Source organism: Strix uralensis, chromosome 2, assembly GCF_047716275.1.
Source record: "Strix uralensis isolate ZFMK-TIS-50842 chromosome 2, bStrUra1, whole genome shotgun sequence".
NCBI lineage: Eukaryota > Metazoa > Chordata > Aves > Strigiformes > Strigidae > Strix > Strix uralensis.
In genome coordinates, this window is record NC_133973.1 from 119,986,418 (window position 1) to 120,057,734 (window position 71,317).

The 71,317-nt window shown below is 41.2% G+C and overlaps 1 protein-coding gene and 1 long non-coding RNA gene across 3 annotated transcripts; one reads left to right on the forward strand and one right to left on the reverse strand.

Annotated features, from left to right (window-relative positions):
- Positions 1-3,667: 3,667 nt before the first annotated feature.
- Positions 3,668-50,229, reverse strand: ZC3H12C (zinc finger CCCH-type containing 12C). Of its 2 annotated transcripts, none has more exons than XM_074860113.1 (6): positions 50,181-50,229; positions 29,287-30,053; positions 15,649-15,788; positions 12,637-12,871; positions 11,603-11,709; positions 3,668-10,844 (listed from the first exon to the last, which is right to left on the reverse strand). In XM_074860113.1, the coding sequence occupies exons 2-6, from the start codon at positions 29,979-29,981 to the stop codon at positions 9,448-9,450; spliced, it is 2,574 nt and encodes an 857-aa protein (XP_074716214.1). In that variant the 5' UTR covers positions 29,982-30,053; positions 50,181-50,229; the 3' UTR covers positions 3,668-9,447. The 2 variants fall into 2 exon arrangements, with proteins under 2 accessions (XP_074716214.1, XP_074716213.1); XM_074860112.1 differs by lacking the exon at positions 50,181-50,229 and adding an exon at positions 34,398-34,481.
- Positions 50,230-50,670: 441 nt separating this feature from the next.
- On the forward strand, positions 50,671-58,412 carry LOC141940257 (uncharacterized). Its single transcript, XR_012627937.1, has 3 exons — positions 50,671-50,734; positions 53,533-53,635; positions 58,207-58,412. It is a non-coding gene; the product is annotated as an uncharacterized LOC141940257 (long non-coding RNA).
- Positions 58,413-71,317: the final 12,905 nt, after the last annotated feature.

The following is a 71,317-nucleotide window of genomic DNA, read 5'->3' on the forward strand; positions in this document are numbered from 1 at the left end:
GGATGGGCAGAGAAATGCAAGGCAGCAGCTCCTTCCTGGTGGTGGCTATAGGACTCCAGGAGCCTGCCCTGTGGTTGGGAAGGCGCAGTGAAACATGGTGTGTGACAGACTTGACTGGTGGAGGAAATTTCAGTATTTTTCAACACTCCTGCTGCTGCTTCTGCCATGCTGGCATCTCAGGAGTAGGTCCTGGGGTTACTGAACACAGGTCCTCTGTCATTATGCTGAAGAGCAGGACAGTGGTGGCATTTAATGCATGTGCTCCTAACGTGCCTGGTTCCTTGCCAGCTTTTCTCTACAGTCACAGCAAACCTTTGGAGTAAAGTGGGCAGTCTGTGCACTGGAGCAGAACATCTTTCATCTGTTTCTTCAGCACAGAATGAGCTCAAAGATCCTGTGAGGCTGGAGAACGCTGCTGCCCAGAGCAGCCAAAGCGACACTTTGTCCTGCTTGGAAATGGTCTTGCAAGGAGCGTTCCTGCATGGTTGTACAACAGCCTCTCTTGTAACTCCTCTAGACAAGGTCATGCAGGTTGTTTAGTTCAGGTTTCAGCCCGAGGATGACTGACAGAGCCCCTTCATCTCCAGTGTAAGAACACTTCAACCTGCATCAGGAGCAGCTGCGATGCCTGTCAGGCTCACATGGACTCTTATTAAAGCCATCACAAGAGAAATTTGTAACCTGGTAACAGGCTCTTCGAGCCTGCCTTGTGTGATACAGGCAAGCAGATCCTCATGGGATTTAAAGATTTCACTGAATTGGGGAAACTCACTTTCCTTGATCAGCCCAAGGGAGAAATAAGAGTTATGGAGGAGAGGCTTTGGGCAGTGGTGTGACTGCCATCCAAAGAGACCAACCCAGATTACACAAGCACCAGCAGCTCAGCATTTTGTGCAAAAAAAGGCTAGATTTGACATTCCTGAAGCAATCTCATAAAATGAAATCTAACCTGTGCCACCAAACCACCTATGAAGAAACCAGCGTGTCCAGGGACATGTCAAATCACACTTGTGGCTTTGCAACTCCTCTGAACTATCCAGTGTACTGGTTTCCTCAAAAAATGAGGAATGAGCATGACTCTGGTAGTGGCTGTGAGGTCTCACTGAAGGGAAGAGTTACATCTGGGAATAGTGACGTTTAAAGCAGTTCATCAGTCAACATCAGCTGCAGCACTTCTACTGCAGTTCCCTCAGTGTTTAACACTGCCACTGATTAACATACTGTATGGAACAGAGTGGGTGGATCTTTACTTCTGTGCTGCAGTGGGCTGAATGCAGCATCACAACCATAAATATAAGTAATGAGTTCAGTAATTGGGCAATTTTTAGGACACTTGTTGCTCAAAGCTGGCTGGAAACTGGGCTCTGGGGGTGCTTGGTGCTGTCACAAGAAAGAAGAACGTGATGGTCACACAGTATCCTGCAGCTCAAGAGCAAGAGCTGGAGCATCCTACATTGAGAGTCAAAGAGGGAAGTGAGCAATGCAACCAGGGAAGCTGCAACTATTTTTTAGAAAATAAGTAACTTTGGTGTGCTAAACAACTAAGTAAAGAGAAGTTATAACCGGTTCATTAGATCTTGTACTGGGCTTATGATCCAAGCTCTGGACATGCTCCAGGCCTTGTTATCTCTCGCTCTTTGCAAGGACAACAAGCTGATGGTTGGGGTTGGGCTTTGGGCATCTGCCCAACCCTACTTTCTGTTCCTCAGCTCTCTGGAGTTACAGCTCTCAGCTTTGGAGCAGCACAGCATCAATATATCTATCTCTTGGCTGCAGTTTGCTTCTGCATCTGAAAGGGTTGAAATGTGTTTTTCTCTTCCCTTGCCCTAAGCAATGCCTTCAAGAGAACAGCGACTTGCATGAAAAGCAACCTGTCTTCTCCTTAACTCATCTGGGTGGAAGCCCCAGGTCAAGCAGAGCAGGACGGGGCCCCCAAAGACATCCATGTGGGATCTTCAGACAGCTCTGATCAGCCTGATAAATGCAGCAGAAGTAATTTGCACCTCTGAGGCCTTAAAGTGAGTCCTTCTTTTACTTGTGCTTTGGGCGATGACACTTTCTTGCCAGGTGTGAATAATATGATACTATTTTTAAAAGTGTAAGGGAAAGTGTGCAGAGGATGCTATTTAATTTCCTCATCTGCTGCAAATAGATTTCTGGATCTATAATGCAGAGACACAACGCAAATGCTTTAGAGAGAGACTTTAAGTAGCTGGCCAAAGAAACTGACAGTGCTGTGCCATGCAGATGAGTGGCCAAGGAAACCTCATTTCAGGTGATCAATGCATCTCTTCCTGCTGGAGATGTGATCACCCACCCTGAGCCCTCTCTCTGTTTACTTACACACTCTTTGCTCAAGCTCCAAGCATTGGTTTACTGAAAAGTAGCTATGGCAATTCAAACAGCACTTCAGAAAAAATGACGTATTTCCACGCAGTGAGCTCAGCTGCGCTGAAGGCGATGGGAACCCCTGGGCCAGCAATACCCCAGCCTGACTTCTGACAACAAGGTAACAGAGGTGCTCAGAGTCCAGCAGTAGATGAGAAAAATGCAATGCAAGCACAAAGCAGTATGCTAGAGACCAAGAAACCTCATGCCAGAGCTTGCAAAGGAACCACCACCTGAAGCCAAGCAGCTTATCAGCAGTGGTGCAGGCTGCAGAGGTATTTCCTGGGATGGGAGCACCTCGCCCCGCAAGCCAGGGAAGCGCTTCCTGTCCCTCGCGTTACACCAATGCAGCTTCCCATCACTCCTCTGCTCCACTGCCAATGTGATCAGTCATGGTTCACGCACACCATATCAGCATCCCCTGAGGTACCTCACTTGTAGTATTTCCACCCAGCTGCTGGGAAGGGACCTTTGCGTTTCACTCCAGTGCCTCCGTTTGCCCTGAAAGGAGGCGCAGTCATATGATATGCTCAGGCTGGATACAGTGAAACAGCAGATGTTCACAGCTGTGCAAAATATTTGCATTAAGCAAATTACCAGTGGTCCCAACTGATGAAGGGCAACACTACGTTTCTTTTTTTAGGCTAACTGCTCATTCCATTTGCATTCATATCACCCTGCTTTGCTCCCCCTTGCAGGGCTGGCACGCTGGGCTGGAGAGGGAAGGGGTCCCAGCAAGTTTGGCATGGTGGCCCTAGCCAGGCAATGCAATTTGGCAAAAATACAATTCAATGGCTCCCTGCACTTTGAGTAGTCATTTTATCACAGCTCATAGCAGCTTCTGCTGTATCTTTGCATTCATCAGACAATTATTCTATTCTAAATTCGATTCTACTCTATTTACCCCACAATATTCTGAGCAAGGTGGCTAATAATTACACAACGGAAGCTGAACAGATGTGTATCAGTACTCGAAAGGAGACTGGGTCCCCTGGCACAATGTCTAAATCCAAATTTGCTACTAAATGACTGATGTGGTTACTTAACCCCCGAGTTTTAGTTTTCTTAGTCAGCAAAAATGAGGGGAAAGAGCCTATTAAGTATGAACTATTACATTAAAAATGAACTGATAATATGTAATCATTTATATGCTTGAAACACTGAGTAAATTTACTCAAAGCAAGCAGTTTTGTTGTGCAGGAAGGAACACAGAGCTCTCTATAACACACTGCTACCTGCTCTCAAGATTACTTTTTTTATGAAAAAAACAGCCCATCACTGAGGAAAATGAATCTTTATTTTTTTCTCTAAAAGCAGAATCCATGTACATGGTTTTTTGTATGGTTCAGAAGGTGGTTTTAAGATGTGAATAGTCACATCACAGAAATAATACAGAACAACCAGTGAAGGAACAAAGAGCCAGTTTGACAATTGCTTTATCAAGTAGTCCAAACATTATTTTTAACTAATGTTTTTGCTGAAGAGGACTTCAGGACAGTATTTAAATCTCACCTACTCAACACAAGTACAGAGATAATTAGGGGAAAAGAACTACAAAACACAATTATTGCTGCTGTATCTGCATTTCTGTTTCCTTGCAGGATGTTCTGTAATATGCTGGTAAAACAGTTTTTAAGTATCAGTTTTGTTAATAATGTCATTCAGATAGATAAATAAAAAGTAAGCAACCAGCCAACCTAATGTAGTAAATTAGACTTCGTCTGAGACCAAAAAAAAACGTTGTTCTACAAAAAGCAGAGAAGTTTTGTCTTACAAGGTGAAGAGCAGATTGTTGCACCTTTGAAACATGGAGGATGGATGTGCTTAAACCTTGAAGTGGATTTGGTTTGTGGGTGTTCCCAATGACCCCAAAGTGCAATCCTGGCCAAATGACCTGTCACCATCAGTGAGATCTTGCCTCTTCTTGGGAGCAGGTGGTTCCCCAGCTACGCTCCTCAAGTCCCCAGCCTTCCCACACTTACACATACACCAGTTTTAGTCAGGTTTTCTCTAATGCTACTAAAATTGGACCATGCAAGTACTTGTACTGAAGTCAGGCACACATGTAAGTGTTCAGGAAACTGGGGCCTCCAACAGCTATTAAGTCTAAGAGAGGGGACGGAACTATTGCAATCCTTTAGATTAAAGGGTAGATAGAGTAATAAACAGTTCAAGCACAAGTTATGACAACTCTTTAAGACCTGAAAATGGAAGCTGGAAAATTATTTAAAGCCTACTCATAACTATGAACAACACACTGTATTTGATAGTGTCTTTATAAACATCTACCACATCCTTCACATGTACCAGTGTATTACCTTGTAATGCACTGCAAGGAAAAGCCAGCGTACAGTAGGATGATTCACATGCAAACAGACATTTCACATGGGATTAGGTAACTAGATCACCAGTTTCTGATGAAATCTTAAGATATATGAAATGTAGTCTAGAACATCTAAAGATGAAGTCTGAACATCTCTCACGTTCCCTAGCAAAAGGTTAGCTGGAACAATCATTTAACACAGATGATTTTAGGATTAGTTACAAGGTTAGTCTAAATCATGTGCACATACATATTTAATTTGAACAAAATTCTTGAACTCTAAAATTTACAAAGTATATAAAACACATGAATTGACATTTATAAAATCTCAACCCTTTTATAAAAAACAAAACAAGGCCATAGAATTTTGTTTTAAGTTTAAATCTATTGTTTTTCCTTCTCAGCAGTTTTAGTTCCTATGATAAATAAAAAATATAAATGGCACTCCACCACGGCCTTATAATGCAAGGAATAAATTAGCAAGAGTCACACTGTAAATCAAAATAAATAATTTCTAAATTATTTTTATTTTAAAAAATGGTCTCTTTAATTGCACAGTATTTTATATTTTCAGTAGCAATGAAAACTCAGTTGGGTATTTTTATAAATGCTCCAGAGAGTATGAAAGCATTGTGTCTCATTTTTCAAGCTTTACACATTGAAAATACCTTGGTCAAACCATCAACTGATAAAACTGATAAATGTTTTGGTAGTCTCTTACTGTGGCAAGATGCTGCGGTATCTCTCAGCCAAGGCATTTAGTTCTCTGGTGCTCACCTTGCTGGGGCAAACACCTCCGGCTTTCCGTTCCAAGTGAGGTACTCTGGCTTACACCGATAGCTTTGATATTTTTGGAAAAGAGTTCACCACTAGCTATGACTTTCACAGCAGATGATCATCAATAGCTCAACAACAGTCCACATATTCCAAGGCTGCAAAAGTCCCCTTGAAGGGCTTCACCGGCCTGGCACCCCTTCTTTTTGGGGTGTCACACGAACACATCAGGCTTTTGGCTCTCCCCAGAGCTATTTTGCAGTGAAGGACCAAGCTACAATTCAGACATACCAAAGGAAATAGGACACCTGAAAAGATATGATCTTACCTCAGACTATTAGTGGTAGCCTTAAACCCACTTGCCAAGTGTATGTGAGTGTGTATATACACATATCTATGCACACACACATACATTTAAAAAAAAAGACAGCAAAGTTATTAATAGACTGGGCATATTTAGCTCCAAATTAGGTGTCCATGGGACATTTTTAAAACCTCTAAATATTGGCAACACGTTGTATACAAAACAGTTGTGGGCAGATTCCTAATGTAAATGTGCATTCAAAATACTGTGTATCTATATACTATTACTGATGCAGCTCTGATAGCTTGGGATTGTACCTAAAAATATGAAGTTTCTGCTAAGTATCAAAACAACTCTCAAGTACTGAAGACAAGGGAAACTGTTGCCCTCTTAGTGGTGGGACAGGCCTAACTTGAAGGTACTTAATCCTTCACTGCAATTCTAGCATTCAGCTAGGGCAAAGACAGTATCACTGGACTACCTTTACTGTTTAAGTAACACGGGATGTTATAGTTCGGTTATTTGCATCAACACAATTACACTGACAAAGGTAGCATTTGACCAGTATCACTGCGTTCATGTTTATTGCTGGTGTCCTCTCTAAAGACTGTTAAATATACAGACCGATCTCTTCATTGTGGAAGAGTTCACATGCAACTCCTCATTCTCTTTATTATCACAGCAAAACCAAAGGAAATATCAAGGCCAATATTTTGTCCACAGTAAATTTGCTTTACCCAACATAAGAGAGTCTAAGAGGAACTAGCACATCATTGCACAACATTAAAAACCACCATATTACTCCTATTCTTATACTTTTAAAGCATTTTCAGTGCTTGAGTACAAAGCACAGAACCTATTACAAGAATTCCCTAGCAATCAACACACTTTCAGGGATTCAATACTGCATTAAACGTACGCGGAGGCAATCAATACCGATAACCCAGGCCTGGGCGCTAGAGCACAGAGTCTCATGTGTCTCCTCACACAATTTTAACAATGTGGTTAATTAAGCCTGCTGATCCAATACTCTAGGCCAGACTGCTACAGGTACATGATAGGAAGCATTCTGATGCTCATGTGATAGGGAAAAAGATGAAACACCTCTATTACATATACATTTCTGTTCATGCTTAAAAGGAATTCAACTTTTGGCAGAATTAAATTCCTACATAAAAAATAAATGTAGAAACCCATTAAAAACACAAATATAATAATTGCATTATTAAAACAGCTGCATCTACACTATGGTGTAGTACTTAAGTGTAATTCAATTTAAAAAAATCTTAGTGTACAACTAAGATGAGACCCATTTCCCAGTCCAAACCTCAGCGTCAGCGCTGCATCAATCCCTACATTAAAACATGCTCTACGGATGGCGACCAACCAAATCCAGGGAAAAACTGTTGCCACAGGTGAAGAGGTCCTCTCCCTAAACAGACGCAGGACAGATGGTGTAGAGCCCCTCTGGTATTGCTGCAGGGACAGGCGACGGCAGATCCCGCAGCACATCAGCAGTGGAAGCTGCATGAGCACTATGTCCTGAATTGGTTTGCTGAACACGGTTCAGATTATTGGATATGTCTATAAGCACAATGCTCTTTAGAAGCATCTACTGTATACCCAAATCCTACTTACTGCAACACACAGTGTCACACAAGTAGTGAAAACGTCTTCGTATTCAAAGGTGCTTGGACATCATTTTCAGGCAGCATTTTACCTTTATTTTAGTGAGTTCCCACTACAAAGATTTTTAGAAGGAAGAAGATGCCAATAGTTTCTTTTTTCTTTTTAATATGTGAAATTGAGACAGACACCTAAATAAATATCTACTTTTACTTGCCTAAGTCTATTCTATGTCTGAAATCTCTAATTTTTAAATAAGGGATAAAATGTTGCCCAAAAGACTAGTTATAGTTATACATTTGCGTCTCTACTAAATCTACAAATCAAAATACTTCTCAGTTAAAAAGATACAATTTGTATCAACAGTAAAAGGTACTTTCTGGTTCTTCAGGGCCTTACTTTAAATTCCAGCACGTGTACCAAAATTATCAGCAGTAATAGTGTAAACTAATGATTTTTTTTTTTTTTTAACACTGAACATTGTTACAATGGATGGAAACCTAAAACTGTCGGCAGTCAGTCACATAAGTACATCTGACATCAATTGCAAAATCTATTTCTATTATATATATATAAAAAAGCTTAAGAGGTGCTAGTAAAACCCATGACTTAAAACCAGAAATATCCCTTACTAATACTAAAACAGACTTGGTTTGTCTGTTTCTAACACTACACTATTTGTGGCAAGAATCAGGCCTACACGATGCAACAGGCCGAAAACTAATTTCAGGAACACATACGGTATCTTCTCTCCCCGCAACCCTCCCCTCCCCAGCTGAAACAGGAAAGAAAAAAAAAGTTTAAGTTATTATTTTGAACTACAATATCATTACCATAGTGCAGTTAATAAATGTTGCATATCCTCAACACACAAAACCTTTTCAGGCCAGCCTTGATAAATAGCAAGAAAAATCAAACAGTATCTTAAATACAAAATTTGCATTGAGATAATTAAATTCATTTAAAAACAGGTAAATATTTTATGAAAAGCATATTTTATCCAGTACACTTGTGCAGCAATACAAAGAAAAAACACATAAAACAACTAAATGGGACCCTGTGATTTCAGGCCCCCTTCTACTGACCAGAAATACACAGAGCTGGGTAACAACAGATGGGAACTGAAACAGGGTGGCCTGGTTTGGGGAGAAGGTTCTGAGAGTTTGCAGCTTCTGTTATGTTCAAAGGCAGCTGCAAATTCTCAGCGCCTTTGAAAATCAGGCAATAAGGCTTTTACCTTATCCATAAATTAGTTTTTAAAAAAAAGATTTTTCTTCCCTCCTCTGATTGCATCTGATCTTACTAATCAACTGCATCAACAAAACATGTAACTATTTAAACAAAACAAAGAAAGCAATGAAAAGTGCCATACTATAAATTACCAATATACTGTTACCCATTTCACTGTTAACTAGTAACAATGATTTGTTTAAAAAAAATGAAGTCAGTGCTGTAGTAAATCTTTGTTTCCTATAAATAGATGATTATAGCACAAAAAAGCTCACAAAACAAACAAACAAACAAACAAACATACATACATACTTATGGTGTTGTAAAAAGTTAAAAAACTTGGCTTGAAAATTGTCTGCCAGAAGTAGCAAAATCCCTTTTCTGCAGGTTGTTTTCTGCAGCTCTAGGACAAACATCCAGCAAGTTAAAAAACAAAACCAAAAATCCCAACAACATGTAACAAGGATAGAAAGTGCTGCATATAAACCCCTGATGCACCAAAGATTATAACCAGAAACCACAGATTATTTTTTTATATATATATATATATTAATTTAAACTGGAACATTCTCCAGCTGTGAAAATAGCCATTTAAAAATTTTCAAACTAGAACACAAAACATATCTGGTACTTCCGATGCATGGGGCTATACATACAGACTCCAGGATACAGTACTTCACATAAACGGATTACTATATAACCTCCTTGCTGAGAAGGAGATCCCAAATGCTATTGTAGCAAACCTCCCTCAGCATTAGAGCTGAGCTGAAAACTACTAGACACCACAAAGATGCATCATCTCTCAATAACCTAGCTGAGATTTTTCCACTAAGATGGCTGCAGCGAGCTGCTGAGCGTCCGTCACGTGAGGGTGCTTCTTCATAACGATCCTCACAAGATCAGGGGGGAAGATGTTGCAGAGGTTAATGTAAACCTTCTCCCGGGTGTCTTGGTGCCTTGGAAGGTCTTGAGGGACTCCACAGTAAGGTACACGCCAGGTCTGGTCCTGCTGTTCAGGTAAGCTTTGGAAGGCAAACTGCTCATAACACGGCTGTGTGGGGTTACTTGGCAAGGAGTAGGTCTGGCGGTAGCCGTATGCATCCATCCCGTAACTCTGCCTATCCCAACTTCCAAGCCCATCTTGGCCAGAATAAGGCTTTCTGTGTCTTAATGGAGAATTATCATATAAACGTGAGTCTGAAACGCTGTCTATTCTCGTGGACACGAGGGCTCTCCCCAGATGCATGGTCTTTGAATGTGACGAACTCTGAGATGTAGAGTAGTCATTTGGACAACTAGCGCGAGCACCGACTGTTGGATGCTGTAGATGCACAGCCATGTATGGAATTGGAGGTTTGTGGTGATGCTTTGGTTCTTCGTGACTATAGCTTTGCACTCGTGTGAGAGGCTCGTGGTAGCTCTGTAGGAAGGGCTGAGTGTTAAGGCGGCCATGGGGGTGCATATGTTGGCACTTCAAGTTCTCCTCTAGCTGTGGGTCAGGTGAACTCATGTAAGAACGATCGCTGTAACCCACGTAGGAATCACTACTGCCACAGCTAACGCTCCCTTCACTGCTACAGTCAGAAGCTACAGAGCTAATCCTATAATCTGTGTCCAAGGAGAAGCGCCTTTCGGGACTACGTGGACCAGATATACTTAGATTTGAATATGCACTCAGCATAGAGTAATACCCTACATCCACAGGAGACTCACATTTTGGATACTGGTCATAAGGCATTGGCGTTCCGTGATTTTTGGTTGCCATCATCACTGTAGGATACTGTCCCTGTGGTCTTTGATCCTGAGGTGGGAAGTGAACTCCGGATGGAAGGCCGTTAGTTAAAGGTGCAGTACTTTGGGGTTTTGCAGCAGAGGAACTTGGTATACTAACTAAAGAAGGTACAGACCTGGTTTCCAATTTGTTTTTGGTGGGAAGCTTTTCCTCCAAGTCCTGATAGACTTGAGTCCTTATACTAGGATCTGATTGCCTCTTTGGAGCAGCACGCTTCAGCTCAGAAGTGCCGTCATTTTTAGTGCTACAGGGAACGCTATTGCTTTTTACCAGTCCTCCTTCACTTGTAGTTTTGGCAGCTGTGCTTCTAGACATGGCACGAAGTTCATCAGCTACAGATCGCTGAGGCTGATTTCCTCTTTCTGGATGATAGTATTTGCATTTGTGTCCATAGGTACATTTCTTCCCTGTGAATACAAACATAATCAGATAAAAAAAGACTTCAACCAAAATCTGTTATCAAACAATGGAAACGCCCCTCATTTAAAGCTTTACCAATGAATTGAAAGATCTTGCAAATGGTTTTGTGTGACACAGGGTGAGATCTAAGATCTCCTTTCTTGTATTGTGGGGAAAAAGGGGCAGTGGCAATGTGCTGCAGCTAGCGCTCTAGGAATGCAGACCAATGCTACCAGCCACATTTTGAGCTGAATATGACACTGTCAGTGTGTCTGTACACACCTGCTCTATAGGGCCAAGTAGATATACAGACAGAAAACTTAACAGGAAAAGTCCCACAGAGTCATAAGACCAGCAGGTTTCGGCTCAGCCAAGATGGTGGTGTGCCTGTAGGGATGCTCAGTAGTTAAACTTCAGATAGCTCAATCAATTTTCTGGAAGAAAAGTTAGATGTCTTATGACCGAATCACATTAGAAGAGGGCTTTCTGGATCCTGCAGAATTTAGGTGCTGTTTTGGGTCTATTCCCATGAATGATTAATAAAGTTGTTCCTTTAGTTCAACTAGCGGATAGAAATGTTCTCTAACTAGGACATGAAAAAAAATCACTTCAGTTTCCTCCATCAGCTCAGCATTTCAACCACTGTCAGGCTAAGACAACAATGTAAAAACCTCTTTTACAAAGTTTTTATTTTTGGCAGTGTTAAAATAAAGCAGAAGTTTGGTCCCCAGACCCAGCAGTACAGAAAACTGTCAAATCAAATTACCGTATGGACATGGTTGCTTCTTATGTTCTGGCACAATAGGCTTCTTTCTAAGAAAATTGTCCAGACTTGGACCATGGCGGCCAAGAGGATCATCAGGAGGCATAAATCTATAAAGCAAAAAAAAAAAAAAAGTATTATGGAAGCAAACAAGTCTTCATATTCCTCGTGTAATGACCAAGAACCTTGTGACTGTATCCATCATAACCTGCCAAGCTGACACTTTTAAGCCTGGGTACTTTGAGAGCTGTTTTGAAAGGCCACTTTTCAGCTGCAGGTGCTGCCCAAGAGATGAGTCACAGAAACAGACTGTGTGGACACCCCTAGTCTGCTTCAGACACCTTTAGTCTAGCTCAACTGACTGCTCTGTGGCAAAGCAGGGCTGCACACAAACCATTCATTCCTAAATCAAAGTAAGAGCAGCAATACAGGCAGCGATTTCTTAAAACACCACAACTAACTTCGCAAAACTGTGCTGATTGTCTAGGACTCTTGCATCAGTATTTAGGCACTCAAATACAAGAGCCTGCCTGGCAGAGTGCTGAGTCCCTCCCACTGCAAGAAGCCACCAGCAGTAGCTGCAGTTGATCCATATGCTGGGTATGAAGATACCATAGCTGGATCTAAGCAGGCAGTTGAACTAGAGACCTCCTGAGGTTCATTCCAACATGGGTTTTTCTATGACTCTAGGATTTAGGAGCCTAACCACAGGCACTCAAAAATGCTGGCTCAGTATATCAGGAGAATTGGAATATTATACCAGAGTCTACATCAAATATACATCAATATACATTGGCACATACCAAAAGAGGAAAAAACCAGCATAAAAATATATAAAGATATTGTTATAAAAAAGCTCTAGCAAAAAACAGATTTCAAGTACTTTTAATCAGAAGACCAAATTTATGATTGACTATTCCTCCTGTTTTCCTACATGTACCTAATGATTTGGGTGTAAGGTAAGAAATTCATACAGGTCTTCAAACTGTCCTTTCCTCAATTATTTTAGTGCCATGTATAAAGATAGAATGACTTACTTGTCATTAACAAATGAATACATCAGCAAGCGTTCATCTATGAACTTCTTCCATTCAGGCTTTTCATTAGCTAGATCCCTGTAGTTATCATTAGAAACAATGATGCCGTCTGACTCAAAGGCCAACTTCACTATAAATCGGTCATCATAGCATACCACCCTTCTCCCTTGCACTCGGCGGGATGGTGTGAACACAAGAATCTTCTCCTTTTCTAATTTACGCAAGATTTCTTGATCTACAAGGAATAAGAATCAAAAGTTAAAAAGGAAAAAGAAAGAAAAGAAAAAGATGTTTACCTAATCTCCATAGACATTAGATTTGAGGAAGGAAACCCAAGTGCTTAGGACTAAACATGTCTTAAATGGTTATAGTCCAGCAGAATGTGTCTGATATATGATATCTGAAATTACAGTCAGCAGTCAACTGGCAATACTTTCAAAAAAACCCACAAACAAATCAAAACCTCCTGCTCCACTCCATTTCTCTAAGACTAACACAGGGGACCTTGTTCATGTTGCTGTGGCTCTAAAGAAACAGTACTTATCAAAATGCTTGTGAAAAACTCCTATGGTTGAAGGGGTGGTTTTAAACACTGCTGAACATTTCAGTGAATAGGAGGGCATCATCCAAGTACAGTCAAGGGTTTCCCATAACTGAACCCCTTGATAGAGACAGACCTCTTCCATCTCTTTGTGGTACCCAGCAAGAAACATGTTTTGAAATAATTCCAGTAGCTCATGTTAATGGGTCTGTCTCATTGAAGTCTCTGCCCATCAAGAGAAAGGCTTGCTACTAGTACTCAGGACTAAAAAAACAACGTTCTGTACAAACACTCAGACTCTTCACAAACATTAACAGCAACCCCTAAAAGGACCTCTGATGTCATCTTGTAACCCCCAGCAGATGTGGTTGTTGGTTTTGTTTTTTTTACCTCCGGTACTAGTTCAGAATGTATCTTTCCTTGAAGGGTTTACAAATTTATATATAAGGTCTTGTCAAATCCAAACAGATCTCTCTTTAATCCTGCTAAATAAGCATGTTTAACATTTTTAATTCCTTCTTGTCCTACACAGTCTGTCAATCACCTATCCAAAAACATTTTCTCCTTCTCTGTGTGGAACCTGGAGATCTCAAGGAGCTTTACAAGATGGGTTCAGACTACCAAGTAGGTTGTACCCAGCACTGGGGCACATACCCCTTGCGTTGATTCTCCTAGCTGTTAATCTCCTCAGAACAGACAAGCTGTGAAAGAAAAATAAACAAAAAGCTAGGCAACATCTAAAGTGGCAGAAGATGCTTGTGCAGTGAATATGAGTCATGCCTCTTAATAACAGTTGAGATCTCAAATAACTCAACTGTTTTGTAGCACAAGAAACTTGACAGGGAACATGTTCCATCTAAGAGAAAAAAAAAGACTCCAACAGGAAGAAATAGGCATTAATATGACATATAAGCAATATATTTGATAAAAGCATTTATCCACTTAGTAGAATGTGCACAAGATTTTAAATTAAATCCAATCTTTTTGTAATCCCCCCTTGCCATGTCGAAAATGATGAATAAGAGTGTGATGGAAGGTGATCTTTTTCCCCCACTAAGAAATAATAAAAAATGTCTGCCATGTGATGATTAATAAGTAATAAAAAGAAAGATGCAGCTGTTGTTTAGTCCAAGAAGCTTCTCATGAATATCAACAATCTAGAACCATCTTCACGTTAGTCATCTAAGACTTTTTCAAAATTTCAAGCGGCCACATATTTCAGGTGCATATCTCTGGAAACGGAGTGTCAGCACAATATATTTCACAAGACTGGTAGCAAATAGGTTCCCTGCATCCTGATAAGAAAACTGAGGAACCTGTTTTACAGAAGATACAATAAGCTTCTTTGATCTTCCTCCCATTTTCAGGGTCCATGATGACACATAGCAAACTGATTTTTCATTGCTAGACAACAATCTTGCTACTTTCTTGAAACTCCTTTTGGGGCTTCTAGCCCTATCCACAGCTCTAGTAGATGTCACAATTTATTTCTAAATAGCCAAATCTTTATTACGTAGCCAATGGTCTTCTCATACCTCAAACACCAGTACAGTGAAAGAGAAAGACTTCAAGAGAAAGGCTCCACGGTGCCTGTGATGAGGGGAGAACAGCAGCTTTCCAAATATTTTCTTGCATCAACATGATATATTCCAGTAGCAATTAAGCAAATGAAATATTGTGAAGATCTTTCCAGATATTTGAAAATGCACATGGTAATCAAAACATACTTCCATACTCTATTAGAAGCCATAGCTACTACTTTCAAAAGTTTCCCCTCCCTTTAAAGGTAGCCATATTTAAAAAAAACCCCAACAACCCAAAAAACCCTAATTCCCCCTCCCACCTAAATTCTAGGGATTTTTTTAACCCCGAATTCTCCTCTGCTTCAACTTTAGGGCAGAAGGAGGATGACTCTCCAGCCTTCATACAGAATCAATTAGTCTGATCAAGAAATAAAAACCTCTACACCTTTTTTTTTTTCCTAGATAAACATGTTCAGAATTAAAATTTTCAAAAGCTGTCTCACTTGCTAATAGTAATGATGAAAAGGGGAACCGTTCCCTTTCTGTCAGGACAATTCCCGTAACCCCAAGCATGGGCAGTGACTCACAGCAGGTGACTGGCAGACAGGCCAGCCTGGCAGAATCTGCTCACTACTAGATCACCCAGCGAATCACTAACTACAAACCTCTTCACTGCCAATGCTACATGGGCGTAACAGATTTAAAAAATGGCAATTACATTCTTCAAGAAATAAGTAGCAATGTTAATGGAAAATTTATCAGGCGAGCAGAACAGGAAGACTTGGGGACGGCATTGCTTTGCCTTTTTCCTTCCTGAAGATCACAATGAAGTTACTGCACCAAAGATACTTTCTATTATAGTCTTTCATTTCTAAAGATTTGTTCATTTGAGCAGTAGAATGCTGTGCAAAGCATCAAACAAACCAGCGAAGGTGGAACAGAGCTTACCTGTGATAAGAGCATCAGGTCTTGACTGTTCTTTCCTCCATGCTGGCACAAACACAGTAACATCCTTGTGGCCTCTTTCCAAAAACCAGTCTACCGCCAATTTGATTCCTCGACAGGAAAATACTTCTTTGTTTCCATGGCTGAAACACATTAAAATTCCTTATTATATGACTTTGCATTTCTATGACTGTAAACAGAGCACAGCGAAACGCAGATCTCAAAGCCACGCTCTTCACTTGCTCCGTGGTTTCTAAAGGCAGCCGGGAGTCAGTCTGAGCCTTACCCAAATATCTATATACACAGATTTGCAAGTAATGAAAAATATAAGTAGGGAGTATTAAAAATCCTCATAGCCCATCCAAAAGTACAGGGTGTAACAGCCACCACAGAGATTTGACGAGGGAAAGCAGGACGCCTGAAATACCAACATGAAAAAGTGCAATGTGCTTAGGAAATGCCAGCAGATGAGTACTGAGTGCCAGTGTGCATGGCCGCAGGGGAAGAGACAGCAGATCCCTGCTGCAGGAACTCTGAGGTCCCATCTGAACAGGGAAAGATAGAGTAGGTGGTCTCCAAGCTCAAGTGGATGACAGGCACTCTTCAGGACAGATTAGAAAAACTGGAGAGACTGTCCAAAATCAACATGACAAAACAAAGAATTTGCTTAGTACTGCACTTCAGAAGAAGAAATTAATTGTATATTAAAAAAGCCGTGGTGAGACAGTTAAGCAGAAACCGATCAGACAGAAGCAAAACAGAAGAGGTGCATCTGTTGTGCAATAACTGTCTGAGGTAAGGCAAAAGACGCAATTATGTAATTTTCTAAAGGCAAAAGAGTCCACAGCCAACTTCTACATCCAGTTTCGGGCACAACATATTACAAAAGACACAGATGAACTGGAAAGAATCCAAAAGAAAGTGAACCAAGACTTATGGGGAAAGGCTGAAGGAAGTGCATTTAGTTAATCTGGAGAGAAAAGACAGCCTGTGGATGAACAAAACAATCTTTAATATACAGAAGGCAATTAAAATAGAAGACAGCAATCATTGGGTGTCCATGGAAAACTTTTGGTACCCAGCTCAACAGTGGAGGTGAAGGGAATGAGGGAACACCGGGGCTAGAGGAGGTGCTTCATGAGGAGCAGGTACACCCCCAGAGGGACTTGCAGCCTGTGGGGAACAGGAAAAGTGCAAGAAGAAAGGAGCAGCAGAGAAAAACTGCGACGTCTTGATTCCAACCCCCCTGCCTCTCTGAAGGGACTGAGTGTCACCTGCAGCCAGGACAAGGCATAGGAGAGGTGTCTGGAGTGAAGCTGTGATAAGAAAGTGGAGAGGACAGGTGTTTGGAGTGAAGCAAGCCTGGGAAAAGGAGACATGTCTTTCCCCCTAAGTATTTTAATGTCTGTCTTTTTTGTTTCCTAATACCTGAATCAGTAACTAAATATTTATGTTAAGCGGCTATAAATTAAATTAAGTTCCCCAAGCTGAGTCTGTTTGTTATGCAACAGTACTTGGTGAGTGACTTCCCTGTCATTATTTTGACCCACAAGTTTTCTTGCTCCTGTTCCTCCTATTTTCTCCCCTGTTCTGCTGGTGGGGGGAGCCGTGGCCAACCCACCATAGTCCCACTGAGTAAGGACAGAAAAGTCCTTAACTAGCATAAAGAACAGTTAAACAGTACGTTAGAAAAAGCTTTCTAACTGATCGGTGGGACAGTCTGCCCATGGATTTTGGGCAGTGTCCTCACCAGACACTTCGCAGAACAAGTCAGACAGCTCCTCTGGGGCCAGTCTGGGTTCTCCAGGCACAGGAGGAGATGAGCAAGTTTTGTGAGGTCTCTCCCAACCCCACAGCTCTATGCAGCAGAAGAAACACAGGGGCATGGCAGCAAGCCGTTACCTTTCACTTGGCTGGCTTGTTGCATATAGCAGGTATGCCACAATCTGCTTTCCAGAAAGGTAAGACAATTCTTTCACTATGGAGTGATTTGTGAAGGGGACAATATGATGATGGATAGCATCAGGGATCCTAAAAGTTCCTCCTGCTTGCATGTTTTGTGGTAAATAAAAATACAAAAAATGACAAACTTTTTTCTTTTAGTAGGACAATTTTAAAGTACTTAAGTGTTTCCAGCTTTCTAAAACAGCACTGCTGTATGTTCCTTGATGGTTTGAGGGAGCTTGAGTAATTGTGCAATGGATGAAGTGCCACAGTAAAAGTGAGAAAAATTTTGAAATAGTGTTCAGATTCCAGAAGCCTGTGAAGAAGGTGGTGTACACATTCACCTGTGTCTAGGTGTTCAGAGAGTACTAGTCATGGCTAACACCTCTCACAAAGCACCATCCTCAGCAGAGGCTGTGTTGAAGGTCACAGGCCCCAAACAAAAAAAAAGAGGGGGGGGGGGTGGAGTGGAGAGGGGAAAAAAAGAGCTCACTGCCATTATCTGGATTTAAATAAGAAACTGTACTCCTTCCTCTTCTAATGATGCTGAAGCCAGGACCTAGAAACATAATCATATACATTTGTAGATTTTAACTGGCACAGGGTACTCCAAGGATACTTTAAGTCCATCTTCTGTGCCTATAGGGTTACACTAAGAACATTGTCACAGCAAGATATCTAGGTATCTCAATATCCTGTTTAGCTATGGTTATAGGCTTCTGCAATAATACATTCCCTGGTTTGTATGACAATATCATGTAATACACTGTTACACAGTAATAACACTGTAATAATAAACCATACAGCACTATTTTTTCTAGGCTTTGTTTTATACTATACAACTATTCCTGTGCTTGTTTGGCTGAAAGAGTAGTATCTTCATGTATTTCAAAACTTCCCAGGAATGGGAAACCAAATCACACTCAGATATGTCATCTTTAAAATGCACATGCACACATTCATAGAAAAAACGGCCAATAGTATTTCCAGCCATGGCAAGTCATATTACATCTCTCTGCGACACAAAATCAGGGCACATGGTGCTCATTCAATACCCAGTGGGCAGCCATAATGGCTCCTTTGCAAAGCCTGATACAAGAAGTTACTGTTCATGCTATCAGCGGGTCACGTGCAACCATAAACATGTTGCAATCCATTTTAAAACAGTCAGGAAGGGCTTGTTCCAGCTACTAAATTCCAGTGGAATCACTGTACTGTTATTACTCTAAACAATCTCCATGGTTTCAAATGGATAAAACTACTTTTCACTCCTGACAGAGAACAAGCATTTTGTTAGACTATATTTTAGTAACAGTATGTTTCTTCCCGTAAGCCTGAGAGATCATTTCTGGAATGAAATCCTGGCCTTTCTGAAAGAAATGGACATTCTTGCCTATTGCTTTCCATCAGGTTGGAATTCAAGCCACGCTTTTAAAGGCAGGGGGAGGACCAGGCACTTCAGCTCCTTAGTTTTCTCTTGCCTAATACAGACTATTAAAATTCTTTCATCCAGAACATAAATTTTAAATAAACGCTATGAAACAGTAATGGGAAATGCATTACAATACATGCTAGCTTTTCTGCATTGCTGAGCAAGTGGATTTATAGCTCATATAAATCTTCACGTTTTTTTCCACTCCTTTTCAGACACATGCCTAAGCTGGTATCTGAGTGGATACAAATTTCAAGAAATTTAAATATTTAGTGAGAAAGTCTGTGAAAAAGATGTGCAATTAAAATTTGTTCTTTTCTTCTGTTTTGTTGTCATGCAGATTTGATGCTCTCCTTTTTGTGATCTTTGTGCTTCATCAGCTTTATGATACATCATATGGTGAAAAGACTGAAATCATGCTGCTTCTTCTGACTTTGACAACTAATCAGAAGGAAAAAGAAAAAGAGGAGAAATGTTTGTATTTCTTTGTCAAGAAACTTTCTCTAAAAAAATATCTTCCCAATTATTAGAACTATGTGAAAGTCAGGATGACAGCTGTAGCCCTGGGTGAGACATTGGTATATACTGCTGTGGGTCTGCTTGCTGACTATGTTTAATCTTCCACTCTTAGTTGAAGGAAAATAAAGTATATTCCTTACAAAGTATCTATTTCTCTTTCATATCATGCATGAATGATTCTTTTCACCACCACTTTTATATTTAGCCTGTTGATAGCTGTGGTTTTATTTTTAAATGAAAAAAAAGGTGGTATAACACTTCCTGAGCAATAATCAATCAAAATTTTCTAGGCTAGGAGAGTTAGAAAGTGGTAAAACATCTGATAAGAACATTTTCATTTCTCTGTTACCTTCCTAGCCCCCAAATTAGATTTTCAAGTGACTGTCTTTAAAAGACTTGTGGTATACACTCCTAAAACACTGACTACTTAGAATAGTTGCAACACTTCTGGTGTGCTCTAATGCAATATTCAAACCAACACAGAGCTCTCAGATTTTGAAAGCTACAGAAAACATACACACTGATGACAAGAGACATTAGAGCTGAGGTCTACAATAATGTCTGTTGCAATACACACACAGGTTTTTATACAACTGAAATCTGGACACATCAAGGTACTCCCATGTAAAAAAATATTGATTAAAAACAAGAATAACAAAACTAAAACACAGATCCGCCTGGTAAATTCAGAGTTATCAAGGTCTCTTCTTCTATCATGTCATAGGAGGAAAATGGTGTTCAGTCCATAGCATAGAGACATAAGAATTTCCACCCTGTACCATATTAGTGACTCATTAGCCTGGCAGCCTGGTTTTGTCACTAGCCTCATCTTTTTTTTTAAAGCTCTGCTAATTTCCTAATCACAGAAATAATTTGTCCCAAAGCATTTCTCAGTAACCCAGGCCTTCTATCAGTCCTGTATTTGCTCCTTATATATATATATATATATCTCTCTATATCTATATCTTGCTGCCGACACGAAGCAGATGAAACAGTTCCCGAATGGTTTTTTCCATTACCCCATGACAAATTACTTGAATGCTTTGAGGTCTTCAAAGGAAAAAAAGCCTTGGAAGCTGTAACGTCTTTCAAAACATCTTCTGTCTGTAGGGCTTCCAGCACGAGGGCACTCTGCAGAGCACGGCAAGTGCGGTCACCAGCCAGGCATACATGCGGGTGTCTGACCAAGCAAGAGTCACGCACTCAGCAGTCAGGGGTCAAAACAGGCAAAGAGAAGTTATGCTCAAAGCTGCCAGTGACCAGCTTCTATCCACATGATCATTACTTGTTGGAAAAATATTTTTATCTATTCCTTAAAGTGACTTCTCAAAATAACTTAAGAAACTAGACAGCCAGTGTCACTGAAAAATGAACATCTGAATCAAGGCACCACGATACAGTCGTGTCTACCAAGCTCAGCAACACACAATCTGAGAAGAGGCTATGCAGCTAAATAGTTAGTTTGTTAGAATACATATGCAATTAAATTGCCATATGAAAACTACATATGACACAGATAAGACAATCAAACCATCCTTTCGTTGACACAATTTGCAGTTGTGGAAAAACTTCTTTGTAGACAAAATATCAGCAAACCATTTACTATGGCCAAATGACCTGCCTCACGGTTACTGAACAGGGACAAAACTCAGTTGCCTAAACAGAGATGTTATCTTCGTGTTGCACTCTCTGTAAGCACAACAGACTTCTGTTTTGCCTATATGTTTTCAACATGAAGTTTTATTTACGTTTACATAAAATTTGAAACTCATTCTTTTTTTCTATTAGCAAAGAAAGTCTGAAGGCACCCAAGGTAGGCAGTGAAAACTAGCAAATATGGAATGGAAGCAAATGAATAAAATAATTAGTTTTCCCACTGTCTTTGTAGCCAACAACTCTGGTTTCTTATTCCTTGCTTCTTGGCGGCAAAAGCTGGACTTTGATTCCAGCAAAGAGAAGTATCATGGCAATAACCAATTTTAGGCAGTTTTCAGCATTCCAACCTTATCCTTGAAAAGGACGAACAAAGGAAAAGGACTGTGCAAATATGCTGCAGTATATTTCTCTCTTCAGGAGCTCTTCTCTCTCAACCTCAGCAGTAAAGGGCAATCTTAAAAATGAAGGGACAAAGAGAACCTCAAAACCTTGCCTCTGCTGCCTCATGGAGAAACAGGACCTTCTCCTCTCCGTTCCAGACTGCGGAGGCTCAGCTGAGGAAGCTTGAGATGCATGAAGAGCAGGTCCAGTTCTGGAGAACAGACAGATGTAGAGGTGAAGAGCTGATGATCTGCTGTTGCTAGATGGGCAGAGATCACCTTCTTTGCCTACCTCAGTTTACGTAAAGGTAAAATTTAGGGTAGTTTAAATCTCATCGCATAGGGATACAGAACTACTATTGACTGAGATGCGTTACCTCTCTAGTATCTATGCTGTGCAGTTTACACTAAATAAGGTCCTGAGTGCATTTTTATGTCAGTGGACAAATGTCTGTCTTACCTGCATGGACTACGACTCTAAGTGAAGATTTTACATTACAACATCATCATCTACGTGCAAAAGAACCCCACCATATGAAGCTGGGTTATTGCTACACAGTTCCCTGGAAAGTCAACACAGGCCACTGCTCAGTCATGTCAGCATGCCTGAATCCTGGGTCCTATCCCTTAGTCCATCAAGTGTCTATCAAGAGCTCCACAGCTGCTCTAGGGGATTATCTAATTTGCTGTTCAGCTCTGATTTTAAGTTTACACACACATATGGAAAAACTGGTCTCATCTGTAAGAGCGTTCTAACAAAAGACTTTGTGTGTGTTAGGCTTTGTGTGTGAAAGCTAGAATAATGAAAGAACAAGACCAGATTTGAAGTATCCCACAAAAATTAAATGGCTACTCTTCAAGTCACAGCCTGCAAAAGTCACGCTTCTGCTATTCAGTTGAAAGAGGGGGTTTGCTTTTTTTTGAAAAACTTCAACCAATTCATATTCTTTAGCCAATATTGGAGCTTTACATTTGAAATACACAGATGCATCTGATCAACTGTCTTCAGTTTAAAGCACAAATGACAAGCAATGCCATCTCAAAGTATAAGAAAAGCTTTCCAAGCACTACCAAAAGGCAGAAACTACAAACTACAGTTTGCTAAAGCAGCTTGTCTGGAACAGGAGTAGTTACCAGACTAGACCATGTTGGCTCTGGCTGGCCAGAGTAAGCTATTCTGGACCAAACCTTGTTCTGTGCTGCCCTCAAGGAACTCACAAATCCACCCACCATCAGATGACTAGATGCAACCAGTTACACAAATATGAATATCCAGTCACACAGACACATCCTTCTTCCTTTGTGTCAGACCTAGCTGACCTCCCGACCACAAAAATATCATGTTTCATTTACAGGTCTAATGGAAAAACAATCCTTTCTGATCTTGTTTTTTCCCCTGAATTAGGAAGCTGAATCAACTAATTTTGCAGCTGTACAGTCACTAGATGAGATGCAGGTAGGAAAGCATCCCTGGCAGTAAGATAGAAGCGAGGCTGAAAGTAAGGCACTCTTGTGCCACTTGTTAGTCTTGTGAAACCTCAACCTTACTTAGTCATACAAAGGAGAGACAGGGCAGCATACAGTGTTTGATTCTTCCAGAAGAGGACAGCTGTCTCATCCAACTTCTATTACTGGACATCACTCACCAAAACCTTCTCCACAAAACTTCCTCCCCCAAATCCTCCCTCAACTTCCACCCCCCAATCAAATACATCCTTTAAAGGCAAATTAGCAGTTCTTACCTAGAATAATTCTAATAGTAAATGGTATCATCAAGTACATGTATTACAACATGGGAGTAAGAATATAGATCAGAGGCTACCCATTTCTGCGAGAATGTAGGAGAGTGCTCCCAAGAACATCTCTCAAAAGACTATCTACAGTCTTGCTTAGGGCACAGGCACATTTCCCTTTAGCAGCTCCAAAGTGAACTCATTTGCCACAGCTTGGAAAAGCAAAGTGGAAAGAAAAGAATAGACTGTGCCAATTTATAGTTAGTTACTCGTAACAGGACCCTGGACATTTAGACACAGAAATTTGAACAAGATTGTCTGAACTGCAGGTGAATTCCTGTATCTCCCCCACTGCTTTGAACATTGCTCTTTTACATGTAAAAGCTGAAATCTTTCCTTCTAAGTATTTAAAGTCCTTATTTACTATTACCTATTTTCTTGAAGGGGAAAGGACAGATCCCACCAGTAAACAATTGGTTGCACCGCTGGTATCAGCAACAGGGACTCATCTTTTACAAACATTGGACTGACTTTCATAATCAAGGACTGATTTCTAGGAAAAAGTAGGATCCACTTGACCAAGCAGAACAAAAGCATCTTCGCCAACTGGCTGACCAAAAGCAGAGCAGAAGTGTCTTTGCCAATAGGCTGGCCAACACAGCAGGGCATGAGCAATACAGGAAGTTTCTGGAGTGCATTGATGATAACTTCTTAACATGGGTGACTGAGGATCCAACAAGGGAACCTGCTGGACCTCATGCTTACAAACAAGGAAGAACTGGTCAGAGATGTGAAGGTCAGGGGCAGCCTTGGCTGCAGTGACTGTGAGTGGTGGGATTCAGGATCCTGTGAAGAAAGAGCAAGGCAAAAAGCAGGATCACAACCCCAGACTTCAGGAGAGCAGACTTTGACCTGTTCAGGAGAATTCCATGTGATTTGACCCTGGAGAGAAGAGGGGCACAGGAGAGCTGGTTGATTTTCAAGGATCACCTCCACCAAGCTCAAGAGATTGGTTCACCATGATGTGCAGGAAGTTGGGCAAAGATGACAGGACAAGCCTTTTCCTCAGTGGAGGTTAGAGAACACTGAGATGGGACATTCCCGAGTTGCTGGGCCCTGATTGGATGCACTCAAGGGTGTTGAGGGAGCTGGCTAATGACATTGTGAGGCCATTCTCAGTAATCTTTGAAAGGTTGTGGTGATTGGGGATGTTCCTAAGGACTAGAAGGGAGCAAATATCCCTTCTATCTTCAAGGAAGGCAAGAAGGAAAATTCAGGGAACTACAGGCTGGTCAGCCTCACCTTGATCCCTGCAAAGGTGATGGAGCAAATCCTCCTGGAAGCCCTTTCCTAACAAATTACGTAGACTGGGTGAAGGTGATTTGGAACAGTCAACGTGGATTTATGAAGCAGAAATACGCTTGACCAAACTCAGCCTTCTATGGTGAGATGACTGTCTCAGTAGATTAGGAGAGCAGTGGATGCTGTTTATTGCAGCTTTAACAAAGCTTTTGACACTGTCTCTTATAACATCCTCACTGACAAATTAATGAAGTGTGGGCAAGCTAAGGGGACAGAGAGGTGGACTGAAATCTGGCTGAACTGCTACACTCAAAGGGTTATGATTAGTGGCATAAAGTCTAGCTGGAGGCCAATCAGTTTTGGCGTACCCAGGGATTGATATTGGAGCAAGCACTGCTTAATGTCTTTGTTAATGACCTAGATAGCGGGACAGAGCGCACCCTCAGCAAGTTTGCAGAGGACACGTAACTGGGAGGAGTACACCAGATGGGTGTACTGCCATTCTGAGGGAACCTGACAGGGTAGAGAAATGGGCCAACCAGGTACTTCTTCAGCAAGTTCAACAGAGGGAAATGCCAATCCTGCACCTGGGGAGGGTTAACACCAGGCATCAGAACAGGCTGGGAGACAACCAACTGGAAAGCAGCTCTGAAGAGAAGGACCTTGGGGTTCTCATGAACACCAAGCTTGACCACGAACCAACAGTGTGCATTTGTAGCACAGAAGGCCAACAGCCTCCTGAGTTGCATTAGGAAAAGCATTGCCAGCACGTCACAGAATCAACTAGGTTGGAAAAGACCTTGAAGATCATCTAGTCCAACCATTAACCTAACACTGCTAGTTCCCATCTACACCATATCTCTCAGCGCTATGTCGACCCGACTCTTAAACACCTCCAGGGATGGGGACTCCACCACCTCCCTGGGCAGCCCATTCCACTGCCTAATAACCCGTTCTGTAAATAAATACTTCCTGACATCTAGTCTAAACCTTCCCTGGCGCAACTTGAGGCCATTCCCTCTTGTCCTATCGCTTATTACTTGGTTAAAGAGACTCATCCCCAGCTCTCTGCAACCTCCTTTCAGACAGCTGTAGAGAGCGATGAGGTCTCCCCTCAGCCTCCTCTTCTCCAGACTAAACAACCCCAGTTCCCTCAGCCGCTCCTCGTACGACATGTGCTCCAGACCCTGCACCAGCTTCGTTGCCCTTTTCTGGACACGCTCGAGTAATTCAATGTCCTTATTGTAGTGAGGGGCCCAAAACTGAACACAGTAATCGAGGTGCGGCCTCACCAGTGCCGAGTACAGGGGTAAGATCACTTCCCTGTCCCTGCTGGCCACGCTATTTCTGATACAAGCCAGGATGCCATTGGCCTTCTTGGCCACCTGGGCACACTGCTGGCTCATGTTCAGCCGGCTGTCAATCAACACCCCCAGGTCCCTCTCTGACTGGCAGCTCTCCAGCCACTCCTCCCCAAGCCTGTAGCGCTGCTGGGGGTTGTTGTGACCCAAGTGCAGCACCCGGCATTTGGCCTTATTGAAACTCCTACAGTTGGCCTTAGCCCATCGCTCCAGCCTGTCCAGGTGTCTCTGCAGAGCCTCCCTACCCTCGAGCAGATCAACACTCCCACCCAGCTTGGTGTCGTCTGCAAACTTACTGAGGGTGCCCTCGATCCCCTCGTCTAGATCATCAATAAAGATGTTAAAGAAGAGTGGCTCCAAAACCGAGCCCTGGGGGACACCACTCGTGACCGGCCTCCAACTGGATTTAACTCCGTTCACCACAACTCTTTGGGCCCGGCCATCCAGCCAGTTTTTTACCCAGCAAAGCGTGCGATCATCTAAGCCTCAGGCAGCCAGTTTCGCCAGGAGAATGCTGTGGGAAATGGTGTCAAAGGCCTTGCTAAAGTCAAGGTAAACTACATCCACAGCCTTTCCCTCATCCAATAAGCAGGTCACTCTGTCGTAGAAGGAGATCAGGTTTGTCAAGCAGGACCTGCCTTTCATAAACCCATGCTGACTGGGCCTGATCCCCTGGTTGTCCTGCATGTGTTGTAAGATGATACTCTGGATGAGCTGCTTTATCAGCTTCCCAGGTACCGAAGTCAAGCTGACAGGCCTGTAATTTCCCGGATCATCCTTCCGACCCTTCTTATAGATGGGTGTCACATTGGCCAATTTCCAATCTGTCGGGACCTCCCCGGTCAGCCAGGAAATGATGGAAAGCGGCTTGGCGAGCACCCCAGCCAGCTCCTTCAGCACCCTCGGGTGTATCCCATCCAGTCCCATAGACTTGTGTGTGTCTATGTGATGTAGCAGGTCACTGACTCTCTCCTGGATTGTGGGGGGGTCGTTCTCCCAGTCTCTATCATCTGGCTGAGGGGGCTGGATTCCCTCAGTACAACTAGTCTTGTTATTAAAGACTGAGGCAAAGAAGGCATTAAGTACCTCAGCCTTCCCCTCATCACTTGCTACCAAGTTTCCTTCAGCATCTAGCAGGGGATGGAGACTCTCCCTGGTCTTTCTTTTGCTATTGACATACTTATAGAAACATTTCTTGTTATCTTTGATTGCTGAAGCCAGATTAATTTCCAGCTGGGCTTTGGACCTCCTGATTTCTGCCCTGCATAGCCTCACAGCATCTTTGTAATCACTGTGATCCTTCCCCTCTGCTCAGACTTGATGAGTCGCATCTAGAGTGCTGGCTTCAGTTCTGGGCTCCCCAGTATAAAACAAACATGGACAATAACTGGAGAGAGACCAGCGAAGGACAACAAAGTTAACCAAGGCACTGGAGCACCTGTCATACAAGGAGAGGCAGAGAGAGCTGGGACTGGAGAAAAGAAGGCTGAGAGGATCTTATCCATGTGTATAAATATCCGATGGGAGGGAATTAAGAGGATGGAAACTGACTTCTCACTGGTGTCCAGTGAGAGGACAAGAGGCAACGTGCACAAACTGGAATACAAGAAATGTTGTTTAAACATAAAAAAAGAAAACTTTCTTACAGTGAGGGCATTCAAACACTGGACCAGGGAATATGTCAAGTCTCCAACCTTGGAGACATTTGAAACCCAACTTGACATTGACACTGCTCTGTGCAGGGGATTGGACTAGAAGATCTCCAGAGATTCCTTGCAAACTGAATGATTCTGTGGTTAAGTTTGGTATAAAACAAGTAAAGATCTGTTAATTTGATTCTTGGATACAGAAAGACTGTTATGTTAATAGATTTAATCTGGTTTAAGGCCGTGTAGCATGCATAGCATGCATTCCTATTTGGCTCATTTTATGTAGGTGGTCAAGAAAGTAAATTGAGCATAGGAAGGCAGGTCCTAAATATTTATGCTAATAGCTGAATAAACATTAAGGAAAAGTGACTGATCTCAAGCTACTTCTGGAATGTGTTCAGCGCAGTTCGTGGGAGAAGTTGACCCTAAGTCCACCCACTAAGTCTGAGCTGTGCTAACTAGCTAACACACAACTGTTTTGGATTTATGTGAAATACAATCCAAACCCATTTTAGAAGTGTCTGGATAACTTCTTGGTTAGTACCAGAATAGTATTTGTTCAACTGGACATACTTCCTTTACAGCTCAAGTTGAACAGAAAGATTAGGAACGACACATCAGGTAGAAAGAATTCACAGGAATACCCCGTTTACAAAGAAGTAACATCCTCGCTTTATGGGCTAACACATCTACTTAAATAAACAAAAACTATTATATTGGCATAAATAAGAGTTGTATTTAATTTTGTTTTAAAAAGCCTCATTTAAAGGTAATTGACTTGATTAGGAGCTAAAAAACCCCTGGGCCTTTAGCCCAGAAATGTCTTGTATGAACTTTTATTACTAAGCTAATGAAAACCACATCAAGTCATCAGAAGACTAAAACTGACCTTCTAAATCATGGTGCTAGTAATCAAATAAACCTTATGAGTTACCCAATTAGTTACTAATCAATTTATCATTTAATTATTTAGATAGCCATAAAAATTCCATCTCTCAGCATGTGTGTCTGCCATTTCCTTCTCCCTCTAATCACCAATGAAGCATGAACCTCTCACCTCCCCATAGACAAGATTCTTACTATACACCTAGATGATGGGGTCAGGATGGGTGAATGCTGTAGATAAATGTGTTATCTGTGGGCATGTAAGTGAAAGTCTAAAGCATAGTAATCTCAGGAATTAATGGCAACAAAAACTAACTCCAAATCTGACAACCAAGACCAATTTTACAATTACAGAATAGTCTACCAAGGAGAAGTACCCTTTAAGCCACTTAATTCTAAATCACTATTTTACAATCTTAAGGAATCTTACATTTGCTTTAACTTCCTGTATGTAACTGGATACAGAAATTGCCCATAGCAATGGTGCCTACCAAAAATTAATGAAGTACTAGACTGGCAGTGGGAAGGAGAGATTTTATAGCTGCCTACAAAGGAAGACTGGCATTAATCTATGGTTGTTCTAACAGTGAGTACAAACCACTGAACTCTTACAGACCTCTAGCCTGATTACAAGATTGATATACTGTGTGGTTGACAAAGATGCTCGCGAGAGAATCTGCATACAGTTTTAGGTTATTATACCAAACATCAGTGCTTGAACAGGACAAGGTCATTCTGTTTCTATTTAAATATAAAAGCAAAAGCTTCATGGTCACATACCTCATTGCAACATTGCTGCCATCAATAACTATTGGCCTCAGGTTGTCACCATCCTCTGTCACATCCTCCTGCAGTGGAGACTCTGACCTCTGAGACTCTATGGAAGATGCTTCACGCATTACACTAGTGTTAGCATTAGTTACAGTCTGATCAGTCTCAGTTTTATTCCCAAGTTTGACAAGTTCTCCCAAAATATCATTTATTAAAGCATCAGTACCAAGTTTATTTAGTACGAGTTGAACCTGCTCTTCAGAGTAACCCAACTTAAGTGCAAACTCCAGTTTGGTTTGATATTCTTTCACCACATCAGGGGGCTTTTTGACTTCTTTAGGTACTATCTGAGCCTCTTCTATGCTAAAGTCTTGCAAGATTTCATTTCTTTTTAGTATATGAGGCTCTAAGCAAGGAGATCGGCACAGCTGTCGGTGAGTCTTAGGCAATAAATGTGATTCTGATACAAAATTATTCAGTCTCTCTGAATCATTATCAGAATTTGTGCTTTCTTCAGAGTCACAGCTGGAGCTTCCAGAAGTCTCTTCAGATGCTTCCTTATCTACATCTTCTTTCCTAGAATTAACCTTATCCATCGTTGGCTTCTCCGCCATTGACCAAGGTACAATTGCATTTATTTGTGTTCCAGTGCTCCCCACATAAAGGTGGCCTAAGTCATGCCCCAGATGATCCTTCAAGCCCATGAAGCTGCTGCATGTACTTGACTCCACTTTGCTGTTTTTCTTGTATTCCTGAATATAAAGTGTTCCGTATTCCTAAAAAGAGAACAAAAACGTTGCAACTGGTTACACGTATTACTTGCTTTGTAATTTTTTGCTGCTTCCTCAGAACTGTATTTATTCTCTCTCAACACATAAATACAACTTTTTTTTTTAACATGGAAAACTTTTTTTGGGAAAAACTTTTCCTAAGGAACATCCATAGCTAAGTAGATAAACAACTGATCATCTGTTTTCTGAGTATATCAAATGCTTTTACTTAAACATTTCTAGAAATGGGTTTATGAAAGAATAGGAAACCAAACACTGCAAGTTTACTGTAAGGCAGAGGCAGAATTCTGGTCACAATTTAAAGGAATTGAGCTATTTCTTCTAGCTTAAGACAGTGTCGTAACAATGAAAAAAAAATGCAGCTATAACATACAAGCACTAGAAAAGCTTTTTAAACTAAATACCTTAAACTCTCCGTTTAAAAAAAAAAAGAAATTAGCCTAGTGCTAGATTATCTGGCTTATTAGACAAATATAAGGCATCATAACACATAAAATGAATTAGTAACAGAAAACATGATTAAATAAAAATGTATTTGCCTTAGAAGACACTACCAGTTCAACTGAATACACTCAAAGTACTTCTGAATTCCCTTATAAAGTTATAATCAAGTCAAGAAAGACTAATTGCTCTCAAGAAAGTGCTTCTTTACTAACACATACAGCATTTAGAGACACGGATTGATCTAATGGCCAATAAAGCCAATGGAAGTCTTTGCACCAATTGCAACAGACCATTCATCAAGCCAACAAGGCAACAAAATTAAAAGCTGATTTCAACTCTTAGACTAGACTTGTGCAAACCTTTTGCTGAATCAAAACTAGAGACAGAGAGATAGAAGTCACATAGGAAGAATGGAAGAAGAAAAGTTGCAGCGTTCTGGATTTCACACACTCACCACATCATTTTTTCTGGAGGAATTTTGCATAACAGTAGTTATATAGAAGTTAGCAACCCATTTCATCACAAGGATTATTTCCACAATCTACATTTAAAGGCAAATTGCTACCTCTTCCCCTTATTTCATTCTTTTAAACAGGAATCTTTGCTAACTGCTTCAATAAAAGAAGTAAAAGATAAATTATTTCTCATAGATAAAAATGGACCATATGGACCAATTGTACTGCAAGGTTACCATGAAAAAGAACAATTTACATTAAGGGAAGACTATGAAACAAAGACTTCTTTCACACTTCCATCTTGCAAAGCAGAACATAAAGGCAAGATATAGAGGCAAAGGACTTCACTTGAACTCAACAGACCCAAATTTTATCAAGGAGCATATACTGAGAAAAAACATAATGTCAAACAGACTCTCTTGATCTATACGAATACAAATTACAGGTATGTCTCACAAACAGCCAAAATCTCTGTCAGCAAATACTTTAACTCTCCCATCCCCTTACAGGTTAGCATTGAAGAATGACCAGTATTTTTAAAATACAGTGTACTTTCTTCTTCTTGGGATAAAGAACTGAGAGTACACACAGAAGAAATTCATCCAGGCTTAAGATTTGAGAGAATCAAGGAAAAAATCCAATCTGCGTTTCAGTAAAAGCAAACTCTATAGGTGCTGAGTCCTAAGACATCACCATTGTGGTGGAGCTTTTCGGTTACTTTGCCTAAAACTTACTTTACCTAAGCATCTATAGTTTAAATAAATAAATAAATAAATCTATCATCAGCATTTTAATCTCCAACACCTTAATCCAGGCAAGACTGATAGGAAAGAAAAAACTCTAAAGTTTTATTTAGATCTGATCTTGTTAGAAGGCAGTAGGGCTGTAATTCTTAGGCAGCGTATCAATGAATATTATTTTCTTTTAACTCAAATCTTTAGGATTTCAAGCAACACCAAAGATTAAACACAACAAGAATTTAGGAAATGAACCTTTACACACAGTGATTTATTAACTAACGTAATGCACTCGATAGCATAGTGCTAGTAACAAATCACAACAATATCCCAATAAAAGGATACAGTTAAAAAAACAACACTGTGGTCTTCACAGAACTGACACACACACACACACACAAAAAAATTTAAAAAAAATCTCAAACAAGAAACTGCTATTGGAAGTGAGGCTGCTTAGCAACCAGCCTTTAGTTGCTAGGATGCGCTCCTTTAACATACCATCATGAATACTAGCACAGCAAAAGAATAATTTGGTATGAACAAAAGCCCATGAAAGAGAGCGGGACTTAAGTGCGTCTGGTTTCCCCTCGGAGAACAATGCAGCTGCCAAACCGATCTGGAAGCCCCGACATCATTGTTCCACCAACCCCACAATCTGCTCTGACTCGAGGAAGTCTAGTTAATGGGCAACACTTTTAAGCTGGACTGAAAAGTTGAGCTGGCTCATGTACCGCTGCCGCAGAATACAGGGAGATAATGGGTCACTGACTAAATCCGTGTACTGTGAAATGTCATTTTAGTATTGAACTAAAAATAGAGGGAGGGATTTTTTTGGAAGGGGGGAAGAGGAGGTTGCATATTAACAGCATGGAGTAAACAAAGCTTGAAGTGCATAGATCAGAAAGAGGATTTTTTTTTTTTTTTTAGTGTTAGTTAAAATAATACTTAAGACATTCTCCAATCACTCCTTCCTTGAAGTTTAAGTGCTTTACAGCAACTACAATTGTAACACCCTCCAGTGGGATTCAAAGAAGTCACTAGCATATGAATGTGTCTGAAGATCAGGCATTATATGAAACATACTTTAGATGATTTGCACATCAACTGCATATGAAAAATGACCATAAACTGAGCTTTGTCCATTGTTGGGAATGTATACATAATCAGCCTCACATCTATCTGCTTTAAGTCTCCTGTCAATCTCCATCTTGCTCCAATATATAATTGCTCCTCTTGCACAGAACTCTTCTGTTTTTCAGAAACTATTTAAAGAATAATAAGTGAAGCAGCTTTAAAACCTGCCACAGATAGTATATAGTCACCATACTATTGCTTTAAAAGGGTAGTTAAAATGATGTTTACACTGTAAACCCAAGGTAAGATTTCTGAAATAGTTTTGCATAAGCAGTACGTTATTCCTAGCATTTGGCCTAAACCCTGCATGCAAACTGTATTAATTTTCAGAAAAATGTTTACAACGTCTGTGAACTCTGTACACCGTATTTGTGGTCAGCAGCATCTCTTAGAAATGCTAGACTTTGGAGCTCCCAACATGATGTCCTTTATGAGATTCATTGATTATTTTATCTTGATTCGGTTAGTGAAGAGCAACGTGCCAGACAGTCTATTTGAATGAATTTGTATTCCAAATAAACACTAGTGTACCTATATATAGGACAATGAAGCTCATGAAAACCAGAAAAGGTCACGTTTATCCAAGAAGTAACATCAGATAAGAACTCTTCACTTACAGGGAACTCTCATTATGCACATATGGTTTTAAATTATGCTTACTGATACAATGCAGTATAGCTAAGAAAAATATCTTCTATGAATTCTGAGAGCCAAACAAAAATCAGCCAAAAAAAATCTTGTCAAGGAAGTCTTCAACTTTTGGTTATGCTCACCACAGCTGATAATAGAATTGTATTTATGAAAAGTTAATAAAACGGGTAACTCCCAGTTTAGACACAGTTATGACAACATAAGTTTAAACTATAGCCTGTTTATAGTATCTCACACTGGGTTCACTATTAAAGGCTTAAAATACTGTATTGCTGAGTCAAAGATATTTATCAAGTATAAATGTAATACTCCAGATGAGCACTGTGCTACCACATTGTAGAAGTGCGATCTTTTCCCGTTTCTTAGAAGTCACCACTATTTTCCACCACTAACCATTAATGATAATCAGCCTATTAATTCACTTTCACACAAAACAGAAATATTTCTCAAAGGGATGTGGGCAAGTAGATCATCTAACCTTTTAATGTGTATTGACATTATTCCCACTTACAGTTGAGCATAAGAAAAGCAATTTAATGCAAATGTAGTTCACAGAGGAAAATAACAAGGAATAAAATAGTGTGTCATGTGGCACAGTATAACAGAAATTGTGTATTCTCAAAAGACCGTCAAAAGTTTCTGAAGATACATTCTACAGAGAAATAGTTCAACATGTTTTCACAAAGGCAGACTTTTTCTAAGTCTTCTAAACACAAAATGGAAAATACTGAAATCAGTTTGTTGAAACACTGTCATTACTTGTCACAAACAGAAGTGCAGAACTGATCAGAAAAGAAAAAAAAATGAACATATCAGTTATCCAAATGATAAAGATACTGCAACAATGCAAATAAAATAATGAATATGTAATAAATACCTACTGCTGTAGTTTCTATGTATTTAATTACCATTGTATTTCAGTGAGTGCTGTTGTCTGCATCACTCTATCCAACAAAGGAAGGATGTCCCATTGAACAGATTGGTTAATGCTCTGGGGCAACAGATGTCTACTGGAACTGCAGGAGACCAGCAACTGGTGGCCTGCCCATCTTCTGAAAACTTTCAATAGACTCATGCATATGTTCACACAATAGGGCATGTGGTAGAAATGCAAACCTCTTTTTAACCCTTTTATATGCTCTCTTTCCCTCCCAACTGATATATGAAGGTCTTTGTTTTGATTTTTTCTTTACAGGATCCTTGGAACACAGGCTCATGGAGTATACAGTGTTTGTTCTTCAGCCTAACATCTGAACTCAAAACATAAAACAAAACAGATTAGAAACTTTACAAAAATAGCCAGGCTAGATCCGACACACTTATGAATAGTTTGCAAACCACAAAACCTTTGACTGGAACATGTTCCCATCTGAGAGCATCCTAGTGCTCTATCTTGCACTACAGTATCTTCAGATAAGCCCACAATGGAGCTCTTCCTATTTTCACAAACACAGGAAATTTCACCCATTGTATGGTATAATGGAAAAGGTGTTTGATTTTTTTTTTTTTTCTTAAAAGCTTTTTCTACCAGTCACAAATTAAAGTAAATAATAGCTTATTTGCAACATACAGTAAAAACCTATAACTTAAAGTTGAAACCTCCTCTTCTCCCCAGGGGGCTAGAGGAGAATTTGTTCTGTTGATGACTACTGCCTATCGTTTTCAAATTCTGGGAAATACACCATTACTGATGCTTTTGAAAGTTCCTTAATACAACTCACTGGGTGAGATCATTGCTCTTTAATATACTTAAGTCTTCAGATATAACTGTTTCTTTCTCTCTTTTTCCAAGAGACACCCAAAGTGTGCAAATCTCAGCTGACACACATGCTAGCTACGTTGTCCAAATGCAAACTGATATGCTGAAACACCAGAAAGGTGAAACGTCCCATTTCTGCAGAGAGAAGCCCATATACTTACGTTCGCTGGAAAACACACAGACATTGGTTTCTTGTAGCTGTTCCAGAAGCAACTCCTTAACACGATTTCAGCTGCAGACTTCAGGCAAGCAAGCAGAACAATGAATGGATGAACAGATGGACCCGCAATGTCTTTGCTTAACCTATTACTGAGCGGACGCGGAGCCAATCACGACCCGCAGAGCTCACAATTAGTTGGCCGGGCAGATGCAAGGCAACCTCCCCACCCTGCATCAGGTTCGGAGGTTTCTAAGATAAGCAAGTTGATGTCATTCTCAGGGTCTGCCCCGGGCAGCATGTGTATTAACGAGGGGTGTGCAGCAACAATAGGCCATACAAAAGAGACTAGCAGGCAGCTGCTGTATGAGAGCCAGAGTCATTAGGGAGCAGGCTGCCAACAAGAAACACCTGGCTTGGGCAGACTTCAGCTTCTCCTCATTGTTTCTAATTCATGAAACAAAGAAAGGAATTATTTTTAAGTAGTAAAAGTTGTGAGTTCCTATTAAAATATATCAGTCTTAGGGAATATAATCCCTTCTATTATGGAAACAAAAAGTTCTTTGTAAGGAAAAATATTAAAGAGAAATAAATCTATCAGTAGCTATTGTAGTCTCCCTTTCTTGTTAGCAAAATTAATCATAGTGGTATAAAGTGCAAGGAGGTATGAAAGGAGCCCACACTAAACACTGAAATGTATTCAGAAACCATTTTCTGAATCTCCTGACACTTTTGTACATCATCAGTAAATGTAAAAAACTTGCATTTACACACAATTCTAACAGAGTACTTGTGGGAAATTTCAATGGAAGGTGAAACTGATTAAACTGAAATCACATAATATTAACACGTGCAATAATGGATATTTTTAAGGAATGGCATTGAAACATTAGGGCACTTGATAGAAAGGAACTATGAACCACTCTTTTGTTCTGGAGTCACTCATATTTGTTTGCAACAGAACTTCTTTCCCTTTTATTTCACAAATCTGTTCTAGATGCCAAGATCTTCCTGTCTCTGCAATGATGAAATATTTGAACAGAAGTCAGGAGCTAGGCCACTGCCAGCTTTTTATTGTTTTTATTTTTATTGAAGTAAGCCACATGGAAACACAAACTCCAGTCCACACCTCTCCTCACTGCCCAACATTTCCAGTACCACCAAGCCCTGCGACACACACATTTAGCAATATAATAGCAGCAAGGTTTGATGCTTGATAAAAAAAAGTTCAGAAATGTAGACTTTCAAATAAAAAGTTGCCACTGCTGGTAACTTCAGTGAAGACAGCTCAGCACAGGGGGGGCGGGGGGGGGAGGGAATTCTACATTTGTAAATGTTCATCTGAATGATTACTAGAAAAGTGTATTTACTGAACTTCAACATCATTACATTACTAAAAGCAATACTGAGAACCACAGAGGCAGCTGTCGTCCTCTGCTTGGGAGGACAGGCAATCTGCTGGGAAACATCTACTGTGCTTTAAAAAAAGAAATGTTTAGAATTGTTTTGAGTAATTTCCCAAGCTTTATGTGGAGATTAAAATGATTCAACATAGTAAATGGATCACATATCATCATGCTATTACACTGATGCATTTATCATGTGCCCAGATATTAAGCTGCAAAGCAGAAACCCCAATTACAGTTTCTCTGCACTGTCCATTAAACACTCCTAAGAACAACTACAAACCCCACTATGTTGGAGCTTTTAAGTCGGAGGCAGGAGGAGACTCCTCACTAATTTCTGCCACTGTGAACACAAAGAGTGAGAGAAAGCTACCCACGAGCACAGTGGGATGCCTGATCTCCAGCACTGGATTAAGCCTCTTTGCAAACAGCGAATAAAAGCAGTGATCTGAAAAAGCTAATCAGTCCCTGCTGTGGTATTTAGACTACCTCAGTTGCTGGTATTGGATAAATGTTAAGCATATTAAAACTTCTGTAGGCAAAATAGGAAGCCAGTCCAGTTCACCTATGTCCAAGAACTGCCCTTAATGCAAGCAGGATCACTTGGCTACTCATTAGTTGAATATCTCCCTGATTAGAACCAGGAACTTTTTTTGCAATACCAGAAATGCTTGTTTCGCAGGGGAGACGTACGATACCCTTTATGTACATCTGTAACAAATCGAGAACTCCGTAGCACAGAAGTGGTGTACTTAGGGCTCTACAAGTACAAAGAGGGCAAGCCTATGATCTGGCTTAAAAGTCTGCCTTAAAAATAAGGTTGTAGGAAGTTTACTTGTGAAGACCTGCCCCCTCAACGCCTTCTACAGTAACAGTACCGCGCCCTCCCCCCCCTCCCCAGTTCTCCATACTCCAAGTCCGTGTCCTCAGGGAACCAGGTCTAAACTTTAGTTGCTGATTAATGTTCATGCTAGTGCCATGTTGCAGCACTGACTGTGACCAAAGTCAGAACAGATACAATCTGAAGACTTACATTATGTTGTATATAGAAAATATTCTAGCAAGCTGTAGTTGCACAAATTTTCTAATTCTACCTTGTGCACAATGTCTGTTACTTAAACCAGCTGCCTGTTCTGGAAGCACCTTCTCAGCTGTTCCCTTAAAGAACTTGGCCTGTCCAAGGTTTACAAGGTGTCAGATCACCCTGTTAAATCATGCTTGTGATGACAGAAAAGCATTAGTATTAAGGTTTAACCAACATGAGGCTTCCTTCGGGAAATGATGAGTGCAACAAAGAAACCTTAGTAAGAAACACTGTAGCTCTCCCATCACAACAGTGAGAGGCTATAACAGCATCACTAGAATGTACACAGATCACATGGACAAAGCAAGTTCTACTTCTTGTGCTAAAACCTTCAAATCCAATAACCTGACTAGTTCAGCAATCTCATATTACCATATCTAAAATACAGAGTCAGTAGATTAAATTCAGTCATCAAAATACAGGAAACGTAACAGTTCTTCAAATTTCTGGTCTTGCAAGATCAGTAAGCTATAAAAACCTATTTTTGTGGCTCCTAGAGATCAGACATCATGTAAAGTGCTCCTCAGGTCCCCAATGCCACTTGATTAAACAGCACACCAGCACAAAATCCTGCACTGGCTAGAGATGATGGGCTCAGGAACTCCATGGTGGAAGGAGATTTCTGAACAGCACACACAAAGGTGATGGGATGCTGCAAAGGGACACAACCAGGGTGAACCTCTCAGCTGGGCGAGGGGTGGGAAGGAGAACATCCCCTCCCCTCTTCTGCCCAGTTTGGTATGAAGAGCACGCATGGGAGGATCAGAAAGACCAAAGGAGGGAGAGCTGGAGCAGCTGGGAAATTCAGACAGCGTAAGCTGAAGATACTAGGGAAGCACTAGTATAAGAGAAAAAAAACCACCCCACTCCACCCCCCCCAAAAAGCTGTCAGTTCCAGCCAACTCTTGTTATTTCAAACACACTGAAAACAAAGCCTTATTTTAAAAGAAATTATTTTACGCAAGTATACAGAATGATCATTCTGTAACTTAAGTGGTATTATTGCAACAATTAGAAAGACAACTTTTCCCATTAAAGTATTTAATTATCTTTTATTGTAGAACTTTATGCTAAGCCTCCAGTAATAAATGGTGCAGTGTATTCTTGCAAATGCATAAGTTAAATCTATCACGTATCACTGCATTTATGAAATAGAAATGAAGGTTGTATGCTACAGACAAAACTCACTGCTGTGTCATTGCAAAATCTCTTACAGTTACTGTTGGACTTGGGAGCTGCAAGGGAGATTATGAATTATGAGGTGGCAATACAACAGAAATTCTTCTTTTCCAGTTAGTTTGTTAAGAGATGCAAACTATCTTAAGTAGAACATTTTGAAAGAAGTTTACTTGGTTTTGAGGAATATAAAGTGGTGCTCTAGACTGTATGTACACATAGTCATAAAAACAAACAAAAAACCACCACCACTCTACAGTCAGACGAGTGAATTAAGTGACCAGTAAAAAGTGCCTAGAATTCAGAAAATCAACTGATATTATGATAAAGATGAGTAATTCTTTGCCTAGAGAATAACTAGCCTTAAAAAAATATATATTTAAAAAGGATCAACTCTATTTTCAAATGCAGTGTAATTTCTCTGTAGAAAAATATGCACTTGCAAATGCATTAAAACAAAGCAGCAAAGTTCTTTCACTCTTTGAAAGAAGACTCCACTGTCTGTAGTTATCCTTAAATTTAAAAAAGCAGAGATGCATTTTCCATCAGGCCATCATCTTAAAAGAAGGTTAGAAGGTCTACAGTTTCTAGTACAATCCCATGAGATCATCAGTATTGACTGCATGAAAGACATGAGCAAACCGTTGCAACATCTATCATGACATTCTCTAATGTTTTAAAGAGAAGAGGAAAACCCTAAGTTTTATCATAAGCAGTGACTACTTCTTTGCTAGCTATGGGTATAAAGAGATCCAATCTTTCCTTGTCTGTGGGTAGATAAAGGCCGTGACCATGAGCTGTTCATCATGAGATGACAAGGTGCCCACCTGCAGCTGCACCTAACTGCAGTTTGCCTACGTGAGGAGCCCAACAGGCTTGAGCCATACTGGCCAACCATGCAGAAAGCATAAAGCAGCATTCTGCAACAGCAAAGCCACTGGCATCACCTGTCAGTACCACACTGAGAAGTAGCTCCTGAAATGAGATACATTTTCTGAAGCAAAGACTTTCATTCTGGAAGTGAATAATTTTGATCATGTGACAAAATGAAAACCCACTATGTTTACCTAAGAGGATAATGAAAAAGTAGTTGCCTCAACACTGTAACTTCAGATATCCGTTGTAGGCGTGGATCCTTAAGCAATACTCCTTCCACAGTATCCCAGAATCACTGAGGTTAAAAGAGACCTCTGGAGGTCATCTGGTCCAACTTCCCACTCTGCTCAAGCAGGACCACCTACAGCCAGTTGCCCAGGACCCTGTCCAGACAGCATCTGAGCATCTCCAAGGATGGAGACTCCACAACCTCCCTGGCCAACCTGTGCTAGCACTTGGTCACCCTCACAGCAAAAAAGTGTTTCCTGATGTTCAGAGGGAACCTCCTGTGTTTCAGCCTGTGCCTATCGCCTCTGGTCCTGTCCCTGGGCACCACTGAAAAGAGCCTGGCTCTGCCCTCTTTGCACCCTCCCTTTGGTTATTTATACACATCAATAAGATCCCCCTCTTCTCCAAGCTGAACAGTCCCAGCTCTCTCAGGCTTTCCTCATAGAAAAGATGCTCCAGTCCCTTAATCATCTTTGTGGCCTTCTGTCATACTCACTCCAGTATGTCCATGTATCTCTGGGGAGCCCAGCACTGGACACAGCACTCCAGGTGTGTCTCACCAGTGCTGAGCAGAGGGGAAGGATCACCTCCCTTGACTTGCTACACCACCCCTCCTAAGGCAGCCCAGGATACCACTGGCCTTCTCTGCCACAAGGAGACATCACAGGCTCAAGGATTTTCCCATCTTTAAGTGGATGCTACAACTTAAGTGTGGTTAAAACCCGACACAAACATACAAGTCACTGTAACCATACCTGCACGAGTACACCAGAGCACACACAGACAGATGGCATGATCACAGAAGTCTTGTTTCCAAGGGCAGCAAGTCACCCTGGCAGAAATTCTTGGGGTTTTTTTTGGAAGAGACACCCAAGAGCACTTCACCAAACATGTCAGGGTATGTCTTCCTTCACTAGGCACATAAACAACGTGACCATTTACACAGTTTGGCTGGTTAAGGTTCAATTTTGTAACTATGCCTATGTTTGTAGGGGTAGATCCCTTCACTCCTTGCTCTGATACAGCCATGTGTAAGACCCACCCCATTCTGTGAGTCCTCCTTTAGGACCAAGGCCTCAGTTACTGTTCCCTGTCTGAAAACAAAAAAAAAATCTTTTATTTTACTTAAAAATGCAAATGTAAGGAAAAAATACAGCAGCTGCCACTAGCACAGAGGAAGGTTTAATAGTCTTTTTAGCTTTCTTTAAAACTGCACTTAATACAGTATCTTGTATTTGTTTCTACCCTTTTGGGGGATGCAAGAGCCTAAAACATCTTAAGTTATTCAGAAAGTTACTCAAAATAAAAATCTTTAAAAAGAAGAAAATCACCTGCTACTGGTTTTCAAATTCCACCAAAGGGTGTATCCTATTTTTGCACACTTTGCCAAAGAAGCCCAAGTAAATCCAATCTACAGTTCAGCTACTTCAAGCTCTACCAGAAAGTTTTCAGGGGTTTGCAAGCCAGAAAATATTGAAAACCCCTGCCGTGCACTAAGATGGCTGTCAAGCAACTGCTCTCATCAACACCAGGGCAGCATGGAACACACTGCTGATTTCTGCAACAAATAGGGGAACAGTGCTTATTTTAAGATTATCTCTGGAGGGCACTCTGTTTAATTTCTTTCTTAATTTTATTATTTATGAATCGAAGCAGAGACACTGAGATACAAAGTACTCTAGAAAAAAAAAAAGTTTCCAGCAATACACATTAGATTTGATCTCTTCCCACTTCCAGAATGAGTCACGCTGTCTGGATGCTTTCTGAGCACGAAAATTTGAACTGTCTAATTAACTTTCCCTGTGACAATATTGGGCGGCCAGACAATGCCTACAACTGTACAAAGTGTACGCCGTCATGCTTAGCAAAGTACTTTTATTCAAATTTGTTCTGTCAGAAGAAAATCCTCTAACAAAACTAACATGGTTATGTGAAAAAAAGTATTCTCTTCATTTAAATACAAATTTAAGAGACTTCGCTAGTCAACCTAACATCTTTTATCTGTGCTACAAACTATTATTAAGAGTTTGAAAGGCTCGTCAGAGGAAAATAGGCCTCTCAAACTGTCTAGCGACATGGCCAGGTTGTGTTTCAGGTCATGCTGCTGGCAACAGAGCTCCATAATCTCCAGGGTTCCTGGACAGAGTTCAAGGTGTTGGTTGGACTCTGTGTCGCCCTAAATGGCTTCACAGGGTTATGCTTATTTGAGAGACAATTCCTGTGCCTGTACCACACGGCTGCAGTTGTCATTTTGGACTGGAGCCTTCTGCAAGAGAGCTGCCAGCAGCGGATTTTCTGTAAGACTTTCAGCCTTGCCATTTACTCTCTACCAGGATGAAAGAGCCAGAGAATATGTTAAGGTCCAATTTTTTACCCGGATTTAGTAAATTAAGAATCAGGGAAGACAGAGATGGTCATAAGGTTTGTCAAGACACACTTAGTATATAATTGTTTCTTACTTTCTGGGGAAGCTTTTAATAGACCTGACAAGTAGCAACAATAGCCAAATCTCACAGAAAGTGGGTGACTGTAGCTGCAAATACAAGTTCAAAAATAAATAGAAAGGAAATAGCTACACAGAACTCTATCTTACTACCTATCATTTAGGTATGGCTTTTCTTCAGATTTACCGTTTCCCTGAACTCAGGAGAGACCACCAGGAAGTCCTCACACTGAACTATGTACACCAGGCTTTGAAATCCTAGTATTTTACACATTAATAAAACAGCTTGCTCACTTTTGTTTAATAACCTAATGTATCAAAAAGAGACAAACAATCTGTTAGGGATTTCACACAATTTTTCTAGGTCTTCGGAGTCTCAGAGTCATTTCATTCCGAGCTCAGAAGTTTGCAACTTTTAAAGTAGAAATTAATATTGCAGACCAAATTGCCTTATGATTAGCCACCACCTTATGAATCTTTTTTTTTTTTTTTTTTCAGTTGGAAAGCCAACTAGATTTTAGTCCTGTGAATACCTGCACAGATTCCTTCATTAAGGTTAACATTTTGAGCCCTTTTTGGCCCCCAGAGCTCACATTTTGCTTTTCAGAGTCCCACCTCACCATGAAGTTAGGTCTGAGAATGACAGATGCAAAGGAAAGACTTTGTTCAGAACTGGTGATGTTATTAACATGTAGAATTAAATAATTTAGTTTAGAAGGGATCTCTGGAGGTCAGCTAGTCCAACAAACCGCCACTCAACTACAGTAGGTTGCTCAGTGCCTTTTCCAAGTCAACTTTTGAGCACTTCCAAGGCTGGAGATTCCACAACCTTCCCAGGTACCTATCCCAGTGTTTAAGTATCCTCATGGTGACATTTTTCTTCATCTCCAGCCAGAATTTTTTCACCGTAACTTGCAACTGCTGTCTCTTGATCTTTTGCTGCATGCATACAAGACTCCTTGTCTTCTCTATACCCTCACATTAAGCAGCTGAAGTCAGAGATAAGATCCCCCTTAGTCTTCTCTTAGTAAGGCTGAACAAATTGATCTCTCCCAGCCTCTCCTTGTACGTAATGTAATTCAACCCCGTAATCACCCTGGTAGCCATCCACTGGACTTGCTCCAGTAAGTCAGTGTTTTCTCCTGTCCTTTGGAGACCAAAACTGGTCACTGTGCTCCAAATGCAATCTCATCAGTGCCAAAAAGAAGCAAACGATCACTCCGCTTGATCTGCTGGCTATGCTCTTGCTAATACAGCCTATCTAGCCTTATTACCTATTTTTGCAACATCATCTTGCACTTATCAAGGGATGAGGCTTTACTTTTCACAAAAGCATTCCATGTCAGCAGATGAACTAAACTCTATTTACAATGCCCGCTGGAGGCATCTGTTTTCAGTTTGCCTGCTACAAACATTTTCTCTCCAGAGCTCCCACAGGCATACCGATGAGCGTATCCAAGCTGCAGATGAACAATTCAACTGCTCACAGAAGTACGCAGCAAGAAAGATCAGCCTTAAGATGATGATGCTTGTTTTCACACTAATGAGTTTGCTTATCTGAGGTCTCTCTTGCGACAGCTGTATATATCAAGAAGTAACCAATCTGTAACTTACTAATGTCTGAAATTTAACAAGCTGTCCTACGTGAACTACAGACTGCTATCAATACAGCATCACAAAACTTTGGAGCTGCCAGTTTTATGAAACAAATCTGGAAGACCATCACCAAATACTGAACAAAACCTTATGGAGAGACCATATGTATGGTACCAACACAGTTAAACCAAAGAGCAATTATTTTGAGTCTTGAAAAAGACTGACTGCCTAATTCCACAATGCAAACACACGCTGAAGATCTGTAGTGTAACTTCTAATCTATCAGGCAAGGGTGGTTTACCAAGTTTCACTTATAACATAAGTGATGGTCAATTCAGAGGAGATGGCAGAGAGCTCACAAGAAAGCCACAACTTTGAATTAGTCTTGGTATTAAGGTCAAACTTGGTAATAAGCTAGTGGGCACCACCTAAACACATTTGAGCCATGCAGTCTTTTGCTGGAACCAGATGAAAGTCACATCAATGTACGCATGATACCAGATGTTATTTTCTTCCACACAACAGCTACAATAAAAAGCTATTAACAGACAAGTGAACAAGTGGCTGGGGAAACAACAGCTGAAGCAGAAAAGTCTGATTTTAATCTTTCAGCAGTAAGCACGGGCTGTAGCTCAGCAACAACTTCGAGAAACCCAGAAACTGTAATCCCAACAGCGACAGTTCCAGAAACACTAATGAGCCCAACTCACAGCTCAGCAAGAGCAGCAAAGGCCCAGTTGGCAGCCCAGCAAGAATGGCAGCAGCAACCCCAGAAGCAGCTGCTACAGAGACTCGTGAACCCAGGTGCACAGCCCTGGGCACTTGTACATCATAGCCCTTCCCTAGCCAGAACAAACCCTTTCCAGAGGTGTATCTGGCATTACAAATAGTATGTATCGGAATTATTGCTGAAGGAGAAATAATCTGAGGTTTTCAAATCAGTTGAATGTTTTAAGGTGGAAAGGCCTTAGGGGATGTTGCTGCAAAGTAGGAGGCTCTCAGACCCTCCACTTAGATAAAGTGGAGATCTCCCTGAAAGTATTGATGGTACTTTTTACAAGAGAAACATCTCTCATCAAGTATGAGGCCATGCATTGTTGCTGGAAAGATTAGATAACTCAGTGATTCAAACATTAGCTTTACAGATGACAAAGGACTGAAGAGACCTCTCAGAGTCAGGGCACCAATGATAATGATGACTAGGAAAGCACAGAGATGGGGATTTATAGATATCAGCTACTTATGTTAACAGTCTGCAGAACAAAAGGAGACTAGGAAAGTAGCTTCTGTTAGAGGAAATGCAATCTATTCCTTTTCCAGCCAATCTCTGCCAAACCACCAAATTTCATTAGTCCTAAGATAAAAGGTCTAAGTCACAACACAATAGAAATTTTCAACTCATCACAAAACTTCAAAGTTTGATGGGGCTGATCAATTGATTTCGCAACTTAACACATTACTTTTTACAGCTCATACAGGAGGATGGCTCACACAAATGGTCATTTAGGAATAACCATGACAGTTTTTGTCAATTAGTAAAGGACTCAAGGATTTAAGACTCTTCCCAGCCTCTGAGCTTTACCTACTGGCAGCAAGCAGGTCCCTTTTCAGGTATTTGCAATAACCTTTCACATTTACTGTTCAACACCTCAAGCTTCACTGACTTCCCCAATCTCTGGCACTTCTCTGCAACTTTCAACCACCTCCCAAGACATTCCTTTCATACCAAAAGAAATTACGGTATTTCTTCCACTGGGAGGATTATTAACGTCCATTAAACTCTCCTGCACTCCCAACCACTGAATGTCTTGCTTTGCCTCTCCCTTCCTCTCTCCCCACTCTTTTCTCAAAATACCAACTTCTTATTAAGTAAAATCCCTCCTCCTGAACACAGCTTTAGTTTCCTCACTATCCACCCTCAAGAAAACTATAATTTTAACACAGAATACATTTTAAAATGCTTTGTATAATCTTGCAGAAGTTTTATGCAAAGAACATAGTTACCCTGAAAGAACCAAATCACTTTGGTCTAAAACAGAGGTATTGGGAGCTATATTCATGAGCACACAGGAGCTTTCTACATTCAAAGGATGGCAGACCCTGGCATGGTCTAGCATTCTATCCTGTATCTATCTACTCATACACACACATATACATATATATATATATATATAAACGGACATCTCCCATCCCAGGGAGGAGGATGACCTATGCCAATTTTTAAAGTGTTACACTGGTGTCATAAATCAAACAAATACAACCTTAAAACAGCCAGGCAGTCAGGAGAGGTAGTCTGGCACATGCTGTGAGGTGAGCCTGGAAGAACTATGAATCTCACAGTTGCAGAGGGTGAGCTTCATTACTCCCCAGGGCAAACTTTGAAAAGGTCTTGTCTGTACCTTTCCAATCAGGACAGCAGAAGTACAAGTCTTAAAATTAAAGTACTCTTTCAAAACATTCTCACTCTGCAGCTATGATTCAAGAACGAATGGAGCTTGAGTTTACCAAAAAGCTAAATAACTCCTTAACTGGGGAATACAATATCCTTGCAGAATGGGAAAGTCAGCATCAAGTGTCAAGCTCAGCACTTCATACTAAGCAAAATACAATTTGGATTTTTGGTAGTGCAAGTTCAGCCTTTCACACAAGAAATCTGATTTAACCTGAAGTAATCAATTCTGATAGGTAAGAGAGAAATGCCTAGTTCATCTAAGCAGAAAGCCCCAAGGTTATGAAAAATCTCCCTCAATTTCTGCTCATCACTAAACAACATGGTAAGGAACATGCTTTTTGACAGAGCCTCAAGCTTTTTGACAGAGCCTGTTACACAAAAACATTTAAAGATGCAGAGCTTTACAGTGAAAGATATCTGTACAGTACTTTTCTCCTCTAACTCTGGAGAGCTGCCTATTCCACAAGACATGCAGAGGGAAAAATATGGAGAGAGAGAGAGAAAAAAATAATAATTTAAAAAAAAAAAAAAAAAAGAAGAAAAGAGGCGGGGAGGAAGAGACAAGGGGAGAGAAATGCCTCATAACTCTACCAGGAAGGCAGTTATGAGCAGATCACAATTGATTTTCTATCTATGTGCTAACTGGAAATGACTACAGTTTGAGACCAGGAGGTAAGAAAAATGACTCTGCCTCTTGTTACACTGTCTCACCTCTGCTTTTGTTATATTCTATCTTTAACATATAATTTAGTAACTAAAATGAAGTGTCAATTCTTTCAAGCATAAAATACGGGCTTGTTCAATTAATGGGTTTCTTGCTTCAAACATATGGTAGAAGTAGTACATTTATTGTAAATATTTAGCAAGCTTGAAGACAGGAGGCATTTTAAACATAACTACACATAATAAGAGATATAAAGCATCACTATACAATAACTTCAGTCTGAGGACAGAAACATTTCAGTCTCTTGACAGAAACAACTCACTGCAGTCTTTGTACAACATCTGTTTCTTACAGTACCTCAGATATAGTTTCCAGTACCACAAGACAAAAATGACGTGTAACCACCTTAATCACAAATAAGGCCACTGGCTAGCTGCCATGGCAACAAACACTACGGAAATGAGTGAATGATGAAATCTCTCTTGAATAACTTAAAAAACCCCTTATCCATGACTTCCTAGCTACATGTGGGACACTGCTTCACAGAACAGCAAAAGCAGCAGAATAATATTTACAGAACAGGAAAAATAGGAGTTTTACACCATAACCTTACACACCACACATTTTCTAACCTTCCTCTTAGTTACTACAACCCCTCCCCCCCTCTCTTAGTACTGTCAATCTGTTTCAAGCACTTTAGTTTTTAAGAATTATTTAAAATACGTATTATGAAGAGATCCATGACTGGAAGCTGAGGCTAGCAAAATTCAGATTAGGATCTGTTTTAATTAAAAAATGAAGTGCAACCAGTGAAAAAACTACACAGACTATAAGTGTTCAAGGGCAGATTTATTTTTTTTTTAAATTACTGGCTCAAGCCAGAAGTTATGGATCTGATGCAGAAAATACCAAACAAGATTTTATGACCTCTGTAATAAAAGCAGTAAACCTAAATTACACATCTCCTTTCTACCAAACATGGAGTTGCTTAGCCATAGCCATTTCTGCATACAACAAAAACTGACCTGAGCCAAGTAAGTTCCTCGTTTCACTTCACGCTGACTCTGAATTATCCTTTTCCAGCTCGCTTAAAGAGTATTTTCAACTGCACGTAGGAAATATAAGATCTCACAGAGAAAATTTCATAAGGTTTTCAACTTACCTATGTAAAATTGAACAGTAAATAGGTTTCATCAAATATTGAACTGAATCTTCAATCTTTTCAAGTCTCATCAACTGCAAGCCTAGTTTTCTTCAAATAAACAAACAGGTCTGGAACACCAATAATGTTTTTAAAGCTTGGTACAACCCAGAGAAGCAGGCAGTGAAATCACTCCAAGCAGACTGTTGCTCAGCTCAGCAGTCAGTCTAAAATGCACAATCTACACAGATGAGTCAAGTCTGGATAATCCCTTCATGCTCTGTCAGGTTGAGAGTATGGCGTTTGTTTTTAAATTGCATACCTTCAAAAAACTCCACTTCTCTTTGCATTTACTGTATAAGATGACATTTTTTAAAGCGTGTTTTGCTTTAGAGATGCCTAAAAAAATTGTTAGTGGAGCTCTATCAGGACCTCATAAATAGTAACTGCCTTTTTAAAAGGATTGCAAACGGTAATGGTAATTCTAAGAGCCCTGAGTGACTGATGCCCTATGGAAGTCTAGGGTAGTAATAAGGGTGTAATACCCATGTTGGACTAAAACCATAAATACAGCAAGGTTTGTGGAGGGAGGAATTTGTTCAACTACCTCCACTAGGAAAAAAACAAAAAAAAAACAAAAAGATTTTTTTTTCTCAAGACTAATTGGTTGAATTAATAAAAAGGAAGGGGGAGGGGAGGAGAGAGAACACACAAAAACCTTTCCCTATTTTCCTAAAATAGTTGCAAATGCGTTTTATACTGACGTAACAAATTCTCTTTAAAATGACAACATGCTTGAATTTTGATCCATTCACTACAGTACACTCTGCTAAAGTATAATCTCACCCTGGAGCATCACCACATAGAAAATTTAGTTTATTAAGATTTATCTAATACAGTACTGGAAGAAGCGTTACCGTGAATTCACTGTTTCTCTATATGGGCAAACGCTAAGTGGTGAAGAGATGGTGGAAGAAGTACCCTGCCACTTTGAAAACCCAGACATACTTGAATGGTTTATTTTCTTTCCAGATCAAAAGACTATGCTACTGCTATCTTAAGTATGTTGTTAATTGCATAACCCTAAGAAGCGCAATTATGAATTATGCCTCCGCTTTGCAAACACAGACCAAGAGGACAAGACATTTCAATACGTCCGCTGTTAAAGAAGTGTGGTCTCTGTTCAGCGGGACGGGTTTACTTAACCCAACTTTCAGCAACACCGTCGCAGAAGAGCTGTTTGGCCCTGTCAAAGCTACCAAACGAGAGTCAGGCACGGGAGTGCCAGGCAGGACCAGGGCCGGCTGCAGAAGGTGCTGTACAAACACAGCCCAGCAGAGTTTCCTCCCCCGGGGGCATTATAAAATAACGTCACCGCTCCACAAATACAACCGTACATGCCCGGCGTTACTCGGACACACCTGCAAAATTAGGTCCAAAACACGAAGGTGAATGAAAATTAATTTTTAAGATAAATTGAAACTTAAAAGCCACATCCAGATCTGATAATGGTGCAGCCAATGCTTTTAAAGGCTTCTGCCTATTACGGTTTGGTTAAAGCCAACTCACGCAGCCGGTTCTCTCACCCAAAGTGCAGGGAATAAATCTTCACCACTGTTCTCACAGAATTATTTAAAAAAAACACAACCAAACCAACCCCCCTCGCCCCAAAAGTTAGAAGCAGGGTAACGGCAGGGTAGGTAGGATACCTGAAATAACTTTTAAATTCCTCCTCGGGCGCCCGGTACTCGCGGGTACGGGTGTCCCCCGGGACAGCTGCGGCTCCGGAACAGCCGCGGGACCAGCCCCCGGGACCAGCCCGGCGCTGCGGGGAGGCACGGCCGCTCCCGCCGGCTCGGCCCGCGGGTCCTGCCGGGGTCGGCAGCGACCGGGTCGAGGAAAACTTTCCGCAGGGACGGGGCCCGCCGAGGGGCCGGCCGCGGGGCCTGCCGAGGCGCGGGGCGGCCGGCGCCGGCCCCCCGGGGTGGCGGGGCAGAGGGACGGGGCTGTCTCCTACCTCCCCGGGAAGCACCGAGCGGCAGCGGCTCCTCCCCGCCGCGCCTCGGCCTCCGCCGCCCGGGCGACCTCCGCCGGGCGACCTCGGGGAGGCGCCGGGGGCAGGGCCGGCGCCGCGGCCCCGTGTTGACACACGCGGCGGCTCGGCCCCGGCAATGGGCGGCGCCGAGGCGGGAGCGTGGAGCGGGGCAGCGGCCGGCGGCGGCGGCACGGCGCGGCGCGGCAACTCCCCTCGCCGCCATGGCCGGTGAGCCGCGCACCCGCCCCGCCCGGGGCCGGGTCTCCCGCGCCCCCGCAGCCACCCACCTGCAGCCTGCCGGCAGCCGCATGCCGTGAGGAGGAGGAGGAGGAGGAGGAGGAGGAGGAGCCGCCGCTGCGGGCGGGAGGAGCGGCGACAAGGTCGCCTTCACCTCTCCCGCCGCCGCCCGCCTCATGCCCGCGGCGCTGCGAGAGGCGCTCCGCGGGGGCTTGCGAGCAGCCCGCCGGGCCCCTTCGCCGCCGACCGCCCCCTCCCCGCCTCCCGCCGCGCCTCTGGGCGGCCGGGCCGAGCCGAGCTGGGCCGGGCCGGGCTCAGGGGCACCTGCTGCCGGGGCGCGACGAAACCTGCCAGGGGAGCCGCCCGCCCCGGCGCCGTGTGGTGAGGGCCCGGCCTTCGCAGCGGCCTTCGGTGGTGGGCGGCTGAGGGACCGCGGTCACCCGCCGCGTCGGGGATGCCCGCCCGGAGGGCGAAGGCCGCCGTAGTAGCACCCTGCCGGAACAGCAAAACGTTACCGGCTGGGGCAGGCACCGCGCTGAAGCGGTCTGGGCAGCTGGTCCTCCCGGCCTGGCAAAGGTCCTGCTGCCATCTGAGGAGACGTCTGGGTGCTTATGGAGGTTTTACTGTTCAAGTCTCCTCATACCTTACTGCCCCTGTCTTTGCGGATGGAGAAGGAGAGGTCGGAGAGCTTTTTGCCAAGGGTAACAAACTCAGTCTGTGGCGGAGTTGGTAGAAACCTTAATTTCCGTCCCGTGTTCTAATTATGAGATGTTTCCTCCCACCCCGCAATTTTATGCAGATGAAGTAATCTACCTCTCACCATCCCACTCTGCCTTCTGTGCTCCTGCCGAGGCGGGTGAGCGCCGGGAGGCTGCTTGGGAGATATGAATGAAACTCCGGTGGTGTGATTACGGCGAGTGAGCCGGCTGGGCGTATTGTACACAAGATATGACATACAGCTATTGCTACTCACAGACTGGAAGTGTGTATATATAATTGTTAGTTGTTCCTATTCTACTATTAATGTTTATTAAAAGCTCTTCTGTTACCCAGTAAAAAATGGGCCAAGTTTTTAAAGTTTTGCATCTAATCTATGCAAATCCTACACAGAAATATGAGCCTGAAGGGCCACTCTGCAGGGTTTATTTTTCCAGCAAGCAATAAATTTTTTCCAGTTAGTGATAGCTTTGCCTGGACAAAAGATTGTAGAGGAACAGGGCTATGTTCCTTTCCAATATATGTTCCAATAAACCCTCCCTCTTAGAGCTGACATGATCTGTAAGAGTGATAGCATGATTTTGTCCATTCAACTCATTCAGGACAAGGTCTGTTGAATTTCTTGGTGTATCTCATCCCCATCCTGAGGCATGAGTTTGGAAGCTTCAGATCATGGTGCAGGAGGCTGGCTCTCTCCTCTGGGTAGTCACTTAGCTGTGCAGAAGGAGGTTGAGACCTCTACTAAAAAAAAAAAAATGCTTGTTCCCTCAGTCTCAGACATGCTGTTTCAGAGTCAGAGTGGTGTCCAAATGCAACTATGAGTATTAGTTTAATAGAGGAAATCAGTGAAAGCAAGACTAAAGAATTAGACACTTGCAGTGCTACTTTGCTGCTTATTATTGAAGCCTTTCCTGGTGATTGAGGAGCATATGAGTCAGTTAAAAGCACTGCAGTGCTGGAGAAAATTATTCTCAATTATCAGAAAAAAAGAGAACAGAATAATATGGAGTGGAATTGATTTTGAAACTACTTAAAGTCACAAGAGAGTTTCACATTAACTTTTTTTTCTCTTAGTATACTATAGTTCCTGCTGAGTTTGTCTAAAGGATATTTTGACCTCATCACTTGTTTAGAAGAGATTGCAATTCTGGAAACCTGTAGTACTTTTGTAATTGATTAAAATGTACAAGTTATAAGCACAAGTTAAGTCTGCTCAAGTGTGAGGTTTACTCAAAATGAAGTGAGCTACTTGATGTCACTGCATTGCTCATTGGTAAAACCTCATTTCCTCTCCTGTTGCCTTAGAAAGCAAATTCTTCCCAATTAAAACAGATGTTTGGGAGTCAGAATCCAGGATTTTTCTGTCCCATGACCACAAACCCCAAATATGGCAGTAGTACCTTGGAAGGGAGGGTTCTAAGTGTTAAAAGGCTTTCACTGGGTAGGACAGTCACAGGGGCTCCCACATCTCTCTTTTCCTCTGGGTTTGGTTCTCCATTGTATGTCCACAGTCTTTCCCACATCACTGTTCTTCAGGTTTTGCTGAAACTCAGGATTTCCGTAGCTTCTCTGGGACTTTCACACATTGCACGACACTTTCCTGGTCAGCAAATGGAGGAAAAAGTTGTTAATAAATGAGAACACACTTGTGAGATTAATCAGTACTTAAAAGCAAGAAGAGGGAAAACAGGACCAGCTGCCCCATTCTGAAACCAGAACCTCTTTGTTTCCAGAATCTCTGTTTACGTAACTACAACCTAACAATACAGAATAGCAAAAGTTTATAGACAATACTTTTTCTATAAAATTGGCCTCCTATACATGTTATCTCTGATTTTCCTTCTTCTTTATGAATCTCTGTCAAGTCAGACTTGCTTTAGGACCTTTGCATCAGTTACCTTTTTTTTTTAATAAAAAGATACAGATATTTTCAAAATTTCTTTATCTTTTCAATTATGTTGTGCATTTAATCTGCCATTTCCACTTCACCCTTATGAGCTACAGCTGTTTTCCATGACTTGAACATTTTCTGCCTGTGACATAGAGAATGCCTGCCTCTTCTATTCCTGCAGTTGTCCAACAGCTGGCCAGCCCCTGTGATTGAACCTACTACTGACGGTCTTGACCTGGGAAACCTGCATTTCATTCCTCCATCCACAACAGTCCACTTCTCAGGTAACCCCTGCCCAAAACTCTCTTGATCCAGCTTGTTCTTGAGATTATCATATATCAAATGATATTTTTATCATGTATCTGCCAGAGCAGATAATTAATTTCAGCAGAATGTCATTACTGTTAGTACCTGTTGCTTTACCTTCTTAAATAACTGCTGCTTTCCTTAAAGTTCCTAAACCTTAAGTCTACTTCTTGCTGGCTTTCTACTTCAGTTGTTTCAGTATCCTTTGCAGGTAGACCATCATACTTTCCTTCCACTTAGCCACAGTTATGGTCCCTGGTTCTAAACTGACATCTTCAAAATGTCTGGATGATTTGTCAGTTCTTTGTTTAGCCTCCACATGGCATTATTTTCCCTTTTCAGCCACCACATTTTGTCCAGTTACTTCTTTACCTCAGAATCTTGTGCTGCTTCTGCTGTTATTTGCGTAGAAAAGCCTACACACTTTACATAACAAAGCTGGTACGACAAAGTACATTTTGTTAATTTATGTTACCACAGTGACTGAGTCATGTGAAAATGTAATGATATGTTGTTTGGTACTGTACCTTGGTATTCTGATAAAAAGCTAGGGAAACATAGTCTGTGTAGAGGTGCTATGGAGCTGGGGCTTAACTGGGTAGATAACCATGCCTACAGAGTAGGTGTCAACAGCTGGTGTCAAAATGGGTTTACCAGGTAGGATGCTCTAAGAATCTGAATCTAGTTCTCTTCAGTTCTGGGAGGAATTGCAAGCATGTTGGAGGAGGGGATTAGGATCTTGACAAATACAAAACTGGACTAGAAAACATAAGGCACATGTGGGGACAAAAGCAAGCTGCTGAGCCTAGGCAGGTATAAAAAATTGCACAAATTCAGGAAAAGGAACAATTGGTGAAAAAGTAATATTCTAGAAAGGAATCTGGAATCTACCATAAATCACAAGCAAACATGAGTCAGCAATGTGTTTTCATGGCAGAAATAGTACATGTCCCAGGAAGATGTATGTGTGGGAAGCAATCTGTGGGCTCTATGCAGTTTAGGTAGGACATCAGTGGAAGGGTTAGTTTTGTGCACCGTAGCTCAAGAAGTATGTGACCAACAGGAGACAGGGCAGGTGGAAAAATAATGAACAGAGGACTGGGAAGACTGAAGGAGCTGGAGTTGTTTGGGCTAAAGAAAAGAAGGCAGAAGAAAGACATGCTAAGAGTCTTTATATACTTAAAAGGCCATTGCAAAGAGAAGGGGAATAATCTATTCTTGATAGGTAGGGTAAGATGTAATGGACTTAAATTGCATCAAGAAGGAAAAGCTTTTTAATGGTAGCATTAGTGAGGCAGAGCTTTATATTGCAGAGGGTGTAATAGTGTCTCCATTGCTGGATGTCTTTAAGTACATACTGGACAAATAGCAAGTACTATTGATCTGGCATTGGAACTGGAGGATGGACAAGGTGCCTAATCAAGGTCCATTCTGGACCTATTTTTCTGTGACTACGTATAATCTGAGGCTTCTCATTAATCATCATTCCTTTATCCAGTCCCATTGTACATTTTGTTTTCTTTTCAAGTAGGATCCCTAGTTGTTCCTGTGTTCTCTGTAGGACAAAAAATATTTTGTCCTGTTTTTCTCTGGGTGTAGTCAAGGACCAAAGCCTTTCTTGTTGTCCTAGCAGCCTGCAACAGACATAGACTGGTGAGTTGTACTGCATTGAGCTGCTGAGACAAATATGATAATTTTATGAGTCAAACATTCGATAAAAATGATTTAGATGACTGTTGTCGGTCTATTCAAACACATTCTACATAAACCCTATGTAATGTTAACATAAATCTAAGATTCTTTAGACATATACTAGATAAAATTACTCAATTCATAAAATGTTACTGCATTCCAGACCTACGTAATACACATAATCCTAAATTCTCCGATCTTCACTGCCAGGAACCCATAGAAGTTTTTACTGTGAACTGTACTATGTTACTTATTTTCTAGGCATGATTTAGTTTTGAAAAGTCTTGTATATTTAAAAAATGTAGCTTAACACTCACTTCTACATTTCAATTTTAAATAAATATCTTATACCAAGAACAACTGGCATTTGTTTACTTGGCAGATCGGATCAACAGACATCATTCGTGATAGGTTTACTATTTTTCCAGCCATGTTATCTATTCTAATTAGGTATTACGTTTTTCTACAAACTTTTGCTGTTACAGTCTTAAATCAGCATGTCTGTGAGTGCAGACCCATGCACATTTTGGGCACCCTCGAATAAAAAAAACTAATGCAGTTATTGCCAATGCAGAATACATTATTTGTCGAGCTTTTAAAGACAATTTCCATCAGAAGTTTAAACCTACCTTTTTTCCCCTTAAGGTCAACTTTGGCAGATTGTATAGTGATTTTAACCTTTCAGGGAATGAGGATTTTCTTCCTGTACTGATTTCTTTTAAAGATTAATAGTGTGCTTTTCTACACAGAACATGTTTTGCCCGTGTATCTGTGCTGATCAACATATTCATAGGTGATGGGCAAGAAGAGGCGGGTAATAAAGTGGAAAAATTTCATTATAATATTGGGTTTCTCAGGGTCATAAAAACTAAAATCCACAATGAAGAACCATCGACTTCACATGAGGCAAAGGACATTTGAGTTGTAATGAAAATGTCAGTGTTCAGCTATGCCTGAAAGAAATAGGTATTAAGAATAGGAAACAGAAAGCATCATTATGCCACTGTTTATAGTGCTCCAGTTTTTTGGATGCCACAAGCAGCTCTTGCCTTCATACCTCAAAAGAGATACAGTAGAACTAGAAAAGAGTGATATGGATGCTCAGGTATATGGGACAGCTTCTCCATGAGGTGTGGCTGAATAGACAGACTCTTCAGCCTGGAAAGGACACAGCAAAGAGAGGGTATGAGAGGGGTCTCTAAACCACAGCTGACACAAAACCCATGAATAGAGTACTTGTCTTTCTTAATATAGGATTTAGGGACCATCAGATAAAATAGTCAGATGTCAGGTTTCAGAGAGACAAAAGGAGAAATTCCCTGAAACTACCAATGTTTTCAGGAAGAAAGTGGATATGTTCATGGAATAAAAGTCCATCTAGAGCCATTAAAAACTAAAGTACAGAGATCTCTGTTTCAGCATGTCCCTAAGACAGCCCCAAGCCCCGAGTTCCAGCCCTGATGGAGCCTTTATACATTTGTTTAGTTCTTGTGTTTGGCAGAGAACATTTTCAGCTGGCCACTGTCAGAGAGAGGTCCTGGGCTGGACCAAGATACATGTTCCAGTGTGAGCATTCTTTGTTGTTAGCCTGTTCACTGAGAAAACTCTGAAACCCTTTGACTTGTCCAGGGCTGTGCTTCTGCAACCTTGCAGCACTGTGGGAGACACTTAGCTCGGGAAGTGATCAAAAGAATAAGCAGGAGGCAGAAATCTGCCCTTGATAAGTCAGAACTATTTTTAAAATTTTTTTTTTAGTAAAAAAAAAAGATTGCCTCCCACATCTGTGGACACAGACAAGTGTGGACAGATGCCGGACTCCATTAGCACCTTCTCCTTCATCATGAAAAAGCCAAGCAAAATCCTAAGGCGCTTTAAACCCACAAAATGGGTCAATAATCCTGGGGGTGGGGGAAGCAGTGAAGAAATTCCCTTGCTGTGCCTGCCAGAGTGAATCAAGCAGATGCAAACCTACTTTCTGCAGCTGTGAGACATCACTTGGGGGATCCCTGAAGTGGGTCAGGGCAGGGGTCGTGCTTGCTGCTCTCAAAATTTCCAGAGCATCAGCAAGAAGAATTATCCACTGTCAACATATCCAGAGGTACAACTGAGAACTAGCATGAGAATCTTTTTCCTAGCAGAGCACAGGAAAGCAAGAATTTGATGTTTGAGGAAGTCTGACTGACAGGAATATTAAACAAGCTTTCAGTTAGAAGGATGTGTACATGTTGGCTTCTGGAGACAGGAAGGATAGAAGTCACCTCAAGCAGCAGCTTACTGGGGTACTGTGAGACATTGTATAGCCAGAGGAAGAAGGTCAGTGCTGAGGGATTCTTCATACCTATGATTCCCTTTAGCCTGGGAAGAGCCCTGGGAGAAGGTGATGGAGAAATCCAATGTTAGCATATGAAAAAGAATTTTGTCCCTGGTTTAGGAAGGTCTTTATTACCCCATATATTTATCTATTGCTACTGTCATGCTGTGACTTAATGAACAAGGGAGAGAAGGATATGGGAGTGTAAAATGCCTTCATCCCATGTATTTACTATTGGGTGTTTGTATTTTGAAGCAACGAAAATTCAAACAAAAGTAGTTCCTACAGAATTTCAAATTTTGAGTCAAATACCTTAAAACATTGAGCATTTTTGGATGCATAAATTTTACAGAATTTTCACTAAGCAAAATAATTTGTGTTTCCATCCTTATTTGGATTCCTTGATTAGGAAGAAAATTTCATTCTGAAATTTCCTTTAGTTTATCTAAAAATATTTTAAATGCCAAAAATAAAAATTAAAGAACACTTGTGTGATAATTTTCAGATGATCAAATGTTAACCTTAGCTCTTTTATTTTCTTCACAGTTGGCAAAAATTGGCAGAGCACTACGGAGGAACAAGCTCTTTTATGTCCTTCTGCAACCAGTATGGCTCTTAGTCATATTCTGCTGTTTCACCAGACAGTATTTTTTATCATAAGTTTCATAGCCATGGTTAGTTGGTGCTTTTGTAAGGTGAACTGATACCATTTTGCTTCCTTCATTTTGGTAAAGTCTGATCTTACTGATGCAAAAAAAGAATAAATGCTTGTGCTTTTTTTTCCTGGGGGGGTGGTGGTGGTGGTGTGTTATTTCATATATAGTTTTGCTTCACGATGTCTCAGAAGTGGACAGAACACAACAGTTACCACAAATGAACAAAACAGCTTTCAGCTGCAGTAAGCATTAATCTTTTTCAGGAACTATGCAGTTTGGCCAAGAGCTGCTAACTACATGCTACCATTTTCTTAGTGGTTTTGCATATCATTAATGAAATAGCAGTAATATCTTCTCTCCTAATGGTTGCTGTTCATTATACCTTATCTCCTGGGAGATGAGAATCTCTACTTTCTTTATTCCTTCCATTTATATAATTTTCCTGCCTCCCTTTTTTGAACAAAGCCCTGAAACCAAACAAGCATTAAATTGTCTCAGTATTTATTTATTCATTGCATTTGAGATAGCAATACTATGATAGCTGGGACTGAACATCCATGTACTCAGATTTCGGTTCACTTTGATTTCTTTTCCAATTTTTGAACGAACAGAACAGTTTCCAGTGTCTGTATTTTAGTCAGGAGGCCATAATGACTTTATACACTCACCTTTTTATTTGCTCCAGTCTTTGAGTCTCTTGGGGCTTATTTCCCCTTGTATGTCCCCTTGTATGTCCTTATAAGCAGAATCATAGGAATCATAGAAAAGAGTATGAGAAAAGACATCATTTGGCCCATCATTATACTCCACAGCAGGATCATCTCCACCTAAATTAGTCCTGAAGGTGTTTATCCTACTTATTCTTGAGAATGCCTGGTGATAGAGACACCATATACTCTAGGCAAAACACTCCAGCACTGACTGGTCTGTACTGTTTGAATAATTTTCCTGGGAAATGTATTTCAAATAGTCATCATGGAATTAATTCTCTAAGAGTAGGTGTCTACAGGTGTATATCTACAAATACTACAGGTTTCTAAGTTTCTGCTAAAAGTGGAGATCTGGATCTTGATTCAGTTGTCTACAGATAGGTATTTAGAACCATCTGAGATGGAAAGAGCACCCATAATGTCTCACCTATATCGAAAGCCATTTTGCTCTGTCTCAACTATAGGACAGGTACGGAGTGCGATTTATTCCTTTCCTGTTTGGTGTACCCTTTACCCTTATTTATCATGATGCCTGTCATCTTCTGTAGACTAAACAAGTCCACTACTTCTTTAAACACTGTTTATTCTCAAACCATCCTTTTTGTTCCTCTTTGGACTCCTTCCAGCTCGTTTACATAGTTCTCATAATAAGGAACTCGAAACTAAACATGTGGTGAAGGAGAGACTGCATGGCATTAAATGTACACTGCGTGAACCCCAGCTTATCTTTTAGGACAGTGTGTGGGGAACTTAGAGAAAAATCTCTCTTCCATTACATCACCACTGAAGCAAAAGCAGTACATGCAGCTGTGTAGAGCTCGCTCCAGGCCATACTTACTGTAAAGCTGAGCACTGGATACCAGGGAGCCACAAGGCCTAGTAGGAGAATATCAAAATCAGCAAGCATCACATCAGCAAAAGTATGCTGGCTGTTTCTTGATGGTTTATGTCTACGATACTTTAAAAAAGATGCTCGCAAAAATAAGATGCCAGAAGTGCTCTTAAGAAACTTTATTATCTCAATTGCTAGTTTAAGAAGGTATTGCCTTCATTCCTGAAGTTGTGGAGTAAATTTTCAAGTTCACCTGTGGGGGAGGAATACTGAGAGGATTTTTTACATATATCTAAAAAGCAAGTTCATCTAAAAATATGCTCCATTGTAGCTCAGTGTTCAGAAATATTACTCTTTTCAGTTCTATTTTTATAAACAGCTTAAATGATTTATAATAGTTCCTTAAAAAAAATTCCTTATTACTATAGTACATCATATGATGGAGGATAATTGTTTCTGAATCTTCTAACTGTTCGTGTGTCAATCAGTCTATAAGAAACTCAGAACAGTTTTGTGGGAATAACGGAACAAACTTCAAGTGGAGAGAGTTTTCTGAGGTCAGAGAAAAAGAAAATACAAATGACCAGACTGATATTAGGACTGTGGGAGAACGCATGAATATCTTCAAAGAGCATTTGTAGTAAATCCATACTGCTTTGATCACACCTTGATTTTAACAGCATTATGATACTAATAATGACCATAATACACATGTAACCTTGGATTCTGAATTTCACGTGAATATCTTTGGTTTAGAGAAATCATCACAATTTGAATGATAGAAACCAAGATAGAAGATATAAAATTTACTTCACATGCTGTTTCCACTGTTTATTCATCTAGGAACATCATATTTAGCTTCCGCTGCTTTGATGTTCTGGGTTCAAATTCACCTGAGAGGAAAGATAGGACATTCTCTTCTCTGTGGAGACAGCCGTATTATATTTTTGAGTCTGAACTGTTCTTGCACCTCCAGATCCTCAGGGCAGAGCCCACTAGAGGCTTGGAGTGGGCTTTTTGATGAGTTGTTTTGATGCAGAGTCAAGATCCTGGGTGAGTCCCAACTATGACATGTGACCTGACACATGGACTGAAGGCTTTTATGTTAAAGACCTTGCGAGAATTGGTTGGGTTTGTGGTTCTGAAGTTGACGACTAGTCAACATCTTGATTTGATGCCCTCTGCTTTATGACATTGTCTAATAATATGTAAGATTTTCCACTCGCACCATATATTGCAAAGTGCTTTGAATTCATAGTTATTCATTAATAAATCTCTCCTGAGGTATTCTCTTACTATTATTACTGCTACTTGATATAGTTTTAAAGTTAAGTTATTGGCAAGTCAGAATCAGTTTATTGTGATGTACTAACTACTTCTGAGTTTCTCCATGGCCTTTCAGGTGTGAGTTTTGTCTTTATAAAGCTTTACATTGTTCAGAACTTGCAGACATAAAGGACAACCTGCTTCTTCCAGTTATTCAATTATTTATTGTTTGTATTATTGTTACACTTAAAGGCTTATTAGTAGTAGATTGAGGACTTGATCTAGATGTTGTACAAACACTGAATGAAAAGAGGATCTCTGTCCCCTCCATAGCACCTAACTTAGAACAAGAGAAGATAGATGGATGCCACAGTCAGAGCATGTGATCTGAATAACCATTGGTTTTGGAGGTATGACATGAGATATATCAAGATTTATGTGTAGACAATTCCATTTGTTTCATTTGAAAGTGACTTTTCTATTGAAAGTCTATGGTGAAAAATCCAGAACCATCAAAACTGAATTGAAATATCTATTTAAACTCAAGTAATTTAATCTTTTAAAAAAAGAAAAATTGAGACAAATACTTATCCTGATTTGGGGTGGAGTATTTTTTTCAGTTCTTGAAAGTTTTCCCCAGGTGGGAAAATTTTTTCCCATCTGCCTCTTTCCCAGTGGACAGTGGGATGAGGGAAGGCTCTTTGGGTCTTGTGGCACAGCCTGCACTAACACAAGGATGCGTAGAGTAAATCAAGTAATTTTATAGTCAATCTCCCTGATTTTGACTTCTTTCAAGTAATACTTAATAGCAATTACTAAACATGCCACTAATGCTTTTCAAAATGTAGGTTAACCATGTTACAGGCGACCTGTGTTATAGGACAGCTGTTCTCTAGAAGCACTGTGAGAAGCAGTGTTATAAACAAACTGAAACCATGGCTCACTGCTTAACATTTGAGAGGTAGGATGTGGCAAAAGCCCCGACACTGTTTCTCTTTTTCTCTTGTCAAATGTCAGGTTAGTTTTAGTTACTACTACTGGTTTTACTTGGTGTTTGTTCTATCTGTGGTTGGTCTGGATTTGCTTGAGCATTGCAGACTATTGAACTTAAGGCAGAGTGACATTAAGTAGGGTTGATTCTGTGTTAGCAGAAGATATGTTATTGTTTCGACACACTGTTGTGGGGTGAAATCTCACCATCTATTTACAAGTGACAGTGTGAAAAGATTAACACGTTAGAGAGGCATAATAATTTCCAATTTGATGTTTTAATATGTCCTACTACAAAATTTGCTGGTTTTATTGCTGTGTGTGCAATTTGCCAAAATTACTTATGCAAAACACGTTCTGAAAGGGTGACGTCTTAGGCAGAGGTGAGAAGATGGCTCAGAAATGCTTTCCTAACCCAAATATACTTGCCCCATGCTAGACCTACCCTAAAAAGGGATGTCTAGTCTTTTACATGTCTTGAAGTTCTGAAAAGTGTTCTTGTGTTTCACTACATTAACTACATTCATTAACTACAATATATTGTGATTGCCACCCTGGTTCAGGTAAAACTAAAGCTGTAATTATTTATTATAAACCAAAATTAATTTAGTGCAGGTCTAGAGGCATGTACATAAGGCTGGATGGAAAGCTGTTTCTCCGTCAGCAGCAGCACGTGGGTTTTCAGTAAACGAGGACATTTGGTGATGTTTCAGCTTTCACAGATGAAAGGTAAGAAAGATTTACATTTATACATAAACATGCACAGCACGGGGGAGGCTTGTCTGTCTCACTGCTTGCGGCAACTGTTCAAACGAAAATGAACACTTGTTAAGAGTACTATTCTGGGAACTGCTAAGAGTCCACACTGCTCACTGTGCCAATGGCCCCAAGAGCAATACACCTCAGATGTATGCCACAACATGGTCTGGCTAACAAGCATATCCTCAGCTTCAAAGGGTTATGTAGTTCAATGAATTGTTTATTGATCATAAGAGCTCAGCAGCTAGTGGTGGAGTTCCAGCATATACCAGAAACATCCATACTGTGTCCTGGGGAGAGATACAGGTTGGTAATGAAACATTAGTAAAATTACTAATCCAGCAGGAAGTAGAGTGGTGGCAAGAGTTTGGAGCACGTATTTGCCTTGGTGCCAGAGCACTTGTGTTTCTGCCTTTACTGAAATCCTGGCCGATTTAGGACAGGCCTCTACTGCAAAATCCTGAATGTTGTCTTACTGGAGGCAAATCTATCTTGGTGTTTGCTGAGGGGATGAGTGCAGAGCCACTTTCTTCCTGAGATAGATGGGAGAAATAGTGAGCTGCTTGGTGTCCCAGATCCACGTGATGCTGTAGGGTCCTTTTTGTTGGGGATGTCAGGAGTTGCTTGATGGCAACATGAAACAGCTTTGATTTTAGCTCATGTCTGTTTGTGGGTTTTGTCCCTGCTAACAGTCCTGTGGCGTGGGTGTGTTCAGGGTTCTGGTACCTAAGTGTTCTGCATGAGGTTTATGTTCACTTTATGTCCTTGGGTAGTTTCTCTCCACTGGGATTTTGGTCGGCAAAGAACAAAACTGTGTTTGTTTGCTGAGCAGAGGAATGGTTTCATAACACGGTAAAAACAAATCCCCAGTGTGGTGGCTTGACCCTAGCTGAATGCCAGGTGCCCACCAAAGCTGCTCCATCACTCCCCTCCTCAGCTGGACAGTGGAGAGAAAATATAATGAAAGGCTTGTGGGTCAAGATAAGGACAGGGAGATCACTCTGCAATTACTGTCACAGGCAAAACAGACTCAACTTGGGGAAAATTAATTTAATTTATTACCAATCAAATTAGAGTAGGATAATGAGAAATAAAAACTAAATCTTAAAACACCTTTCTCCTACCCCTCCCTTCTTCCTCAGCTAACTTCACTCCTGATTTCTCTACCTCCACCCTGTCAGTGGTGCAGGGGGACAGGGAAGGGGTTATGGTCTGTTCATCATCTGTTGTCTCTGCTGCTCCTTCCTCCTTGGGGGAACTCCTCACACTCTTCCCCTGCTCCAGCGTGGGATCTCTTCCACAGCAGACAGTCCTCCACAAACTTCTCCAATGTGAGTCCTTCCCATGGGCTGCAGTTCTTCATGAACTGCTCCAGCGTGGGTCCCCCGTGGGGTCACAAGTCCTGCCAGCAAACCTGCTCCAGTGTGGGCTCCTCTCTCCACAGGTCCTGCCAGGAGTCTGCTCCAGCATGGGCTCTCTGTGAGATCACAGCCTCCTTCAGGCATTCACCTGCTCCAGTGTGGAGTTCTCCACAGGCTCCAGGTGGACATCTGCTTCATTGTGGTCCTTGTGGGCTGCAGGGCAACACCCTGTCTCACCATGGTCTTTACCATGGGCTGCAGGGGAATCTCTGCTCTGGTGCCGGGAGCACCTCCCCTCCCTCTTGCAGAGTTGTTTCTCTCACATATTCTCACTCTTCTCTCTGGTTGCTGTTGCACATTTTTTTTCCCCTCATCTTAAATATGTTATCACAGAGACACTATCACTGTTGCTGATGGGCTCGGCCTTGACCTGAGGCGGGTCCGTCTTGGAGCCATCTGGCATTGGCTCTGTTGGACATGGGGGAAGCTTCTGGTGGCTTCTCACAGAAGATGCTCCTGTAACTCCCCACTACCAAAACCTTGCCAAGCAATCCCAATACACCCAGGCTGCTTCTTAGAGCTATAACCTGTTAGAGACAGAGCTGGGTGTTCCTTGAACAATCTAATGTCATGTTAGAGGGAACCAAAAGAGTACTGAAAAGAAATCACAAGGCTACCATCTTTGCCTTCCCTACCTCTTACTCAAAAGAGAATCACTTGTTCTCATATTTGCTTACTTTTAGTAGATAGCAGTGAGACTTTAACATGAGACAGTCACCTGACATCAGTCAGGCCATGAATTTAGTCTTACCTTTTTCTGCAAGAAGCATTGTTAACCAAAGGTTAGAACCTTGCAGCTTGGGCTTGGCTTAACTATCTTGGTAATAGTTTATAAGCATCTTGCCAAAATATTAGCATAATATGTACCAGGACTGGCTCTAGACATATTGCTGCGTGAACCAAGCCTCTTTGTATGCTTCTCCAAACGTGCTGCTGAAGGTTGTGGTTGCAGGAGGATGATACTCCAGTAATCGGTTGCAAAAGGTTACATTTGTAACCTGTTATCTGAAAGCCTGCTGCAAACCAGAATGAAGCTTGCTTGTTCTTGCCTCATTTTCTGTTAAGACATGTTCAGGATCATCTGCTAGTATTACTGCATGTATATTTGCATCATGCTTGATCAGTATAATTAATCTGTCATTTTTACCTAGGTGACAGGCTTCTATATTAGGAAAATGCCAGGTCCTTGCTGTAATGTCACAACAACTCTCCCCATATCAGTCCTTATTTTGAGGATGAATTAAATTTGATTGAAATGGTGTCATACCCTGTGATTAACTCTCTTTTTATTTGAGAGTGTATGAATGTTTCCTTCTTTAATGTGATTTATGGTTTGGCTGGGTGAGAGTTATGTGTCCGGAAGAAGGCTATAGTTTAAAACAAGTGAAAATGCAGCGTCTTGGTCTATGGCTTCTCACCCATACAGGGCAGAAATTTGTAAGATACTCAGTTTAGCTTTCTCTAAACAGATTAAGACTATAACTTCAGTCTAGCTAATAGTAGTGTGTCTGAGCAGGTTTAAAACTAGATTGCTTAAGTGCCACTGGCAGTTTCAACATGCCAGCATAGTACCCTGCATGAGCTGTGAAACCTGACAGCATGACTTTGGGGAAGCTCTAGTGACTCAGAATTTCCCCACTGCTCTGTTGCATGCCACCAACACTCGACACTCGTCATCAGTCTGACTGCTCACATGTGCCCACTCCTGGATACCTAAACTATCTACTAGGGCTCCAAGGAGTCTGGGAGGGAGTCGGTGTTCTTCAGGATCACACCTAATTCTGGTGTATTTTTGTCCCTACTTTTCCAGCTACCCTAAAATCACTCACAGCACTATGAGTATTAGTACTATGAGAACTGCATTTTTAAAAGTAAGAATTAAAAAACTTATATTATGCTAAAGCAGAAGATGTGAGAAAGTCATTGCTTCGTTTAAGGTCAAATACATAGAAATATGTGAGGTTCATTCTTTTTCATTCAGCTGCAAAGCTCTCAGGTTGCTCACTGAATCCAGTTCTTTGATGAGTCTCACCCTCAGATTTGCTTGTCTTGAAGTGGATTCTGATTTTGGTTCAAATCTATTCTTATGTCACCGTTTTTCTCCAGAAGACTTCAAGGAAGATATCAAGGAAGTCCTCAAGTGAACCTCCTGTGGTCTTTTGGAATATGGTTTAAAACTGTAAAAAGTAGCCATTGAAAATGAAATTTTATGTGAACATATTATTTGAGTATCCCTTCTGAAAGTTTATGTTTATAAAAGGTTGAAAAATATAAGTGATTACTGGTGCTTTACAGATAATAATAGTTATGAAGATACCAAAATGAATCTGGGAGCAATAGCATATTTGTGGTAAATGACTCCTCTCTTTCCCTGTGGTCCCCTAGGTGTGGCTTTCTGACACTGGGATGCCATGATGTATGCTAGAAAGCTGATAAAACACAATCAGTTCTGTGCTGTTGGCAACTTCACTTACCATTACACCGGAAAGAGCATTTTATGCTGAGCAGATGCAGTCTCAAAATCCTTACTTTGGAGGTGTCTGGTTCAGCTGAGAAAGCGGCTTCATGTTGCAGCTTCTCATTGTTTATTCCTGGCCTGATGGCACTTGTACTCCACCACTCTGTTGTGGGGGATGCATAGGAAACTGAGCCTTTTGGGAGTTTTCTTTTAATTCTGTTATTGTAAACTACAGTAACTCCAGCTGGTGCTAGAGTAAAGATATCTTATGTGTGCTCATGTATTTTTAAGAGCTCCAGCTAATGCTTGTTTTGTATATATACATATATATATATAAAAATATAAAATTATATACTTTCTTCATATTCATCTGTGAACTCCTTGTTTAATTCATTGGGTAACAATCAAATAAGGCTTGTTTTTGAATACAATTTTTTTTTCACTGGATCCCAACATCCATGTAGTATCAGGGAGGATGACATTAATTACCCATACCATGCGATGTTCTACACCTGTTGCTTGTGTTATTTATTGCTTTTGATTCCCAAGAAGTACAGTGCTTAACAGATATATTAAAAAATTGTTTCATCTTGCCAGATTTTTCCCCTTATTTGATGCATGTGGTTTCACCAGCAAAGATTTTGATAGAGGGTTATTTTCCCCCTCTGCTCAGCGATCCAGGCTTTATGAAATGCTGATCTGTTTTTCTGTCCAGAGAAAGCATTCAACAATGGTATCAACATTTAAGGGAAAAATGACTAATCACAGAGGTTATGCACTAGTGGTTATGGGAAGAGCCCTGTTTGCTCCAAACGCAACTGCTAATGGGTTTTGCATTAAACTCAAAGTTATCACAGGCTTATTGTGGTAAGTTGCAACCCAGTCAGGGTCATGTTTCTGTTAATTCTGCACCCACACTCCTTGCAGAAAACTAATGCTATAACCTGTCAGATAGTGTTGGTCACAGGAGCTCTGATGTATGTTGCTTTTGTACCTCAGCTGCTGTCACTTTTGGTGGCAATCCTGTCTGCGAGTGACCACTCTGAGCAGCCGCTGTGCAGAGCTGTGGGTGCCTGGCTCTGTGCGCAGCCCCAGCCGGGAAGCGGGTGCTCCCAAATGCCAGCTCAGGGTGATCAGAGTGACTGTTCCACCATCACCTCTGTTTGTGCCGAGTTTGTAACATACTTCCTGTATCGTTTTGGCCTGGGCCAGCTGATGCGGTGTCAGGCAAACCCTAGTTTAGCACAGGCCCGGGACTATTCCCTGCAGGCAGTTTGGATGAGGCCACTCTGTTTTAGTGGATGGAGGGTATCTACAGGGATGCAGGGTGTGCTGTGCCGGTTGATCAGATAAGAGTCCCCGAGCTGTTCTATTTACTTGTACAGATGTGGTGTAATGGATAGTCAAATGAGCCTCACTATCTGTATTTTAATTATTCCTCTGTCATATGGGTTTAGAAAGTATTACAGAAGTGCTATGAGAATGAATACATTGAGAAAAGGCTGTGAGATGCTCAGAAAATGTGGCTACCAGGAATACTTAAGTACTATTGATTAACTGGAGCACTGTGTTTAATGAATCTGCCATTTCTTTTTCTACTTTATTGTCCTTGCGTGCTCAGCATAGATGACATTCAAAGAGCATGGAGAAGAAAATGCATATAAGCCATCCTCCTCAATGTAAATTATAGCAGAAAAATAACCATGCCATCAAGGGCATGTATTGCTATATTATAAAGCATATGTGAATGTTTTAATTGCTGTTCAGAGTGAATGAGCCTCTTGTTCCTGTCTGTTGTTACTCTTTGTTTCCTTGTTTGACGTAGGGAAAAACATTTATAAGGCCTTTTTAAAAAAACAGGCAGTGTGCTACCATCCCAAAACCAGCTCTTTCTGTGTCCAAGGTGTCCTTCTGGCTCTCCTGCAGTACTTTTAACACATAGCCATACTGGAAGAATACAGCATGCTACTCCATCCCTGCTGGCCCAACCGCTGCCCCTGATCATGTAAACACAGACTGAACTGCGATGTGCCATACACCAGAGCTCTTACAGCTTCATTATTATAACTCATTAGGTCTCAACCAGCTTAAAAACAACACTTGATTGTGCTAAGTGACAATATGTTTGCTTCATGACTGTGCTCTGCTCTGTATTGTCTCCCCTCCCAGTATAGTGCCTGGTTCATGGACAATGTCCCCTCAAAGCACTTTGCAACCCTGGCATGAGCTTCCTGGGCCCTTGCTGTTCCTGGAGTGGTGTGCAATGGAAGATGTCCTCTGCTGGATGACATTCTGGACTTGTGCCATAGCCAGGCTTACTCCAGCTCCCTCAAGGTCAAAGACAGTACCATGGTCTGAGAGAAGAATATTTAAAGCCCTGAATGTGCTGGAGTTTGCTTAGTGCCAGAGGAACTCGCACACACTAGCAGCTAAATGAAAACTAACTGCAGAATCACAAACATGGAAAGCCCTTCCAAGATCAGCTTTTAGTTAAGAATCACCATTCCCAGAATATCCATCTAGCTTCTCCCATGGGTCACCCCAGCTATCTACCGTATTAAAGAGACCAGGAATTACTTTCTTTTCCAAGTGAAAATATGTGGCAGGTGTCAGCATCCTTTCCAAGGTAGAAGGCCAGGCTGAATGTTTCCTGTTCAAATTAATGGTCAAATTTGCCAGCAGAGAATTGTAGGAGCCAGAGCAAGATGCCACTAATTAGATATCTGAAGCGTCTTGACTCACGGTGAAGCACGGGCTGGAGGAACAGGAATCTGAAGACCTTCTCTCTCCTGTTCTGCAAGACGTCATGGCCCTGAGCTCCAGCTCCCTGCGTGCCATGCGGACCCTGCCCGTTGGGTTCCTTGGTCTCTGTACAGCAGATTGCCCATCCCTAGTACTCAGCAGGGACTAGCTGCTAGTAGCCCTTTTTAAGTGATTATTTTGAAGGGCAGCAGCTCAAAGGAGGGGGAAAAGAATGAGAAAGATGTTCACAAAATTATCAGATTCAGTTACTGAAAAGTTGTGACTCAGATGTCACCCTCCACATCGGTGCTGTTTTCTTTAAAACATCAATTTATTTTCTTTTCTGGTGCTTCCTCCCCACTGCCTGGACATATCTCCATACTTTATTCCCCCATAGCAAGAGTTAGAAATGGGACTAATTTGCACTAAAGGCCATGCTCTTTACCCAAGCACTTGTCCCGGGCTTTGAGCTGGAAATAGGCAGGATCTGGGATAACAGTGTGGGAGCCGACACCAGAGATTTCAGCCGCAACCGAGGGTGGAGACCCCACTCCCAGACCTTTAGGTGAGTTCAGAGGGCAGAGGAAAAATGCAAAAACAGGCAGTAAAGTCTATTTTAGCAGTCTTAGAGGGGCAGGTTTGAGGATGAGGGACTACAGGAGCAGTTTTGTAGCTCTGTGCAAATCCGAGGAGGCATTAAGGAGCATCAAGGTGTTTATGATATCTCCTCCTTCCTGACTCATTAGTGGGATTGCCTGTGGCAAGTACTCACCTTACTTTTAAAACTGGTCCAGGATTGGTATTTTTTGATCCAGGATTGGGATTTTTTTTCCAGAGTAATTAAGATGCCTAGAAAAATATGGTTTTTCTTATGTCTTTGCTGATGACTGCTGTCAGCCTGTTGTACACATTTTGGTTTGTATATGTCAAGATTAGACCTGCTGTTAGTTGTCCTGCATGGGCTTGCCCTGAGTCCACTTTATACTGCATTCTGCTACCTAGACCTGAAAGACCATTCAGATAAACTCCAAATGAATTTAGGAGAATGCAATGACTTGAAGTGGACATGGCTGATTGAGGCCAAAGTTGTCAGGATGTTTCTTTTCCACTAACTCTATTAGTGAATAAAAGCAGTGCTCATCACTGATCTGCAAAACGTGCCCCTTAAAAATGTCAAAAATTGGTACATAAAATTAAATTTTTAAAATTTAGACTATCATTTATTATGTCTTTAGGTTTTTTTGCTAAGAGGATTGAGAAAAAGAAATAGGAAATGGGTGAGTCCTAAGAACTGAATAAAAATCTTTTTTTTCCCTATTACAAAATGTAGCTTTTCCATTAGCTGAACTCCTCTCCTGGTGGGTCAGTTCCAGCAGCAGGGCTGAACTCTACTTGCATTTAACACCTCTGAATGCTCCTGTGGTCATTACTTGTGGCGATACCCAGACCTAATTTGTAGAAACAGTAGGCAAGAGAGGGGAAAATCAGTCTGAACATTTTGTCCTTGAAATTATGGGCACAAAGTTAATAACATAGCTAAAACCTTAATTAATGTTATTTTCGGTCCCCTGTCTGAACCAGAACTATTGACATCTTCAGTGCAATCTCTTGAATGCAACCCCACAAAAGCCTTTGCCCACATACCCCATTGTAGGAACCAGAGCACCTGAACACATTCTTGTTTGTTGTCCTGTTCAATCAACCTTAAATACCAGTAGCTTTTCCTCAGCAGCAATGCCTTGGGCACAATTCATCATTTTCTGTGCACTGACTCAGTACCCTGCACTTCTCAGTGAATCTAACCTTCCCTTTCCTTTCTTCAA

Bases quoted from the DNA above. Each gene is read 5' to 3' on its own strand.
- ZC3H12C (XM_074860112.1), bottom strand. The intron at 15,789-29,286 runs GTATGTGACCAT...AATGTGTTTCAG, and splicing joins GGCAGCAATGTTGCAATGAG to CCATGGAAACAAAGAAGTAT. The intron at 11,710-12,636 runs GTAAGTCATTCT...TTTGCTTTATAG, and splicing joins TATTCATTTGTTAATGACAA to ATTTATGCCTCCTGATGATC.